The following is a 72089-nucleotide window of genomic DNA, read 5'->3' on the forward strand; positions in this document are numbered from 1 at the left end:
AGGCAGCACCACCATGCTGGTGGACACAGTGTTTGAGATGAACTACTCCACAGGACAGTGGACCCGCCTCAAGAAGTACAAACCAATCACCAACGCCTCCTGAGGAGGCTGCTGGCCTGCCTGTCGGGACTAAACATACATACATACATACATACATACATACATACATACATACATTTGCATGCGCAAGCATCAACACAGACCAAATCCTCCTCTGGTGGACAGGGACTTGTGTGTATGCACAAGTGTGTGTGTGACATGGGCCAAATTCAGTGTGTGAGGGGCTAGGGAGGGTTTAGTGGGAGGGATAGGGGGGTACAGGTTAAGGGGGTATGGCTCCCTCTTTCAAAGTTCCTGCATTGCCAGGCAGGGGGGATACTCAAAACTTTTTTCCCCCCATTGGTTTGTTTTTCTGTTTTTGTTTATATGTCCCCTCAGATTCCTGAATGTTTGGTAAGGGGAGGGGTACAAAGTTATACCTTATTTTGATAAGACAACTTAACACTTGCTTTACTATTAAAGGTACAAGCATGCCACACTATGTCAAGAGAAAGTCGTTATTACAACTGTCCGTGTTTTTCATTGTGAGAAGGTAAATAATGGGACGTTTGCAGCTTACTACTTACCTTACCAAGAAGGGAAGAAAATAAAGTGAAAACATGTTCAGATTCCAGAGTGTTTAACATAAGTCCTTCAGAACATCTCTCTCTAAGATCATGATGATTAGGGTAAAGTTGGTCTATGGTAAAGATGCACTGTTGACAGCTTCGTCCACACTGATCTGTCGGATTACTCTTCAAGACAGGAAGTTCAGGCAACGGGGGTTGCACTAGCATGACGACACCTGTCGTAAGACAATGCAGTCTCACTGGTATTCAGTGGCGGCTTGTCCATTAGCGTGTTGGGGGCGGCACCCTATAGTCCAAAATAAAGTATGTTTAAAACACTCATAAGTGCTGTAGCCTTTACATTTTACGGTTTAAATACACTGCTCAAAAAAATAAAGGGAACACTAAAATAACACATCCTAGATCTGAATGAATGAAATAATCTTATTAAATACTTTTTTCTTTACATAGTTCAATGTGCTGACAACAAAATCACACAAAAATAATCAATGGAAATCCAATTTATCAACCCATGGAGGTCTGGATTTGGAGTCACACTCAAAATTAAAGTGGAAAACCACACTACAGGCTGATCCAACGTTGATGTAATGTCCTTAAAACAAGTCAAAATGAGGCTCAGTAGTGTGTGTGGCCTCCACGTGCCTGTATGACCTCCCTACAACGCCTGGGCATGCTCCTGATGAGGTGGCGGATGGTCTCCTGAGGAATCTCCTCCCAGACCTGGACTAAAGCATCCGCCAACTCCTGGACAGTCTGTGGTGCAACGTGGTGTTGGTGGATGGAGCGAGACATGATGTCCCAGATGTGCTCAATTGGATTCAGGTCTGGGGAACGGGCGGGCCAGTCCATAGCATCAATGCCTTCCTCTTTCAGGAACTGCTGACACACTCCAGCCACATGAGCTCTAGCATTGTCTTGCATTAGGAGGAATCCTGGGCCAACCGCACCAGCATATGGTCTCACAAGGGGTCTGAGGATCTCATCTCGGTACCTAATGGCAGTCAGGCTACCTCTGGCGAGCACATGGAGGGCTGTGCGGCCCCCAAAGAAATGCCACCACACCATGACTGACCCACCGTGAAACAGGTCATGCTGGAGGATGTTGCAGGCAGCAGAACGTTCTCCACGGCGTCTCCAGACTCTGTCACGTCTGTCACGTGCTCAGTGTGAACCTGCTTTCATCTGTGAAGAGCACAGGGCGCCAGTGGCGAATTTGCCAATCTTGGTGTTCTCTGGCAAATGCCTAACGTCCTGCACGGTGTTGGGCTGTAAGCACAACCCCCACCTGTGGACGTCGGGCCCTCATACCACCCTCATGGAGTCTGTTTCTGACCGTTTGAGCAGACACATGCACATTTGTGGCCTCCTGGAGGTCATTTTGCTGGGCTCTGGCAGTGCTCCTCCTGCTCCTCCTTGCACAAAGGCGGAGGTAGCGGTCATGCTGCTGGGTTGTTGCCCTCCTACGGCCTCCTCCACGTCTCCTGATGTACTGGCCTGTCTCCTGGTAGCGCCTCCATGCTCTGGACACTATGCTGACAGACACAGCAAACTTTCTTGCCACAGCTCGCATTGATGTGCCATCCTGGATGAGCTGCACTACCTGAGCCACTTGTGTGGGTTGTAGACTCCGTCTCATGCTACCACTAGAGTGAAAGCACCGCCAGCATTCAAAAGTGACCAAAACATCAGCCAGGAAGCATAGAAACTGAGAAGTGGTCTGTGGTTACCACCTGCAGAATCACTCCTTTATTGGGGGTGTCTTGCTAATTGCCTATAATTTCCACCTGTTGTCTATTCCATTTGCACAACAGCATGTGAAATTTATTGTCAATCAGTGTTGCTTCCTAAGTGGACAGTTTGATTTCACAGAAGTGTGATTGACTTGGAGTTACATTGTGTTGTTTAAGTGTTCCCTTTATTTTTTTGAGCAGTATATGTTCCAAACTATTTCAGTTGGCTTCATTGCTCTGAGGGGGGCATGTTTTAGCATCCAGGACCGCTACATTAGATTACATTGACAGCTAGAGGTTCTGAGAAGAAATGCACTGCTGCTTCAAGTCTATTGCTCCTCTTGGGGCGTGGAGCTTTGAACGCCCTAGCCGCTCTGATCTAACTCCATTCCAACAGCAGGCAGTAATCATGGTCAACAGATGTGAAAACGAATGGGATTTTGGCCCCAACAGGCAGCATCTCGTGGTGGGATGAGCGGCTGTGAGTATACTGTATATGTCATTACAATCTGAAATCAGGAATAAAGTAACCCATAATCAATACAGCACTGACTTTGTGCGGCACCTGACCTTCGGATTGACTGTCATGCTCATGACAGAGTTTTAGGCTACAGGATGAAAGGTTGGTGGAATTAATTTCCAGATTAGCCAACACAGCTTGAATGTTCATTGCTTGCTACTTGATGAGGCCCAATCCTTCAGTAGACTCAGACTGGCGCTTTGCTTTGGTGTATGGCCCTGAATGTTTACCATTTGTATGTCCCAAAATTGTATTCTTATTCACTAATGGAGGAGAGGATAAGGTTTTTATTTTTTGCAAGGCAATATAGTTGACAATTAAGCTTTTCTCTGCAATTTCAGTTATGCTGGAACTGTGTTTTTGATCTGCAGTCATTTCTGATTTCTATTAGGACTGGTGGTATTCTGTTATGTCAATCCAGTCAGGCTTTTTAATTAACACATGATTTGGGGCATTTAGTTGAATTTATGGATCTTGCAGCACTGGACCTGTTGAAAAACCCTATTTTCTTGGCGAACTGTTGCCTTTCACTGGTTTAATTAACTATAGGCTAAGGTAATGAAATGCATTTCTGTCCAAACATTTCAGCAGGCCTTCCGCCTCAGTCAATCACGAGCCGCCATTCATATGAATGTCCCTAAGACTGATTGGACTGTACCAGAGTAAGTGCTCCTCTGCAAGGCCCGCCTTAAAATGTAAGCAAATTACAAGGCTAAGATTTGTCTGTATCCTTTACTCAAAACAAGTCACTAGAAATTAGCATTTCACCCCCAAAAAACATTTTTTTTTCAAATAAATCTTACCTGCTGGGATACAAAACCAGACCACGGGCATGAAGCTTGACCACCAGTTTCAACATAGTTCTGAAACACCCTTTTGTGCTTTCCTGATGGCAGTGAAATTATATACAATCGAAGATGAGTATGTCCATGCATGCTTATTTCAATAATGTAATGGTGCTGAAATGATTGTAACATGGAAAAACCCTCTCTGCACAATTTTATTTTTTATGAATATAGCTATATAAATGTAGATTCCACCTAAATAGACATAACTGTGGGCTCAGTGATAATTCTAATGTAAAGTGTAACAGGAAATTAATAGGTACAGGATAGCAACAACAACTGCCCGAGTTCCACCAGGAACGCACAATCCCTCCATCAGTGCTCAGACTGTCCGCAATAGGCTGAGAGGCTGGACTGAGGGCTTGCAGGCCTGTTGAAGGGCAGGTCCTCACCAGACATCACCGGCAACAACGTCGCCTATGGGCACAAACCCACCGTCGCTGGACTAGACAGGACTGGCAAAAAGTACTTAATGCAGCTGGCAGCCACACCAGATACTGACTTTTGATTTTGACCCGCCCCCCATATTTGCTCAGGGACACATTCAATTTCTGTTAGTCACATGTCTGTGGAACTTGTTCAGTTCATACAAATATTTACACATGTTAAGTTTGCTGAAAATAAATGCAGTTGACAGTGAGGACGTTCATTTTTTTTTGCTCAGTTTAGAAAATGACAAGTTTAAATCACCCAGTAAAATACTTGAGTAAAGTATATTTTAAACCAAATAATTTAAGAATAAAAGTATCAATAATTTCACATTACTTAAATTAGAAATCCAGACGGCACCATTTTATTTTTTAAAGACAGCCAGGGGCACACTCCAACATCAAAAGAAGCATTTATGTTTAGTGAGTTCTAAACAGCGGGGACAATCAAGCATTCCCAGAAGCTTGGTTTGTGCGTAAAAACCGCAAATTCAGACGAAGGGTGTGATGTGTCTGCACTCAAAAATAAAATCAAGGTTTTTAATGCATTAGGGATGGTATACACAGACGGTTCAGCTTTCTCCAGTGTGTAGGTACACATCGTTTTAAATCAGCATTTGGTGGGAACACAGATGAGCAGCACGTGCTTCTAATCAGTCCACCAGATCAGAGGCAGTAGGGACTAACAGGTAGGGATGTTCTCTTGATAAATGCGTGAATTATACATTTTCTGTCCTGCTAAGCGTTCAAAATGTAACAAGTAGGCTACTTTTGTGTGTCAGGGAGAGTGTATGGTATAAGAAATATATACTTTTCTTTAGGTATGTAGTGAAGCAGAAGTTGTCATAAATAGTAAAGTGAAGATAATCCAAAAAATACTAGTACTTTACACCACAGATACAGGCCATCAAACCACTGACTTGCGATTCTTTCTGCGTTGGACAGCCATAATGATCTGTACCAGGATCCTGTATTTGTTGTTCTTCATGTTGTCCTTGGCCTTCTTCAGGAGGTGTTCGAACTCACGCTCATCGTAGTGCTGCTGGAACGTTGTGTACTTCTCTCTCTCCTTCTTAATCTCCTCCTCGCCTAGGAAGAGAACAGAGAACCTTACAACACAACTTTGAACATATTGAACACAGAGGGTTCTATTTACAGCTGGGGATTAAGGCAACGCTAGTGTCAAATACACGTACGTTTGCCATTTTGTCATGTAAAAACTGACCCACTGGCATTTTCCAGTCCTAACGCCAGGTTCGGCAATTTACCTGTCTTATATCAACTCGCTTGCGCTCAGATGGGAGGAGTGGAAATATGAGGTGTGTCCTTAAAAACATGATCCAAAGTGCTAATTTCAGCAACCGCTGATTGGGATATTTAAGACCAACCAAAAGCTGTTGTTTGGGGTGACACTTCCCATATGCGCATGGAACAAGAGCAATTGCGAAGTAGTCAATAATGTCGATAAAGTGTTTGACTCCTGAGACAGCTTGGAAATAAATCTTAAAATCACCAAAACGTTATTAAAATATGAAGTTTCATAGGAATAAAACAGTGAACTGACATTCCCTTTTGTTAGGGTTGAACTGGCTATTTGGATGCATAACTTATATAATATACTGGGGAAGCTATGCTACAATGATAAGTACATAAACTACGAATAAATCAACTGTTGAAGACAAGAAGAACTACAACCGGCAACAGGAAGTGTGTCACGACGCTGGGACCAGCCTTCACGCCGACGTTAGGAGGAGCAAGTTTAAAACATGCTCCTCCTCCCTCTGACAGGCCAGCATTGAGCGGGAACTATCTCTGTCAGAGTATATAAGAGAGAACAATAGGATGTGACGCTCTCTTCTCTGTCTGCCCTGCGTGGTGTCACAGAGAGACCGTATACGAACATCACATTTTCCATTTGTACTATCATTCTATTTATGAATTAAATAATCATTGCAAAACTAAGTTGCATGGTTTGTTTATATCCTAATACCAGATTCGAATTGACGCAACGTGACACTTTATCTATGAATTGTAGGCAGGCCCACATTTATTTTAGCCATGAGGTCCTGGTTTGGACGTGCGCAAAAACCTACTTGTCCATTCCCATCATGAAACGAGAGATGAGAACCTCGGTGAACACTGGTAAACCTCATATTTAGAAGTTATCTGTAACCTGTAACACCTGCATGTTTTCCGTTTCATATTTTCAAAACCCAAGCCCTCCCTTAGACCTACTATAACGAATGATGGTTCAACAGCAATGAGTGTCTTTTTTTTTTATCCTGCAGATTACATTTTACATGTATTTAAAAAAAGATTGTTTTTCGTTTAATTGTATTACAACCAATCTTATTAGAATGATTCACCTTCCTGGATTTATGGTTACAACGTCTGTGCCGCGCATGCAATACATCTTCTGGAGATGTGTGAATGCGATCTGATCTGTAAAATGGTTCCGATTATGTTCATAAAACATACAGTAGGGCTATTTGGGAGCAGTATAATGGTGAGTGGACATTCTCCCTTTTTATTGGATATTTGTCCTGCTACTGTGAAAAGTTTGGATGTGCATAAAACCCTCCATAGTCTGCGTTGTTTTAATATTATATGCCCACTGGGAGAAATTATGGTACCTCTACGTGTGACATAGCCTATTTAAAATGAGTTGTTTTGTTTAGAATTATTAGTTCTCTTTTTAGGCCTTATCAATAATTAATTACATTTTGCTTATTGACAATGTTTGGCATGTCCATGCTCAGCCATAATGCAATTTACAGTAGGCCTAGCCCCTATATCAGTGTGAATGCTATTGAAGCCAACCATGTAATTACTTTGAACAGTGTGGAAAGCAAATGGGTTCAAGTTAATTTATTTAGCAAAGATAGGTTATATTTTGTTTATGTAAGCCATTTAACATACTATAACGGACTAATATTGGAGTTGACTTCAGGGCAGTACATAAAATACTTTAAATACACAATTTGAAGCAACCGCATATGTTGCCGTAGAGCACGTTCTGATTGGCCAGTGAGAGGCCAAGCCTCGTCATACCCACAACTTATTTATTCATCAAAACCCAGTCCTTTTGCGCCAGCAGTGCACTGATACTTTTTGGTTGTTAAAATAGCTAAAGTATTTCTTAAACAACCCCGAACCTAAAACGCAGGGGTACTCAAGTACTATTTGAGAAGGTCCGGTCATACAATTTCCTAGCAGTGGCGTGTAGTCATGGATGCCAAGGGAAGCTAGGCTTCCCCAAATATTTGACCAATAAAACATTTTCAATTATGAAATAATTTATATTTCATCTCTCTGTGTTTTCATACTGTTTAAGTCAATTTGCAAGTGGCTGAGTCTCACTAGAGAAATCATCCGAGCAGGGAAAACACTGCCCCACTGTCTAAGTATGTGTTGCCCATGTAGTAGCCTATATGTAGCTCACATTAACTAGCTAGCAAACTTAGCTGGTTCATTGTTGCCCATGTGATGAAGTTAGGCTACTTAGTTAAAATACTTGCTAGCCTATGACAACAAAAAATAAGTGTACTGTATGTCAGAGCCATAGACCGTTTTGCCAAAATGAAAGAGAGGAGGATGGAATTGGTGTTGAACTAGTCTACAAGTAGGGGGACAACTTTCGACAACTTCCGGTGAAATTGGAGGGTGCGCAATTCAAATAAATAATCAATAAAATGATGGATATTAAACATTTAGGTACAGACAAGTGTCTTTTATCGGTTAAAAGCTTAAGTCTTGTTCATCGAACTGCATTGTCCGATATACAATAGGCTTTACAGCGAAAGCATGCCATGCGATTGTTTGAGAACGGCGCCCCACATCAAAATATTTTTCAACCAGTTATGTACTAAAATCACAAATAGCGAATAAATATTAACTTATTTTGAAAATCTTCCTCTGATTTGCAATCCAAAGGGTCCCAGCTACAACATGCATGGTCGTTTTGTTAGATAAATTCCTTCTTTATATCAAAAAGTTAGTTTAGTTGGCGCCATCGATTTGAGTAATCCACTCTTTCAACCTGCAGACAAAGGAATCCAAAAAGCTTCCGCTAAACTTCAAAACAAGTCAGAATATGTTTCTATTTAATCCTCAGGTACCCTAAAATGTAATTAAACTATAGTATTTCATACGGAAAGAAGTATGTTCAATAGGAAAGCAAAATTAGCAGGTGCGCAAAATTAGCAGCTCTTCGTCGCGCGCGTACAGACTGATTTCCAACTCTGAATAAAACTAAATTCTTCCTTTTTTGGGAAGAAACAAGCCTGAAACCTTGAACAAAGACTGTTGACATCTAGTGAAAGCCATAGGAATTGCAAACTGGGAGCTGGATTTGGATATGACCTTATACATTCCATTGGAAGAGCATGGGCTCTCAAAAAAAAGATTTTACAGTTGGTTTTTCTCTGGATTTTCTCCTACCATATCAATTGTGTTATAGTCTCATACAATATTTTAGCATTTCTACAAACTTCAAAGTGTTTTCTATCCAATGGTACCAATTATATGCATATCCTGGCTTCTGGGCCTGAGTAACATGCAGTTTACTTTGGGCATGTCAGTCAGACAGGAAGTGGAGAAAAATAGACCCTCCTCCTGTTGTCTTGGTGATGACTTGCTGTAACTATATGGTTCTAAATAAGTAGTTTAGTAAATTGTCGAAAACATTAACTTGTTTGACCTTGCTGTAGGTGATAACTGGATGGATATAATCAATTATCTGCACAGCAACAAACCCCCACTTCACAACCCAATCGACCCCAAACTGTTTACACACCTGTTGTTGGCGGAGAGAACATTTTGAAGTTTTAAAGCTCATTTCTACACATTTGTCCATGTCTTATGTGTGTTTATGATACCTGGGATCAAAGCCTGACTGAGTAAAACAAGTTTTGTAAGTATCTGTATTCTAATTCTCTTGGCTCTATTTTTAACAAACCTAGTGCCATGGTAAATCTAAGCGTTGGCGGTAGCACTATAGCAGCCATACTCAAATGCGGTCCGGATCCAGATCCATAACAGGGACTATATGGACCGCGGGTCCGAGTGTGACAACCTCCCACTCTGTCTGCCGAATTCCTTCTCTTTGCTCTTGTTTTCCTTAATAGGATGTCGGTGGGTGGAGCCGGGAGGGTTGTCAGGGAAATGGGACACACCTGGGCTTGGGTGTGTCCCGAGGATAAATTCACCTTTCCCCTGTTCATTGAGGAGACTCACTCCATGCAGACACACTGTTATTTTTGGTTGTGGCATTTTTGGGTTGTTTGTTTTGGCACCTTTCAACGGCCCTCATTATCACCATCTATGTACGCAACTACTCCCTTACATAAGACCACACACACACCCCATGGTTAATTGTATATAGTTTACCTCAGTTAATAAATATATTTTGTCATTCTTTGATCTCTGCGTTGTCTCCCTTTTTGTTACGGGCTACGAGCCGGTTCGTGACAAGTGGGGGCTCATCCAGGATTATAAGGTTGGTTCCTAGACATTTTTGCGTATAGCATTTTGTTGCATTATAAGGGATTAATGCTAATTGGGGTGTGTTTTGGTTGGTATTCCCTGCATAGTCTTATAAGTGTTCGGTATAGTGCCTTAGAAGTATCAGTGATTTTGGTTGTCCGGTGATGTCATCAAATGGTGCGTTGCATGGAAAAGTATGCCAATAGGCCTAATACTAGTGTCGTTAAGCTAACTGGTAAGTGTATTTTGTTTGGGAGAAAATGTGGAGTTAGTGTTTGATAGGTAGGTGCTTTGTTTGCATCTTTTGGTACAGCTGTTTTGAGTTGCGCTGTTTGGTAGGCCCAGTGTTGGTTGCCTTTGTTAAACTTGCCGCTGCGGTGGATAATTGGTTGTGTGCTGCATTGGAGAGAATAACATTGGTTAGTTTCCAGGCCCCTGCCCAGGCTGGGGATTCTTGCTCCTCTCGCTGTTGGGACATTGGTTTGAGGAGCAGAGTTCAATCTGCTGTGTACCTCCAATGAGAGATTTGGGTATGGTAGTGCCACTTGCTACCTGGAGCTATAGCCTTTCTTTTTCCCTGTTAGGCTTAGTGACATGTTCCACTTTGAAATATGTTGGGCATGTTTTTTTTGTGTGGTGTGGACGGAGCAGTTGTCTCGGGGGCACATCCGTGCAGTTTTTTCCCCCATGCCAGCGGGCTACAGTGCGTAATTACACACCGCAAATCCGCATGAAGACTAGGGTTGAGTTATTGTAGGATTTGGGGAAGCTCGTTATGTATCTCATCTCTATCCTGTGGTACCCAGTGTGATTTGCGTTTCTCTTGTTGTGGTCTGGTGTGCTCAGCAGAGGGGAAGAGCAAGATTATTTTTAGTAGTTACTTGTGACTATGGCGTCTAATGTAGATGAGTTCATTCGCGTTCCATCAGAGGAACTGTTAGAATTATGTACTAAAGAACAGCTGTTGAAGATCACTAATCACTACCAGGTTGAAATAAGTGATAAACGTCAAATTCTGTTAGGTTGATATTGAAGGCCAATCTGATGCAAAGTGGTATACTCAACATTACCACTGTGGCAGCCTCTGACAAGGATTCGCCACCACCCCAGCAGTCTCCCTGTTTTGTTACAATGGCCTCTCCGTCTGTTAGCCCTAGTAGTCTTCCTTTTGAACAGCAGAAAGAACTGCTTCTGTTACAGCTAGAGCAAGAACAAGCTAAACTGGAGCATGATCGTGTTAAGTATGAAAAGGAATTGGAATTTAAACAGGATTTGGCGTGTGCTAAAATCAAGCTGCAACAAGAGCGGCTAGAATTAGTTAGGGAAGGAAAGATTCCGGGGGAGAGTTTGCTTTGTGAAAGTGACCCTGATTTACCGAGCGGTTGTTCCTCGCTCGGTCGTGCCACGGACACATTTGATACTGTTGAAAACGTACGGCTGTTGCCAAAATGTAGAATTTAATGAGAAGGACCCAGAGACGTTTTTTTTTCGTTGTTTGAGGGTGTTGCTGACGCTAGGAGTTGGCCTGATTCTGATCACAGTTCAATGTTGCAGTGTGGGTTGACTGGTAAAGCGCAGGAAGCATATTCAGCTCTTGGTGTAGTCGACAGTGTCAGGTTAAAATGGCTGTGTTACAGATTTACGAATTGATTCCTGAGGCTTACCGCCAACGATTTAGAACTTTAAAAAAGGCTGATAAACAGACTCATGTTGAGTTTGCACGAGAGGTATCTTCACCGTTTAATTGCTGGTGTTTCCAGGGGCTGTGTGATCTGATTTATGCTAGAGCAATTTAAGGACACAATCCCTGATTGTCTAGCCGCATACATTAACAAACGAAAGTGAAGATTCTCTGAAGCTGCGGTTTTGCCAGGTGAGTATGTTTTGACTCAGTGGCTTTGCAGAGCCCCGTATTTGGAGTGAGTGGGGGCGTTCGAAGAGATTGGTTCTCGCCCACTGAGACACTGGTTTACGGGCAGAGTTTCATTCATCTAGGGTTGACCCTGGCTCCCGTGGTAAAGCTGACTTTAGTCAAGAGTGTCACTACTGTCAGGGTTCAGGTCATTGGAAAAACGAATGTCCTGTTCTCAGGGCTAAGGGTAAATGCAGTACTTGTTAGCCTGTGTTACTCTTCTCTGCTGTGACTGATTCAGGGAATAGTATTTTAATGAGGAGAATCGGGTTGAACATTGTCAATTCCATTGCATAAACTGATGTTGGATTCTGAACTGGTGAAAGGCGAGGTTGTGGTAGGGGTGTGTTCTTCGTTGCCTATTGAGGGTATCAACGTTATTCTTGGGAATAACTTTGCTGGTGAGCGTGTATGGCCTGTCGTGTCTCCATCTCTAGTGGTTTCTGCTAAGCCATCGTTTGTAGGGATTCCCGATGAGAGCGCACAGAGTTTCCCCAGAGGTGTTCTCTCCATGAGCCGTGGCGATCTGGTCACTGCGCAGACTGATGGCAATGTTATAAATCTGTCACTACTTTCCCTGTGATCCCGTTATCTGTGCCTCGCTCGAATCTCATCAAGGAGCAATGGGCTGACCCCACATTAGAAGAGTTGCGTGACCAAATTGTGCCTGTGAAACCATTCGGAGATGTTGCCCATGTCCTGATGAGAAAGTGGATGCCTCATAGTAGTTGTTTTGTGGGGGAGGCTATTAGTCAGGTTGTTGTACCAGTTAAGTTTTGTGAGTTGGTGTTGAAAACTTCCCACAACGATGTTGCTGGACATCTGAGTGTGAGGCAAACCTACAATCGCATACTGAGACATTTATTTTTGGCCTAGGTTAAAGAGGGATGTTTCTGCGTTCATCAAAACCTTTCACACCTGTCAATTAACTGATAAACCTAATTAACTTTTTAGTGATAGGGGGCAGTATTTGGAAATTCAGGATGAATGACGTGCCCAAATTAAACTGCCTGCTACTCCGGCCTAGAAGGTAGGATATGCATATCATTAGTAGATTTGGATAGAAAACACTCTGAAGTTTCTAAAACTGTTTGAATGATGTCTGTGAGTATAACAGAACTCATATGGCAGGCAAAAACCTGAGAAAAATCCAACCAGGAAGTGGGAAATCTGAGGCTTGTAGTCTTTTCAAGTCATTGCCTATCTAACACACAGTGACGGAAAGGGGTTCATTTTGCACTTCCTAAGGCTTCCACTAGATGTCAACAGTCTTTAGAACCTTGTTTCAGGCTTTTGCAGTGAACAGAGAGCGAACAAGAGGACCTGGAAGTTGGTGAGTCAGAAAAGGATGAGTTCAGTGGCGCGCATTCACGTGAGAGGTAGCTGTGTTCCATAACGTTTTTGAAGACATTGGAATCGTCCGGTTGGAATATTATGGAAGATTTATGTTAAAAAGGCCTTAAAGATTGATGCTATACATCGTTTGACATGTTCCTACGAACGTAAATAAAACCTTTTTTGACTTTGTCGTGAAATTTTCAGCGTGCTTCCTACATTTGGAGTAGCTTACTGAACGCGCTAACAACGAGGTATTTGGACACAAATGATGGACTTTATCGAACAAAACAACATTTATTATGGACCTGGGATTCTTGAGAGTGCATTCTGATGAAGATCAAAGGTAAGTGAATATTTATAATGCTATTTATGATTTTAGATGACTCCAAAATGGCGGGTATTTGTATTGCCTGATGTTTTTTTCTGAGCGCCGTACTCATATTATTGCAAAGGTGTGCTTTCCCCGTGAAGCTTTTCTGAAATCTTTCACAGCGGTTGCATTAAGGAGATGTTGATCTATAATTCTTTGAATAACAGTTTAATATTTTATCAACGTTTATGATGAGTATTTTTGTAAATTGTGCTCATTCACCGGAAATTTTGGAGGCAAAATATTTTCTGAACATCACACGCCAATGTAAAATGGGGTTTTTGGATATCGAACAAAACATACATGTATTGTGTAACATGAAGTCCTATGAGTGTCATCTGATGAAGATCGTCAAAGGTTAGTGCTTAATTTTCTGTATTTCTGGTTTTTGTGACGCCTCTCCTGAAAATGGCTGTGTGGTTTTTCTTGTGTTGGCGCAGTCCTATCATAATCGAATGTTATGCTTTCGCCGTAAAGCCTTTTTGAAATCTGACAATGTGGTTGGATTAAGGAGAGTGTATCTCTTGGGGCTATGTGGGACGCAAGCGTGCCACCCGTGGTGCACCCTATCAACAACAGGTGAAATATCAAGAGCGGCAAATTTGAAACCAATTAAATGTCATAATTCACATTTTTCAAACATACAACTATCTTACACCCTTTGAAAGATAAACATCTCCTTAATCTAACCACGTTGTCCGATTTCAAAAAGGCTTTACGGCGAAAGCATAAAGTTAGATTATGATAGGAGAGTACATTGACAATAGCTGTGTGTAATGTTTTGTCAATTCAAAGACAGGCGTCACCAAAACCAGAAAATCAGCTAAAATTATGCACTAACCTTTGACAATCTCCATCAGATGACACTCCTAGGACATTATGTTAGACAATACATGCATTTTTAGTTCTATCAAGTTCATATTTATATCCAAAAACAGCGTTTTACTATGGCGTTGATGTTCAGGAAATCGTTTCCCTCCAATAACCGCCAGTCAAGTCAGCACAACAAATTAAATAATTACTATTCGAAAACGTTGGTAAAATATTGTAATTCAAAGAATTATAGATTTACATCTCTTGAACGCAACCGGCTTGCCAGATTTAAAAATAACCTTACTGGGAAATCACACTTTGCAATAATCTGAGCACTGCGCCCAGAAAAATACGCTTTGCGATACAGACTAACCGCCATGTTGGAGAGATCTAAAATCGAAAATACTATGTAAATAATCCATTACCTTTGATTCTCTTCATCAGATGTCACTTCCAGGAATCCCAGGTCCATAACGAATGTAGTTTTGTTCGAAAAAGCTCATCATTTATGTCCAAAAAGCTCCGTGTTGTTAGCACATGATCTATGCCCGCCGGACTTCATTTCATGAACAAGGGGAAAAAAATATTTACGTTCGTTCAAACATGTCAAACGTTGTATAGCATAAATCATTAGTGCCTTTTTTAACCAGAGCATGAATAATATTCAAGGCGGACGAATGCATTCTCTTTTAAAACGTATTGGAACGAGAGTACCCAACATGAACTCGCGAGTCTAATCGGCCATCACCGTTCCATGGCTCTTGTTCGGTCAGATCTCACAGTAGAAGACTCAAAACACTTTGTAAAGACTGGTGACATATAGTGGAAGCAATAGGAAGTGCTCAAAGATTAATAAGCCCCTGTGTGTTTCAATGGCATAGGCTTAAAGGTAATTCAACACATCAGGTATCCACTTCCTGTCAGAATTTGTCTCAGGGTTTTGACTGCCATATGAGTTCTGTTATGAGGATCTTATCCCGATCTTATCCCGGTATTGGGATTCATTGTCATGTGACCATGGCGGGGAATTCAAAACTGCAAGAGTAATCATTTCAAATAATCAAATAATCAACTATTTTCCTCCATTTGAAAGATACACATCTCCTAAATCTAACCACGTTGTCCGATTTTCAGAGGCTTTACGGAGAATGCATAAAGTTAGGTTATGTTAGGAGAGTACATTGACAATAGCTGTGTGTAATGTTTAGCCATTTCAAAGAAGGGCATCAACAGACAGAAAACTAGCTAGAATTATGCACTTACCTTTGACAATCTGCATCAGATGACACTCATAGGACATTATGTTATACAATACATGCATTTTTAGTTCCATCAAGTTCATATTTATATCCAAAAACAGCATTTACAGTCGCGGTGAAATTCAGAATTTTTTTCGGCTCGAATGCTCCCAGTGAATCCAGCATTACAAATCACGGAATTACTATTCGAAAACATTGGTAAATTATAATATTGTCATTCAAAGAATAATATATTATCATCTCGTAATTGCTACCGAATGGCCAGATCTCAAAATAACTTTACTGGGAAATCACATTTTGCAATAAACTGGGTACTATGCTAACAACAGCAAGCTAAGCTATAAGCTAAGCTATACAGTTAGCATTAGCATCATCTAATATCGATAATAACATTCTAAATATCCCCTTACCTTTGATTATCTCCATCAGAAGGCGCTGCCAGCGATCCCAGGTCCAGAACAAATGTGGTTTCTTTTGACAAAGTTCATAATTTATGTCCAAATAGTTAGCGTTCAGTAGGCTCCCACAAAATGAGGTGGGCAGTGTAAAGTCACGCCGAAAAGCTAAAGAAAACCTAGTAAATAATCTATTTTCGTTTGTTCAAACATGTCAAACGTTGTTTAGCATTAATCTTTTGGTCCATTTTTAACGTGAAACATCAGTAAACATCAGTAATATTTTCACACAACCTATCGTGTCTAGAATAAACGATTATGACAAAGACACTCTTCTCAGATTTATGCGCAGGCGCAAAAAATGAAGTGATGACATGTCAACTTGTAAGCATTCTAATTCGGTCTGTATTAATCACAGATGCTTCAAACAACTTTCTAAAGATCGTTGACATCTAGTGGAAGCCTTAGGAGTTGCGAACTGAATCCTTTCTCACTATGGTATCTATAAAACAATGACACTAAATAGTACAGTCACAAAATTCAATTTTTTTTAAATCTATTTTTCACAGGTTTTTGCCTGCAATATGAGTTTTGTTATACTTACAGACACCATTCAAACTGTTTTAGAAAATTCAGAGTGTTTTCTATCCAAACCTGAACAATAATATGCATATTCTAGCTTCTGAGTTGGTGTAGTAGGCAGTTAAAAATGGGCACATATTTTTATCAAAATTCTCAATACTGCCCCCTAGCCCCAACAGGTTTTTAATGGTGTAAAATATACTGCTCAAAAAAATAAAGGGAACTCTTAAACAACACATCCTAGATCTGAATGAAAGAAATAATCTTATTAAATACTTTTTTCTTTACATAGTTGAATGTGCTGACAACAAAATCACACAAAAATAATCAATGGAAATCCAATTTATCAACCCATGGATGTCTGGATTTGGAGTCACACTCAAAATTAAAGTGGAGAACCACACTACAGGCTGATCCAACTTTGATGTAATGTCCTTAAAACAAGTCAAAATGAGGCTCAGTAGTGTGTGTGGCCTCCACGTGCCTGTATGACCTCCCTACAACACCTGGGCATGCTCCTGATGAGGTGGCGGATGGTCTCCTGAGGGATCTCCTCCCAGACCTGGACTAAAGCATCAGCCAACTCCTGGACAGTCTGTGGTGCAACGTGGCGTTGGTGGATGGAGCGAGACATGATGTCCCAGATGTGCTCAATTGGATTCAGGTCTGGGGAACGGGCGGGCCAGTCCATAGCATCAATGCCTTCCTCTTGCAGGAACTGCTGACACACTCCAGCCACATGAGGTCTAGCATTGTCTTGCATTAGGAGGAACCCAGGGCCAACCGCACTAGCATATGGTCTCACAAGGGGTCTGAGGATCTCATCTCGGTACCTAATGGCAGTCAGGCTACCTCTGGCGAGCACATGGAGGGCTGTGCGGCCCCCCAAAGAAATGCCACCCCACACCATGACTGACCCACCGCCAAACCGGTCATGCTGGAGGATGTTGCAGGCAGCAGAACGTTCTCCACGGCGTCTCCAGACTCTGTTACATGTGCTCAGTGTGAACCTGCTTTCATCTGTGAAGAGCACAGGGCGCCAGTTGCGAATTTGCCAATCTTGGTGTTCTCTGGCAAATGCAAAACGTCCTGCACGGTGTTGGGCTGTAAGCACAACCCCTACCTGTGGGCGTCGGGCCCTCATACCACCCTCATGGAGTCTGTTTCTGACCGTTTGAGCAGACACATGCACATTTGTGGCCTGCTGGAGGTCATTTTGCAGGGCTCTGGCAGTGCATCTCCTGCTCCTCCTTGCACAAAGGCGGAGGTAGCGGTCATGCTGCTGGGTTGTTGCCCTCCTCCACGTCTCCTGATGTACTGGCCTGTCTCCTGGTAGCGCCTCCATGCTCTGGACACTACGCTGACAGACACAGCAAACCTTCTTGCCACAGCTCGCATTGATGTGCCATCCTGGATGAGATGCACTACCTGAGCCACTTGTGTGGGTTGTAGACTCCGTCTCATGCTACCACTAAAGTGAAAGCACCGCCAGCATTCAAAAATGACCAAAACATCAGCCAGGAAGCATAGGAACTGAGAAGTGGTCTGTGGTCCCCACCTGCAAAACCACTCCTTTATTGGGGGTGTCTTGCTAATTGCCTATAATCTCCACCTGTTGTCTATTCCATTTGCACAACAGCATGTGAAATTTATTGTCAATCAGTGTTGCTTCCTAAGTGGACAGTTTGATTTCACAGAAGTGTGATTGACTTGGAGTTACATTGTGTTGTTTAAGTGTTCCCTTTATTTTTTTGAGCAGTGTAGTTGTATATTTGAGAAATTTGAACTATGAGATTTTGTTGTTTTGAATTTGCCGCCCTGATATTTCGCTGGCTGTTGAATAGTGTGAACCGTGGGTGGGACAGTAGCGTCCCACGTAGCCCAGAGAAGTTAACCTGTTAGGGCTAGGGGGCGGTATTTACACGGCCGGATAAAAAACATACCCGATTTAATCTGGTTATTACTACTGCCCAGAAACTAGAATATGCATATAATTATTGGCTTTGGATAGAAAACACCCTAAGTTTCTAAAACTGTTTGAATGGTGTCTGTGAGTATAACATAACTCATATGGCAGGCAAAAACCTGAGAAGATTCTGTACAGGAAGTACCCTCTCTGACCATTCCTTGGGCTTCTTGGCTCTGTTTATTGAAAATGTAGGATCTTTGCTGTAACGTGACACTTCCTACGGCTCCCATAGGCTCGCAGAACCCGGGAAAAAGCTGAATGATATCGAGGCAGCCCCGAGGCTGAAACACATTTGCGCTTTTGGCAAGTGGCCGATCAGAGGACCATCAGGCTGAGGCTCGTGCACGAGGGGATCCCATGTTTTTATTTTCTCTCTTTTTGAACGTAAACACGCTTTCCCGGTCGGAATATTATCGCTTTTTTACGAGAAAAATGGCATAAAAATTGATTTTAAACAGCGGTTGACATGCTTCGAAGTACGGTAATGGAATATTTAGAATTTTTTTGTCACGAAATGCGTCGTGCGCGTCACCCTTCTTTACACTTCGGATAGCGTCTTGAACGCACAAACAAAACAGAGGATATTTGAACATAACTATGGATTATTTTGAACTAAACCAACATTTGTTATTGAAGTAGAAGTCCTGGGAGTGCATTCTGACAAAGAACAGCAAAGGTAATAACATTTTTCTTATAGTAAATCTGACTTTGGTGAGGGCTAAACTTGGTGGGTGTCTAAATAGCTAGCCCTGTGATGCTGGGCTATCTACTTAGAATATTGCAAAATGTGCTTTCACCGAAGAGCTATTTTAAAATCGGACATAGCGAGTGCATAGAGGAGTTCTGTATCTATAATTCTTAAAATAATTGTTATGTTTTTTGTGAACGTTTATCGTGAGTAATTTAGTAAATTCACCGGAAGTTTGCGGGGGGTATGCTAGTTCTGAACATCACATGCTAATGTAAAAAGCTGGTTTTTGATATAAATATGAACTTGATTGAACAAAACATGCATGTATTGTATAACATAATGTCCTAGGTGTGTCATCTGATGACGATCATCAAAGGTTAGTGCTGCATTTAGCTGTGGTTTGGGTTTATGTAACATTATATGCTAGCTTGAAAAATGGGTGTCTGATTATTTCTGGCTGGGTACTCTGCTGACATAATCTAATGTTTTGCTTTCGTTGTAAAGCCTTTTTGAAATCGGACAGTGTGGTTAGATTAACGAGAATCTTGTCTGTAAAATAGTCATATGTTTGAGAAATTGAAGTAATAGCATTTCTAAGGTATTTGAATATCACGCCACAGGATTCCACTGGCTGTTGGTGCCACCAACCCTAGAGAAGTTAAGCTATTAAGCCGGTACCACTGTTTCCTATTCACGTAGTCAGGCAACCTTTTGAGTATCTGATTATTGACTATGTTGGCCCTCTGCCTCACTCGAAGAATGGTAGTAGTGGTCTGTGATCACTGTGATGTCAGACAACTAGGTTTCCTGCTGCCTATCCTCTCCGGTCTATCACCACTAAGTCTGCTAAAAGCTTTGACTCAGTTTCTCGCTGTTTGGAAGCCCTAAGGTTATTCAGAGTGACCAATGTTCTAATTTCACCTCTTATCTGTTTGGTCACGTTTTCCAACAGCGCCATGTCGGGTGTAGTACCTATTGTGGTCTACACCGACCATAACCCTCTCACCTTTTTGAGGTCTATGATGTGTCCTAATCAGAGGATAATGAGATGGTGTTTTTTACAGGCATTTCATCTCGATGTGCAGCACATCAGGGGTACTGATAATGTCGTTGCTGACGTGCTCTCTCGTGCACGCTGTTCCTGAACGCGTCTGGTCCTATTGATCGGTGGACATGCGTTTTTTCATATGCGTGGTCCCAGAAGGTATGCGTGTCGTCCACGTGACTGGCCACTGTTTATTTTATCTATTTTGTATTGTCCTGTCGCTCCTGTCATCTATTCTCTGCTGTCCTCATTTTCTTCTTTCCTCTTAACCTTTCTGGCGCAGGCGTTCTGCTAGCGACCCACATCGACAACATCTGGTGAAATTGCAGAGTGCCAAATTCAAAATACAGAAATAGTCATAATAAACATTCATAAAAAATACAAGTGTTATATATCGGCTTAAAGATGAACTTCTTGTTAATCCAGCCGCTTTGTCAGATTTCAAAAAGGCTTTCCGGCGAAAGCATACCATGCGATTATCTGAGGACAGCGCCCCGCTTACAAAAGCATACAAACATTTTACAACCAAGTAAAGGAATTACAAAAGTCAGAAATGCCGATAAAATTAATCACTTACCTTTTGAAGATTTTCATATGGTTGCAGTCACAAGAGTCCCAGCTACACAGTAAATGTTCGTTTTGTTCGATAAAGTCCCTCTTTATATCCCAAAAACTCTGTTTTGTTGGCGCGTTTTGTTCAGTAATCCACTGGCTCAAAGGCGGTCAAAACATGCAGATGAATACATCCTAATGGTACCGGTAAAGTTCGTCGAAACATGTCAAATGATGTTTATAATTAATCCTCAGGTTGTCAATTATTTACATAATTGATCATATTTCAACCGGACAATAGCGTATTCAATAGAAAGGAAAAACAACGAAGGGCGCGCACTCGGTCACACGCTCAAATCAGCACTGCATGATTCTACAGTCCACTGACAGAAAGGTCTCATTCTTCTTAATTTTTCAGAAAACAAGCCTGAAACAATGTCTAAAGACTGTTGACATCTATTGGAAGCCATAGGATCTGCAATCTGGGTCCTAACCCATTAGATACTCTATAGACATTCAATTGAAAACTACCCACGTCAAAAAATCCACTTCCTTGATGGATTTTCCTCAGGTTTTCGCCTGCCATATCAGTTCTGTTTTACACAGACATTATTTTAACAGTTTTGGAAACTTCAGAGTGTTTTCTATCCAATGCTAGTATATGTATATCCTAGCTTCTGGGCCTGAGTAACAGGCAGTTTACTTTGGGCACGCTTCTCTTCCAGACGTCGAAATACTGCCGCCAAGCCATAAGAGGTTTTAAAGGTTGGTTCCTGTGCGCAGAGGTTTCTCAGGTCTGGGGAGGATGAGGTTGGCTGGGGCAGGGTGATAGCGTTTATCAGGGCAGTATTTTGCTTGTTTATGTTTGGTTAGTGTGATGTTCCGGGGTCCTTGGTGGTCCCTGATTTTATGGGGGTGTAGCCAGGGACACCCCTCATCCCTCATCACATCTACGTACGCAAACGTATTTCCCTCAATAAAATGCAAATCAATTTATAACATTTTTGACGTGTTTTTCTGGATTTTTTGTCGTTATTCTGTCTCTCACTGTTCAAATACACCTACCATTAAAATTATAGACTGATCATTTCTTTGTCAGTGGGCAAACGTTCAAAATCAGCAGGGGATCAAATACTTTTTTCCCTCACTGTACATTACTGACTACACACAGCATTGTTAATTGTATATAGTTTTCTTTAGTTAATAAGTATATTTGTTATTCCTTGATCTCTGCATTGTCTCCCTTTTTGTTACGGGCTACAAGCCAGTTCGTGACATATTGACCCCGTTCTGGGTCCGGATCGCGCTTGAGTATGGCTTCTATGGTGCTACCGCCAATGTTTAGATTTACCATGGCGTTAGGTTTGTTAAAAATAGAGCCCAGAGAATTAATACAGATACAACACTTAGAACAACTTAGAGACAGAGACTGAGACAGAGACTAACATGCTGACCACACTGCTCGTGTCGCGTGCAGTATTCAATCATTTCACCCACAATGCTTGTGCGCTGCAAGTCCTGCCTCTCTCATCTCCTGATTTGGTTTTTAGTAACATATACCCACGTGGGTGATTGAAAGATGAACTGAGGTCTACACTCCAGTCCAGCCCAGCCCGGTAGTGGTAATGCACCTTAAAGTGCATTGTGGCAGGTAGCCTAGTGGTTAGAGCGTTGGACTAATAACCGAAAGGTTGCACGATTGAATCCCCGAGCTGACAAGGTAAAAATCTGTTGTTCTGCAACCGGAACAAGGCAGCTAACCCACTGTTCCTAGGCCGTCATTGAAAATAAGAATTTGTTCTTAACTGACTTGCCTAGTTATATAAATGTAAAGTAAAATAAAAATACTAATTCCATCATAAAAAGCAGACAGTTGGTGCAGATAAACAAGAAAAAGACATGACACAGAGAAAAACAAAGAGACAGAAAATAAGAGAGAGGTCAGAATAGGGCGTAGTCAGAGAGACAAGTATAAAAGACAGACACTGACTACTATGATGACTACCACAGACCTTTGCAGTTCTGCAGGTTGAACAGGGGCATGTGCATGATGGTGGGCTCTTCAGGGCGTCGCCCCTTGAAAACGTAGCAGTCCTGAGGACGGTCTTTCTCATCCCTCACACTCTCCTTCACCGGGGGAAAGGGGACCTTCTGCTGAAGTGCATACTTTTTGGCACTAAACACCGTCTGTGAGGAGCAGGATCAGTAGTATGGTTATGTCAATGTCCTTCTCCTAACCAGCCTCTAGTCCCTAGGCACTACTTCCAAGTCACAACTACCTACTTCCTAGTCATTATTCTGTAGCCCCTAGTCCCTAGTTCCTACTCCCTAGGTCAGGGGTGTCTCTCATTCCATGGCTGGCTGAGTGGCTGCGGGTTTTAGTTTTTCCTTTCAATTAAGACCTCAACAACAAGGTGAGGGGAGTTCCTTACTGATTAGTACCTTCATTTATCAATCAAGTACAAGGGTGGAGCGAAAACCCGCAGACACAGCCCTCCGTGGAATGAGTTTGACATGTGCCCTAGGCCCTACTTCCTAGTCACTACATCCTAGCCCATACTCCCTAGAGAGAGAGCAAGAGAAGGGAGAGAGAGGACAGCAACACAATTAGACCAAATCATGAAAAAACAAAAAGATAATTACTTGACACATTGGAAAGAATTAATACAAAAACAGAGCAAACTAGAATGCTATTTGGCCCTAAACAGAGAGTACACAGTGGCAGACCCAAACTTAAGGAAAGCTTTGACTATGTACAGACTCAATGAGCATAGTCTTGCTATTGAGAAAGGCCACCGTAGGCAGACCTGGCTCTCAAGAGAAGACAGGCTATGTGCACACTGCCTACAAAATTAGGTGGAAACTGAGCAACACTTCCTTACCTCCTGCCAAATGTATGACCATATTAGAGACACATATTTCCCTCAGATTACACAGATCCACAAATAATTCAAAACAAACCGATTTTGATAAACTCCCATATCTACTGGGTGAAATACCACAGTGTGCCATCACAGCAGCAAGATGTGTGACCTGTTGCCACAGAAAAAGGGCAACCAGTGAAGAACAAACACCATTGTAAATACAACACACATTTATGTTTTTTCCCTTTTGTACTTTAACCATTTGCACATTCTTACAACACTGGATATAGACATAATGACATTTGTAATGTCTTTATTCTTTTGGAATTTCTGTGAGTGTAAGGTTAACTGTTAATTTGTATTGTTTATTTCACTTTTGTATATTATCTACTTTACTTGCTTTGGCAATGTTAACATATATTTCTCATGCCAATAAAGCCCCTTGAATTGAATTGAGAGGGGCACTACTATCTAGGCACGTCATGTTCTTCTGAAAGGCTTGAATAGGAATAAGCAGTGTGTGTGTGTTTGCCTCAAAGGGGTCTCCCTCGCTGAAGTCCAAGGAGATGATGAGGTCGACGTCCCTGGATGGGCGCAGGACGGGGGGGGTAGGGAGAATTAATCTTTAACCCAGCATCTACCAGGTGAATCTTCTCTTTGGACGCCATGCTGCTCGGAACGTTAGTATCTGGGGAGATAGAGAAAGGATGGGGGTAGAGAGAGAGGGAGCGTAGAGAGGGTAGAGAGACGGACAGCGAGGGGGTAGAGAGAGAGGGGATACAGAGAGAGGGGGGTAGAGAGAAATGGGGGGTGTAGAGAGAGAGAGGGATTCGAGAGATAGGGGGAGCGAGAGAAGTAGAGACGGGGGTAGAGAGAGAAAGAGAGAACCAACCAAGAAAGTTGATATTTTGGAGGGAAACATAAGATCCTGGCTATTACTGATACTAGTTATGCTATCATTTTTTTATTTTTTTATTTCACCTTTATTTAACCAGGTAGGCAAGTTGAGAACATGTTCTCATTTACAATTGCGACCTGGCCAAGATAAAGCAAAGCAGTTTGACACATACAACAACACAGAGTTACACATGGAGTAAAACAAAACATACAGTCAATAATACAGTAGAAAAAATAAGTCTATATACAATGTGAGCAAATGATGTGAGATAAGGGGGGTAAAGGCAAAAAAGGCCATGGTGGCGAAGTACATACAATATAGCAAGTAAAACACAGGAATGGAAGAAAGTGCAAAGTAGAAATAGAAATAATGGGGTGCAAAGGAGCAAAATAAATAAATACAGTAGGGGAAGAGGTAGTTGTTTGGGCTAAATTATAGATGGGCTATGTACAGGTGCAGTGATCTGTAATCTTATGCTATCACATTAGGAAGAGGTCTGATGTTACTGTACCTTGGATCTTGAAGAGGAAGTTGGACGTGGTTCCCCATTCCCATGTTTGGACCAAAGGGAAAATGTTCTGTACAATCCACAACCCTTGGGGAGACACACACACCAATTTAAAATAATTCATATCAACTGGTCAAAAATAATCTCAGTGATGGAGTATACAGTCTGTTCTATATCCTTCCTTTACTGGAATACATACATACACACACACACCTTCCATAGTAATCATACTGGATAGAAAGGTAATGAAAAAAACATTACCATCAATGATCCAGCAGTTTGTTATTGACACCTTATCCTTCATTCCCGTTGTCACCATATACTTTGATTCATCTGCAGAGGCTAAAACAAGAAAGATTCCCTCATGGTCTGGCATGTAACACATGGTTTGAAAAAGCACGTGATAAAAATGAAGCTTCGGACGTCATTGATTTCATACTTTTGATAAAGTAATACACGCATTGGCACACTGCTTCAAAGTTAGCTGCTTAGAGACTTCGACACATGCCTCAGAGCTCCAGTATCAAACCTAACATCACTAGTTAAGGTTAGGCATTAACTTTGAGTGGTTAGGGTTAGGCATTAACTTTGAGGGGTTAGGATTAGGCATTAACTTTGAGAGGTTAGGATTAGGACTAGGCATTAACTTTGAGGGGTTAGGATTAGGCATTAACTTTGAGGGGTTAGGATTAGGCATTAATTTGGAGTGGCTTGGATAAGGGTAAGTTATCAGTGGAAGGTACTATCAAAAATGTGCATTAGCAACAAGAATTAGCAAACAAAAACACTTACAGTGAGGGAAAAAAGTGTTTGATCCCCTGCTGATTTTGTACGCTTGCCCACTGACAAAGTGATCAGTCTATAATTTTAATGGTAGGTTTATTTGAACAGTGAGAGACAGAAAAACAAAACAAAAATCCAGAAAAAAACGCATGTCAAAAATGTTATAAATTGATTTGCATTTTAATGAGGGAAATAAGTATTTGACCCCCTCTCAATCAGAAAGATTTCTGGCTCCCAGGTGTCTTTTATACAGGTAACGAGCTGAGATTAGGAGCACACTCTTAAAGGGAGTGGATAGAAAGGTAATAGAAAGGTAAAGGTAAGTACATACTGGATAGAAAGGTAAAGGTACGTTTTTTTATTGAACTGCATTGTTGGTTAGGGGGTTGTAAGTAAGCATTTCACGGTAAAGTCTACACTTGTTGTATTCGGCGCATGTGGCAAATAAAGTTTGATTTAATGAAAAAAAACCATTACCATCGGGGACCCGGTAGATTGCCATTGACACGTTGTCCGATGTTCTCATCGACTCCGCATACATCTCTTCATCTGCAGAGAATAAGACAAATATTACCTTATGGTCTGGCAGGTAACACACAGTTTGAAAAAGCTCATGATAAAAATGAAGCTTCGGACGTCATTGATTTCATACTTTTGATAAAGTAATACACGCATCGGCACACTGCTTCAAAGTTAGCTGCTCAGAGACCTCGACACATGCCTCTGAGCTCCAGTATCAAACCTAACATCACTAGTTAAGGTTAGGTATTAACTTTGAGTGGTTAGGGTTAGGCATTAACTTTGAGGGGTTAGGATTAGGCATTAACTTTGAGGGGTTAGGATTAGGCATTAACTTTGAGGGGTTAGGATTAGGCATTAACTTTGAGGGGTTAGGATTAGGATTAGGCATTAATTTGGAGTGGCTTGGATAAGGGTAAGTTATCAGTGGAAGGTACTGTCAAAAATGTGCATTAGCAACAAGAATTAGCAAACAAAAACACTTACAGTGAGGGAAAAAAGTATTTGATCCCCTGCTGATTTTGTACGCTTGCCCACTGACAAAGTGATCAGTCTATAATTTTAATGGTAGGTTTATTTGAACAGTGAGAGACAGAAAAACAAAACAAAAATCCAGAAAAAAACACATGTCAAAAATGTTATAAATTGATTTGCATTTTAATGAGGGAAATAAGTATTTACACTTTAACCAGTTTTGTAAAAATTGACCCGAAACTGATTTGAACTCCTGACGCCAACCCCAATCTACCACCTTGCAAGCCAATCTTCCATATGTATCCCTTTACCGGTTGTTATTGTCTGATACGTGCGTACGCACACACTTAGCCAGTAACCACTATCGCGTACAGCAGGAACACGTATCCTATAAGTGACTGGGTGGCTGGACATGATGCTGAACCACAGGGGGCTGGTGACGGGAGAAATCGGATCATGGGTTCACTGTAATGGATGGAACGGAATGAGAAATCGTACCAAAAACCTGTTTTGGTATGTGTTTGATACCGTTCCTCATGCCATTCCCAAGCATTACAATAAGCCGTCCTCTGAGTTCTCCCTCCACCAGCCTCCCCTATTGGAGCTGTACTAGATACAGATGTCCACTGTTTATAACTACCTAGTACCATATACTCTCTTACACTAAGACCATATTACCACATAACCATACTGCATTTTACATCCAGGTCCCCAAACCTTCTGTAAAAAACTCAGCTCCAAGGTATCAGCTCAGTGAACTAACAGGGTCTTGAGTCATGAAGCCAAAGTCAAGTAATAGAAGTGGTACTGTGGAAGCTAGTGTTACCTGAGCAGGTGCAGGGTCTAATGCCTCTAAGAATAAAAGTACTACATAGTGTTACCTGAGCAGGTGCAGGGTCTAATGCCTCTAAGAATAAAAGTACTACATAGTGTTACCTGAGCAGGTGCAGGGTCTAATGCCTCTAAGAATAAAAGTACTACATAGTTTTACCTGAGCAGGTGTAGGGTCTAATGCCTCTAAGAATAAAAGTACTACATAGTGTTACCTGAGCAGGTGCAGGGTCTAATGCCTCTAAGAATAAAAGTACTACATAGTGTTACCTGAGCAGTGCAGGTCTAATGCCTCTAAGAATAAAAGTACTACATAGTGTTACCTGAGCAGGTGTAGGGTCTAATGCCTCTAAGAATAAAAGTACTACATAGTGTTACCTGAGCAGGTGTAGGGTCTAATGCCTCTAAGAATAAAAGTACTACATAGTGTTACCTGAGCAGGTGTAGGGTCTAATGCCTCTAAGAATAAAAGTACTACATAGTGTTACCTGAGCAGGTGTAGGGTCTAATGCCTCTAAGAATAAAGTACTACATAGTGTTACCTGAGCAGGTGCAGGGTCTAATGCCTCTAAGAATAAAAGTACTACATAGTGTTACCTGAGCAGGTGCAGGGTCTAATGTCTCTAAGAATAAAAGTACTACATAGTGTTACCTGAGCAGGTGCAGGGTCTAATGCCTCTAAGAATAAAAGTACTACCTACCTATAAAGGGTTCTTCAGTTGTCTCTGTGGGAGAACCCTTTGAATATCAATTTTAGGTTTCATGTAGAAGATTTTCCACGAACCCTTTTAAGTTCCATGTAGAACCTTTTCCACAGAAGGTTATAAATGGAACCTAATGGGGTTCGACAGTACATGGAACCCATAAAGGTTAAAGCGTTCTCCCACGCGGACAACCAAAGAATCCTTTTGGAACCTTGTTTATCTCAGAGTGCAGGCTGTAGTTCAATGGTTTAACCTAGTGTTGGAGTAATATAATGCCATTGTTACCGTTGCAGGTGCAGCGCTGGTCCTTCCAGTCTTTTGCCCAGCTGTCTGAGGTGAGGATGAGCTCCAGACTGACTGTCTCTATGAACTCCTTTCTCTCCACCAGGCTGGTTCTCTTCCACCTCTCAGAGTCCATGTTCCACAGCATCTCATCCTTACTGCTCACATGACCTAAAGTCATTATGCACATAGTTTGTGATAATGGTGTCTTTTTGTGTGTGTGTGTATATATGTGCATTTGTGTGTGTGTGTGTGTGTGTGTGTGTGTCACCTTTCAGTAGCTGTCCCAGTGTGGTGATGACTTCCCTTGTCTTCAGTGGATCTGGGTCCTCAGCGTACTTGATCAGCTCAGACACACACCTCACCACTTGGGAGGGCACACACTCACACACCTTTACCTCCCTCTCTCTCACTAAGTTCGACTCCCTCCTGTCATTCCCTGCAGAACAAAACAGGTTGGTCAAGTGTAGAAGAGGTGATTTGGAACCACGCCCTCTTCTCATGATGAGCTAACCCTGCCCGAGACATGTAAATCTCAAGTTCCACCCTCGGACCTTGAGGATGTCCTCCTGGCCTATTCCATTCCACCCATTACAATGAGCCTGACCTTCTATAGCCCCTCCCACCAGCCTCCTCTGGTCAATTTACCTCCCCACACCGGCTGGAATGAGGTTTTAACCAATCAGCATTCAGGATTAGACCCACCCGTTGAATAATGTCTAGTATTGTCCTGTAGTTTGTCTGCTATTGTCCTGTAGTTTATTGTCTATTATACAACGGGTGGGTCTAATCCTGAATGCTGATTGGTTAAAACCAGTTTCCAGCCGGTGTCGATTCCACGGCTAAATCTATGACATTAAAATAGCTATTTACTCTGTTCCATCTGACTACGCAATCCACTGTCTCATCAGCCCAGCCAGGCAATTTATAAACTTGATCTCTACTATAAAAAGCATGTTGACATAATCTCACATTTAATTTAGACTAACATTTCGTTTTCAACAGCAGAGATTTGTATAAACATTGCTGTCTATCTCTGACATTTGCAACATTGTTTCAATTTACCAATTCGATCTCCAGCTGCCCCATAGTAATGAACGAGTATACAAAGAAATATCAATTGAAAACAGGTCAAACGAAACAAAGTGCAACTAGTTTGCAGTCTTTTCAGCTTCAGTATGAAGTGATTTTGTTAGCTGTCTTGTTGGATAGCTCCTCTGAACAACAGTGGCCTTGACAAGTGAACAAATTTCTATGCCATGCGAAATCACGCATCATTAGCCCACTGTTATGGATGTACCCAAATAATGTCACCAGAAAACAGCTTAATTAAACAAATCCAAATGCGGCTACATTGCTGTTATTCTGGCTTTTTGCCATGACTGTAATTAGCCGTAGTTGGCTAGCTAGCAAACAAGGGATAAGAACGTCCAAAACTTAGGTCCTTCCACAGCCTCATAGAGGATCTAGATAATTTTTCTAACCTCTCTGGATTACAACCAAATTGTGATAACTGTACTATATTACGTATTGGATCACTAAAAAATACTAGTTTTACATTACCATGTAGTTTACCAATAAAATGGTCTGACGGTGATGTGGATATACTCTGTATAAATATCCCGAAAGAAAGAAATTATCTCATACCAATAATTTTAATAGAAAGTTAGCAAAAATAGATAAGATCTTGCTACCATGGAAAGGTAAATACCTTTCTATTTGTGGAAAAACCACCCTGATTAACTCTTTAGTCATATCCCAGTTTACCTATTTGCTTATGGTCTTGCCTACACCTAGCCAACAGTTTTGAAATTATATGAGAAAAAAAATATAGAATTTTATTTGGAACGGCAAGCCAGACAACATTAAACAGGTCAATTTATATAATGAATATGAATTTGGAGGGCAGAAGTGATTAAATATTAAAGCATTAGACCTCGCACTAAAGGCTTCAGTCATACAAAAGTTATACTTAAATCCAAACTGGTTCTCTAGCAAATTAGTAAGAATGTCTCACCCTATATTCAAAAAAAGGCCTTTTTCCCTTTATTCAGGTTAACCTCTCACTTTCAGTTATTTGAAAATATTGCTATTTTTCAATCAATTTTTTTAATTTTTATTTCACCTTTATTTAACCAGGTAAGCTAGTTGAGAACAAGTTCTCATTTACAACTGCGACCTGGCCAAGATAATGCAAAGCTGTGTGACAGAAACAACAACACAGAGTTACACACAAGTGTACAGTGTGTGCAAATGGCATGAGGAGGTGTAATGAAAATGTTATGATTAAAGGTTTGACTAAATGATTTCACCCTGAAAATGTATAACCGAGTGATTATAAGATGAAGGTACTAATGTGTGTGTGTAGGAAAAGTTTAAGCTTAAGGATTTAGCAATGTAAGCAAGACATTCAAGGAAAAAGGGGAACTGTTAACAGACAGCAGACAACTTGTGACCACTGTGAAACTAATAACAGGAAGAAGGTCTCCCCACCCAGGGAGGGGAGAAACCTTTAGGCTTGCAGTAGATTATGTAACATGGGGCAGGATATGATAAGCAATGTATGTGATGGAGAAGACTTGTAAATAAGCATTGACAGTGTTAAAGATGGAAGAGGAGGCATCTGTAAGGGGTATGACATATGATATGACCAAATGTTAGGTATAAAAGGCTGTGTACATTGTATGATATTCAGAGCTCTCGTGAATAAACTTGGTTGATTATTGTAGGCTGGGCCTCCGTCTGTGTCATTTAACCAGAACCTTACAAACTCTGGGGTGCAGACTGAGTAGTTTAATTGAAGTTCAGTTTATGAACATTGGGAACAAAATTCTCATAACAGGAGGTAAGGCAATAAATAGGCCATAGTAGCAGAGTAATTACAATTTAGCAGATTAACACTGCAGTGATAGATGAGCAGATGATGATGAGCAAGTAGTGATACTGGTGTGCAAAAGAGCAGTGAAGTAAATAAAACAATATGGGGATGAGGTAGGTAGATTGGGTGGGTTATTTACAGATGGACTATGTACAGCTGCAGCGATCGGTTAGCTGCTGAGATAGCTGATGTTTAAAGTTAGTGAGGGAAATGTAAGTCTCCAGCTTCAGCCATTTTTGCAATTGGTTCCAGTCACTGGCAGCAGAGAACTGGAAGGAAAGGCGGCCAAATGAGGTGTTGGCTTTGGGGATTACCAGTGAGATATACCTGCTGGAGCGCGTGCTACGGGTGGGTGTTGTTATCGTGACCAGTGAGCTGAGATAAGGCGGAGCTTTACCTAGCATAGACTTATAGATGACCTGGAGCCAGTGGGTCTGGCGACGAATATGTAGCGAGGGCCAGCCGACTAGAGCATACAGGTCACAGTGGTGGGTGGTATATGGGGCTTTGGTAACAAGACGGATGGCACTGGGATAGACTTTATCCAATTTGCTAAGTAGAGTATTGGAAGTCGGATAGTCAGTTTTCCTATCAGTAGGATAGTCAGTTTTACTAGGGCAAGTTTGGCGGCGTGAGTGAAGGAGGCTTTGCTGCGAAATAGAAAGCCGATTCTAGATTTGATTTTGGATTGGAGATGTTTGATATGAGTCTGGAAGGAGAGTTTACAGTCTATATACAATCAATCAAATGTATATATAAAGCCCTTTTTACATCAGCCGATGTCACAAAGTGCTGTACAGAAACCGAGCCTAAAACCCCAAACAGCAAGCAATGCAGATGTAGATCCACGGTGACAATGAAGAACTCCCTAGAAAGGAAGAAACCCAGGAAGAAACCTAGAGAGGAACCAGGCTCTGAGGGGTGTCCAGTCCCCTTCTGGCTGTGCCAGGTGGAGATTCTAACAATAATCTTGGTTGGTTGCAATTTAAATGTAATGTTTAAATCCACCAGAAAAGACAAAACAAATAATACACCAGATATTGTGGTTAAACTGAAATATACTAATTGATTAAAAAAAACATTTAAAAAAAATAAAAAAATAAAGTATCATCTTTGTAGATGATATCATCAATACGAGTGGAGTGATGTCATACATGCAGCTAACAAAAACATATGGAAATGTCTGCTCTACCCAAAATTACAACCAACTAATTGCAGCATTACCGCAAAAATAGAAGGAACTTTTTTTAAACTGTATTTAACTAGGCAAGTTAATAACCTGTTATGGCTAGGGGGCAGTATTTTCACGGCTGGATAAAAAACGTACCCGATTTAATCTGATTATTAGTCCTGCCCAGAAACTGGAATATGCATATAATTATTAGCTTTGGAGAGAAAACACTCCAAAGTTTCTGAAACTGTTTGAATGGTGTCTGTGAGTATAACAGAACTCCTATGGCAGGCAAAAACCTGAGATGCTTCTGTTCAGGAAGTACCCTGTCTGAACATTTCTTGCCCTTCTTTATTATCTCTATCGTTTACAAAGGATCTCTGCTCTTACGTGACAATTCACACGTCTCCAATGAGGTCTCATAGCCCGGGAAAAACAGGAATGACGTAATTCAAAGCCCTGGCTGAAGCACAGGAAGGCAAAAGCTAAGTGGTCACTCAATGGTCTAAGCCTTAGGCGCGTGACACGCCCCGCCCCCGGCTTTCGGTTTTTTTCCTCAGTTTACAGACAGGCAGATTCCCGGTCGGATATTATCGCTTCTCTACGAGATAAATTGCATAAATATTGGTTTTAAACAGCGGTTGACATGCTTCGAAGTACGGTAATGGAATATTTAGAAATTTTTTGTCATATTTTGCGTCATGCTCGTGGCCGAGATTTAGCGTTGGGATAGTGTCTAGAACGCACGAACAAAACGTCGCTGTTTGGATATAACGATGGATTATTGGGACCAAACCTACATTTGTTATTGAAGTAGAAGTCCTGGCAGTGTATTCTGATGAGAACAAGCAAGGTAAGAACATTTTTCTTATAGGAAATGTGATTTGGTGAAGGCTAAACTTGCAGGGTGTCTAAATAGCTAGCCCTGTAACGCCGGGCCTATGTACTTACATTATTGCAAAATGTGCTTCATCCGAAAAGCTATTTAAAATCGGACATATCGAGTGCATAGAGGAGTTCTGTATCTATAATTCTTAAAATAATTGTTATGCTTTTTTGTGAACGTTTATCGTGAGTAATTTAGTAAAATCACCGGAAGTGTTTCGGTGGGAATGCTAGTTCTGAACGTCACATGCTATGTAAAAAGCTGTTTTTGATATAAATATGAACTTGATTGAACAGACATGTGTGTATTGTATAACACAATGTCCTAGGTGTGTCATCTGATGAAGATCATCAAAGGTTAGTGCTGCATTTAGATATGGTTTGGGTTTATGTGACATGATATGCTAGCTTGAAAAATGGCTGTGTGATTATTTCTGGCTGGGTACTCTGCTGACATAATCTAATGTTTTGCTTTCGCTGTAAAGCCTTTTGAAATCGGACAGTTTGGTTAGATAAAGGAGAGTCTTGTCTCTTTAAATAGCTGTAAAATAGTCATATGTTTGAAAAGTGTAAGTTTTCGGATTTAGAGGAGTTTGAATTTCGCGCCCCCGCCCATCATTGGATATTGGAGCAATCGTTCCGCTAGCGGAACGTGTAGATGTAAGAGGTTTTAAGAACAAATTCTTATTCACAATGACAGCCAAACCCAGACGATGCTGGGCCAATTGTGTGCCGCCCTATGAAACTCCCAATCACGGCCTGATTGGGATACATCATGGAATCGAAACCAGGGTCTATAGTGTCTCCTCTAGCACTGAGAGTGCAGTGCCTTGGACTGCCTGCGCCACTCAGGAACCCATAATTGGCTAAAGAAAATTGTGATAAATAAAAAAGTATACCAGTTTTCATTTAAGGACCAAAACATTGACAGCCGTGCCATATAGATTGCAAAATAGTTGGGAAGAGATTTCTGACGTACCGATTCCATGGCACATGGTTTTTGAACTGATACGCAAAATGATGCGGATTCAAAACTTTTCAATTTCAATTATTATACAAATTCTTGCAAACCAATAGAATGTTGTTTATATGGGGGATACAACCTTCCCAGCACTGCAGATTTTGCTGTGAAGAGGAGGAATCATTAGATCATTGTTTTGGTACTGTCCCATACGGCCATAAGCCCAGGAATAGCTGAAGAATTGCAATATTTACCTGGATCTGACCCTGCAGATGACAGTACTGGGGGATCTGAAAAGTCATAGTCAATTGATCAATAATATAATAATACTTTTAGCAAAAATGTTTATTTTCAATTTACAATCTGTAAAAACAATGAGAATAGAAAGGTTCAGAACTTTTGTGAAAGTAGAAAAATATATTGTCAAATAGAAATCCAATATGGATGTGTTAAGAGATGGGTGGAAGGGGTTAAATGGAGCTGAAGGTTGGAACTAATAACAACAAGATAACTAATGTAAACATACAGTGCCCGTAAAATGTATACAGGTTAAGAACTTTTTGAAAAAGCACAATTTGAAAGATATGGCAAATGGAAATCAAACCGGATGGACATCAGAAATAGATGGAAGAGGTTGGGAGTAGAGGAGGGACAGGAGTAACATATATGTACATATAACTATTGTAAAATAGACTGTGTCCATAAATGTATATAGTAGTATAAACTGGAAATACAGGCCTAAGAATGGTTGTTCACTAGTTGCTCCAATTGGGGGAGGGGTGGTAGGGTTGGAGGGTAATAAAGGAAATGTATATATTTTTTTAAAGGTACAGTTTGAAGTCGGAAGTTTACATACACCTTAGCCAAATACATTTAAACTCAGTTTTTTCACAATTCCTGACATTTAATCCTAGTTAAAAATGCCCTGTTTTAGGTCAGTTAGGATCACCACTTTATTTTAAGAATGTGAAATGTCAGAATAATAGTAGAGAGAATTACTTATTTCAGATTTTATTTATTTCATCACATTCCCAGTGGGTCAGAAGTGTACATACACTCAATTAGTATTTGGAAGCATTCCCTTTAAATTGTTTAACTTGTGTCAAACATGTCGGGTAGCCTTCCACAAGCTTCCCACAATAAGTTGGGTGAAATTTGGGCCCATTCCTCCTGACAGAGCTGGTGTAACTGAGTCAGGTTTGTAGGCCTCCTTGCTCGCACACGCTTTTTCAGTTCTGCCCACAAATTTTCGATGGGATTGAGGTCAGGGCTTTGTCATGGCCACTCCAATACCTTGACTTTGTTGTCCTTAAGCCATTTTGCCACAACTTTTGGAAGTATGTTTTGGGTCATTGTTCATTTGGAAGACCCATTTGCGACCAAGCTTTAACTTCCTGACTGATGTCTTGAGATGCTGCCTCAATATATCCACATAATTTTCCTTCCCTCATGCCATCTATTTTGTGAAGTGCACCAGTCCCTCCTGCAGCAAAGCACCCCCCACAACATGATGCTGCCACCCCTGTGCTTCACGGTTGGGATGGTGTTTTTCGGCTAACAAGCCTCCCCCTTTTTTCCTCCAAAACATAACGATGGTCATTATGGCCAAACAGTTTTATTTTGTTTTCATCAGACCAGAGGACATTCTTCTCCAAAAGTACGATCTTTGCCCCCATGTGCAGTTGCAAACTGTAGTCTGGCTTTTTGATGGTGGTTTTGGAGCAGTGGCTTCTTCCTTGCTGAGCAGCCTTTCAGGTTATGCGATATAGGACTTGTTTTACTGTGGATATGGATACTTCTGTACTTGTTTCCTCCAGCATCTTCACAAGGTCCTTTGCTGTTGTTCTGGGATTGATTTGCACTTTTCGCACCAAAGTACGTTCATCTCTAGGAGAGAGAACCTGTCTCCTTCCTGAGCGGTATGACGGCTGCGTGGTCCCATGGTGTTTATACTGCATATTATTGTTTGTACAGATGAACGTGGTACCTTCAGGTGTTCGGAAATTGCTCCCCAGGATGAACCAGACTTGTGGAAGTCTACAAAAAAAAATTCTGAGGTCTTGGCTGATTTCTTTTGATTTTCCCATTATGTCAAGCAAGAGGCAATGAGTTTGAAGGTAGGCCTTGAAATACATCCACAGGTACACCTCCAATTGACTCCAAATTATGTCAATTAGCCTATCAGAAGTTTCTAAAGCCATGACATAATTTTCTGGGAATTTTCCAAGCTGTTTAAAGGCACAGTCAACTTAGTGTATGTAAACTTCTGACCCACTGGAATTGTGATACAGTGAATATAAGTCAAATAATCTGTCTATAAACAGTTGTTGGAAAAGTACCTTGTGTAATGCAGAAAGTAGATGTTCTAACCAACTTGCCAAAACTATAGTTTATTAACAAGAAATTTGTGGAGTGATTGAAAAAGGAGTTTATGACTCAACCTAAGTGTATGTAAACTTCCGACTTCAACTGTATGTGTGTATATATATTTGCCAAAAAATATATGGGAGTTTGGAAGTGATGAAGACATTTACATTGATGGAAGCTATAATCTATCTGCAAAATTAATGCTGATCACAGCCAATATGGCAAAAGAACATTTAGAACAAACGACTGGGTCTCGTCCATAGATAAAGAAACAAAAAGACTGAACGGCTGGGTCGCGTCTCTAACAACTTAACCGGCCGGCCGGCTTGGGTAGCAACCCTAGATTTGTGTTGCGACTATATCTTGTGGAAGGATGAAATAGTATTAATAAATATATCAAAATAATGTTTTTAATAAAAATATGTCAATCATTATTTGAATATGTAGCTACCCCATTGTATAAAAGTGATTATGCCCTCGAAGCCGGTGCTTGGAGGATATATTGGCACAGTTTGCTGACCTCGGCTTTGTCTCGAGCCTAACAACTCCCGTGCCAAAATATCCTCAAACACCGGCTTCACTGGCATTATCACTTAAGTATTGTCCTTTATTTAACTAGGCAAGTCAGTTAAGAACAAATTCTCATTATCAATGACAGCCTAGGAACAGCGGGTTAACTTACAATGGGCTCATTCATCCCCCTCCTCTCCTCTGTAACTATTCCCCAGGTCGTTGCTGTAAATGATAACGTGTTCACAGTGAACTTACCTGGTAAAATAACGGAAAAATAAAATAAAAAATGACCTTGTCAGCTCGGGGATTTGATCTTGCAACCTTTTGGTTACAAGTCCAACACTCTAATCACTAGGCTACCTGCCCCAAAGTAGTGTCTAGTAGTGTCCTGTAGTTTATGGTCTAGTAGTGTCCTGTAGTTATGTCTAGTAGTTTATGGTCTAGTAGTGTCCTGTAGTTTATGGTCTAGTAGTGTCCTGTAGTTTATGGTCTAGTAGTGTCCTGTAGTTTATGGTCTAGTAGTGTCCTGTAGTTTATGGTCTAGTAGTGTCCTGTAGTTTATGGTCTAGTAGTGTCCTGTAGTTTGTCTACTATTGTTTTGGAGTATTGTTTTACATTTTTTTGTGTTTCTTTTTGATTGAAGGTGATCTCTTGTTGTTGTTGTTTCTTTGTGTGTCTGTACTGTGTCTGTTCCTGGGTTGCAGGCTAACTAGCATGCTGTACTGTAACTTACCTCCAAATAAGCTCCAGATCTTTTTTACCACATAAGCATTGTTCACCTGCTTGTCTACAATGGCACTCCCACAGATACCTGCCCAGCAACAACAAACAAACAACAATAAATTGATGTGTGAGTGTGTGTGTGTGTGTGCACGTTTGCATGTGTGTCTATGCGTTCTCCACCTTGCAGCAGAACCATGTCCATTTCCTTCATATTCTCTCTCAGAGTCCCGCCTTCAAACTGGCTCCCAAGACAGGAAGTGGGGACGAAAGCGCCAATCCGGAGAAGCCGCTCTCATAGGGGGTCATCTCAAACCAACACCCCTACAGAAAGTTGGTAAATTACAGAAATGTACACTCATTGGCTTTGTCTGACTCAGAAGTTCTGAATTTCCAAGTTTGCATAACCCTGCATAAGTCACCTTTAGTGTCATCCTGTCTGTGGCAGTCCAAGTTCTATGGCGCTGTAGATGGGGTAGGGTTGGTGATGTGAGCATCTTCCAGAGAGACAGCGAGTGTGCATCTGATACAGAGAGAGAACAAGGGGGAAGAGATGGGGAGTGGAGAGATGGGCGGTGGAGAGGCAGGGAAAGATGGTGGGAGGGGGAAGAGAGACAACGGTGGTGAAGAGATGATGGGGGGGATACAGAGGCAGACCACACACACATACACACACTGGGCAGACAAACAAATACACACACCACACACACACAACACAACACTGGCAAACAGACAGATAGACACACCAAACAAACGTACACAAACGCAACACACACACACATACTGGCAAATAGACAGACAGACAGACACAGAAACACACACACAATCATACACTGACCTCTTTCATGAAATAGGAGGCAGTGAAGGCGCCCCAGAAGTCAGTGAGGTTGAGTTGACCTGGTTTTGTTCCTTCCTCAATTTCAGCCAGTCCACAGCTTTGCTCAAGCCCACTGTAGGACCCTTCAGCTTCTTATCACCTCATCACAACGTTATTCAGCGACCAATCTGGATCACTGTACAGGGATGACATGCACCTGTGTGTGTGTGTGTGTGTGTGTGTGTGTGTGGTGTCAGTGATTGGGTGAGTGATTTAGAGGGAGGGAGAGAGAGAGAGACAAATAATTTGTTTTAGGTCACTCAAATGAACTTCCTGCTAATAATAGTAAATAAGTGTGTGTGTGTGTGTACCAGGTGGTGCTGACCCCACACATGTAGGAGGATGCCTGCAGGTTGTCCTGTTCCAGCTGAAACAGAGATCCCAGCATGCCCACTGCTGCCCTCTCTCCTCCACCTGACCCCAGCAACGCTATGTTAGGAACATCCTCCTGAGAGATGGGGAGAGAGAGACAGACAGACACAAAGAGAGAGACAGAGAAAGAAAGAAATGAATAAAGAACAAAAAAGGGATCAAATCTAGAGACATTCTCATCAGTGTCCCATCATATTTTAAATAAGAAAGAAGGGGGGTTGGGCTAACAACAGGCAGCTGGAGACATGGGAGTGGGGAGGGGGCTCCATATGTAGTTGGCTGTGGAGACAGGGAGGAGTTAGAGAAAGACCATGTGTACCAGAGAGGGTGATCGATAGAGAAGACAGGACTACCCACCAGTTCACAGTCGAAACCCTGACCTTTCAGCCACTTCTTAATCAGAGTCTTCCTCAACGTCACGTATGTTCTCTCTTCATCATTGATGGAGTGAGACAGACGCACAGTCTGACAGAATGAACGAGAGACAGAAAAAAGTTTGTGTACAGGATATTATTTCATAATGATACAGTTTGGTTTAATTGAGCCATAACATTTATAAAGTAACATGGCATTTCAATTGAAAGTTATTTTAAGATAATTAAACATAATTCTGACAGCTTATACTCTTACTTTGTCAGAAAAATATATTGTATTCCTTAATTCTGGATGCATATTCATAGCTATGTATTACAGTACAGTGTGGTATGTTGCAGACTAATGTCATCCTCATATTCTGAGTTTCTTATGAGTACAGTATACAGTGCCAGTCAAAGGTTTGGACACACCTACTCATTCAAGGGTTTGTACTATTTTTTGTACTATTTTCTACATTGTAGAATAATAGTGAAGACATCAAAACTATGAAATAACACATATGGAATCATGTAGTTACCAAAAAAGTGTTAAACAAATCAAATTATATTTTAGATTCTTCAAGGTAGCCACCCTTTGGCTTGATGACAGCTTTGCACACTCTTGGCATTCTCTCAACCAACTTCACCTGGAATGTTTTTCCAACAGTCTTGAAGGAGTTCCCACATATGCTGAACACTTATTGGCTGCTTTTCCTTCACTCTGCGGTCCAACTCATCCCAAACCATCTCGAGTGGGTTGAGGTCGGGTGGTTGTGGAGGCCCGGTTATCTGATGCAGCACTCCATCACTCTCCTTCTTGGTCAAATAGCCTTTACACACCTGGAGGTGTGTTGGGTCATTGTCCTGTTGAAAAACAAATGATTGTCCCACTCAGCACAAACCAGATGGGATGGCGTATCGCTGCAGAATGCTGTGGTGGCCATGCTTGTTAAGTGTGTCTTGAATTCTAAATACATCACAGACAGTGTCACCAGGAAAGCACCCCCACACAATCACAACTCCTCCTCCATGCTTCACGGTGGGAACCACACATGCGGAGATCATCCGTCTCACAAAGACACTGAGGTTGGAACCATCCTCATCAAACCAAAGGACAGATTTCTACTGGTCTAATGTCCATTGCTTGTGTTTCTTGGCCCAAACAAGTCTCATCTTCTTATTGGTGTCCTTTAGTAGTGGCTTCTTTGCAGCAATTCGACCATGAAGGCCTGAATCACGCAGACTCCTCTGAACAGTTGATGTTGAGATGTGTCTGTTCTTTGAACTCCGTGAAGCATTTATTTGGGCTGCAATCTGAGGTGCAGTTAACTCTAAGGAACTTATCCTCTGCAGCAGAGGTAGCTCTGGGTCTTCCTTTCCTTTGGCAGTCCTCGTGAGAGCCAGTTTCATCATTGCGCTTGATGGTTTTTGCGACTGCACTAGAAGAAACTTTCAAAGTTCTTGACATTTTCCGGATTGACTGACCTTCATGTCTTAAAGTAATGATGGACTGTCATTTCTCTTTGCTTATTTGAGCTGTTCTTGGCATAATATGGACTTGGTCTTTGACCAAATAGGGCTATCTTCTGTATACCACCCCTACCTTCTCACAACACAACTGATTGGCTCAAATGCATTAAGAAGGAAAGAAATTCCACAAATTAACTTTTAACAAGACACACTGTTAATTGAAATTCATTTCAGGTTATTACCTCATGAAGCTGGTTGAGAGAATGCCAAGAGTGTGTGAAGCTGTTGTCATGACGTTGCCCTGGGGGGTGGGGGGGTAGGTTTATGACTCCCATAAATACCTTTCCCCTTTTTCCTCTCTCTACTCTACTGATGTGACTAATGAAAATCCCTTGGTTAACACAGAGATTCTGGGGACATCAAAAGGTGGGAAATGGAACCATATTTCGGTAATCCAACCAGTTGAAAATTTGTGTTGGTACTTAATGAATATGATGTCAGAATCAGTTTGGCATCTGAGACATTCTTACAGTTTATGTCATCCTATCATTAGTATCTTGGAATATCTACACATTATAGTTATCCGATTCACATGGAATTGTTGTGCAATTTAAATGTTTAAATATGAAACTATTTGTGAAAAGATGAAATGTAATTTTAGCTTCCAAATGAGAGAATTGGGTTTTCATGAGTGAACTATGCTCAACTCAGTGGCCCGCCCAAGTGGAAGAGACATTGGTTATAAACTATGAAACACGCCCTTCTGTCCCCTCCTATATAAAGCTCTTGACGAAAATGTAACTTCCTGTTCCGAGAACGACGGTCCCCACGTTGAAATGGCTCAGATAATAACCTAATGAAATTAGCATCGAATTTTAACGTGAAGATGACGATATACACGCCGAAAGGATGAATTTCGACTATATCAGCCAGAATATAGCATGAGTTAAAAGTATGGCAAACTTGGTATGGAAACACAGGAAGCGGCGCAGGTCCTAATCCAGGCACTTGTTCATCTCCCGTATGGATTACTGCAACTCGCTGTTGGCGGGGCTCCCTGCCTGTGCCATTAAACCCCTACAACTCATCCAGAAGCCGCCAGCCCGTCTGGTGTTCAACCATCCCAAGTTCTCTCACGTCACCCTCTCCTCCGCACACTCCACTGCTTCCAGTTGAAGCTCGCATCTGCTACAAGACCATGTGCTTGCCTACGGAGCTGTGAGGGGAACGTCAGCACCTCCGTACCTTCATGCTCTGATCAGGCCCTACACCCAAACAAGGGCACTGCGTTCATCCACCTCTGGCCTGCTGGCCCCCTACCTCTGCGGAAGCACAGTTCCTTGCTCAGCCCAGTCAAAACTGTTCGCTGCTCTGGCACGCCAATGGTGGAAACAAGCTCCCTCACGACGCCAGGACAGGAGTCACATCACCACCTTCCGTAGACACCTGAAACCCCACCTCTTTAAGGGAATACGTGGATAGGATATAGTAATCCTCTAACCCCCCCCCCCAAAAAAAAGATATAGATGTACTATTGTAAAGTGGTTGTTCCACTGGATATCATCAGGTGAATGCACCAATTTGTAAGTCGCTCTGGATAAGAGCGTCTGCTAAATGACATAATATAAATGTAAATGGTATGAACTTTGAACTCTTATTCACTCCAGAAGTGATACCCTCCTAGCCGTTGAGTTAGCAGCAGTCGCTAAACGTGGGATAGGAGAGGACGGACAGAGTTTCCAGTACTACCACGCTCCAGTTCACCACTAAACATTCTTCAGAGATCCATAAAGGACAAACCGCCTTCCATCGATGACCAATCTACCGAAGCGCAGCTCAGAGTAAATATTTATTGCATTCTCCTTTTTCAAATGGGTGGTAATTTACAATGCATAAGTACTGTATTTACGATAGCATAGCTCTTCTCCCTTTGTTACTCAGTCTTCCCCGCTCTTTCACTCAAACCCAACCCCCTTTCCTTTGTGTAACCAGCCATCATGTCAGCTCCGTCCACTAGGGACGTTTCTTTATGACATAATTTGTAATCAATGTATGTTCCATTCGGTATATGTAATTCTGTGTGATTACTTAGGCATTTAGTAAATAAATAATTAAACCCAATTTTGTATTGCTGGTTCAACTTGTTAGCCAGGGTTTCGTGAAGATAACCAAGAATTTACCACTTCAGATGAGACTAAACAAGGGTGACAATTAAATATTGAGTGCTACTGATGTAAAAGATTACTAGGTCTTTAAGAGTGTTTTCAGGAGATAACAGCACTATAAACATTCTTTCATGGTTGCCCTGACTTTCTAGTTAATTATCTATCTGATTAGCTTAATCAGGTAATATTAATTACAGAGAAATATTTTATAGAATAGCATGTCATATCACTTAATCCTGCATAGCCAAAGACACAACACTGTCATCAAAGTAAAGGGTGGCTACTTTGAAGAATCTTAAATTTAAAATATATTTGATTTGTTTAAGACTTTTTTAGTTACTACATGATTCCATATGTGTTATTTCATAGTTTAGATGTCTTCACTATTATTCTACAATGTAGAAAATAGGAAAAATAAAGAAAAACCCTGGAATGTGTAGGTGTGTCCAAACTTTTGACTGGTACTGTACATAAACGTACTGAAGTAAGCTTCCTTTCATTGTGATACAATTTGGTGAACTTCATATTGACAGCAACAGAAAAGGGCTTTATTCATATATATTTTAGCGATATCCACTATGCAGTAGCATACCATTTCAATAAGAAGGTATTTTTATAGTATTGTGGAGTTTCTTTCAGACACATGTCCTATTCTATATTGTGAAGATGAGTTTCTTACCTTAAGAGTATCTTTTGGTTGCAACATTGCTCTTGTTGAATTCATTTACACAGATCCTTTAAACACAAACCAATCCCTTTGTTATTATCCATGTCAAAGGGTCAGAAAACTCTTGATAACATGTTATATAAATGAATAACATTACTGTGATAGTCAATTACTCAAGGACATAGTACTCAGTTGAAACCCAAAGACACTCTAATATATATTTTCTATGTCCTAAACACATCTATCAATGTGACTTCAACACTAGAAGCCAAAGACTCTAGACTGATTTGAATAAAGGTCACCTGCATCATTCTATTACACAACAATCAATCCCATTAATTTATATTGCACTTTTTACAAAGACAGATTGTCACAAAGGGCTTTACAACATATCATATATATATATATATATATATATGATATTATACTATTTTCTTGATTATTATTATATATTTATCAAGAAAATAGTAAAACAACACACAAATGCTACATGCAGTGTTTAGACAGAGAGTTTTACCAGAGATGTATAGTGTAGTACAGCAGACTAGTCCAATCTTAATCTTCACCTCCAGTTGATCTCTTGATCTCTACACTCTAGTCCCATCCTCTGTCATCTTATATAGGCCCAGTCTCACTCACACACACACACACACACACACACACACACACACACACGCTGGGAGTGACAGATACTGGGATAATATGCAGGAGACACCTAACTGTTGCTCAGGAACACATAATTAGTGACACTTCCTTGTGGAACTGGAGTGGTAGGATTTTTGGGGGATGATTTTCTTATACTGAACATAACCAGTAGGCCGACACCTATAACCATTTTATTTTCGCTACTACCATGTCACTTCATATTTTTTTTTTCAACGTCACTCAAGCCTCAGTGTCACTCAGCCTTCCTGATGTACAGTTGAAGTCGGAAGTTTACATACACTTAGGTTGGAGTCATTAAAACTCGTTTTTCACTCCACAAATTTCTTGTCAACAAACTATAGTTTTGGGAAGTCGGTTAGGACATGTACTTTGTGCATGACACAAGTAATTTTTCCAACAATTGTTTACAGACAGATTATTTCACTTATAATTCACTGTATCACAATTCCAGTGGGTCAGAAGTTTACATACACTAAGTTGACTGTGCCTTTAAACAGTTTGGAACATTCCAGAAAATGTAATTGCTTTAGAAGCTTCTGATAAGCTAATTGACATCATTTGAGTCACTTGGAGGTGTACCTATGGATGTATTTCAAGGTCTACCTTCAAACTCAGTGCATCTTTGCTTGTCATCATGGGGAAATCAAAAGAAATCAGCCAAGACCTCAGAAAAAAAATGTAGACCTCCACAAGTCTGGTTCATCTTTGGGAGCAATTTCCAAATGCCTGAAAGTACCACGTTCATCTGTACAAACAATAGTATGCAAGTATAAACACCATGGGACCACGCAGCCGTCATACCGCTCAGGAAGGGACACGTTCTGTCTCCTAGACTTGAATGTACTTTGGTGCGAAAAGTGCAAATCAATCCCAGAACAACAGCAAAGGACCTTGTGAAGATGCTGGAGGAAACAGGTACAAAAGTATCTATATCCACAGTAAAACGAGTCTTCTATCGACATAACCTGAAAGGCCGCTCAGCAAGGAAGAAGCCACTGCTCCAAACCGTCATAAAAAAGCCAGACTACGGTTTGCAACTGCACATGGGGACAAAGATTGTGCTTTTGGAGAAATGTCCTCTGGTCTGATGAAACAAAAATAAAACTGTTTGGCCATGATGACCTCGTTATGTTTGGAGGAAAAAGGGGGAGGTTTGCAAACTGAAGAACAACATCCCAACTGAGAAGCACGGGGGTGGCAGCATCATGTTGTGGGGGTGCTTTGCTGCAGGACGGACTGGTGCACTTCACAAAATAGATGGCATCATGAGGGAGGGAAAATTGTGTGGAAATATTGAAGCAACATATATCAAGACATCAGTCAGGAAGTCAAAGCTTGGTCGCAAATGGTTCTTCCAAATGAACAATGACCCCAAGCATGCTTCCAAAGTTGTGGCAAGATGGCTTAAGGACAACAAAGTCAAGGTGTTGAGTGGCCATCACAAAGCCCTGACCTCAATCCTATAGAAAATTTGTGGGCAGAACTGAAAAAGCGTGTGCGAGCAAGGAGGCCTACAAACCTGACTCAGTTACACCAGCTCTGTCAGGAGGAATGTGCAAAATTCACCCAATTTATTGTGGGATGCTTGTGGAAGGCTACCCAAAATGTTTGACCCAAGTTAAACAATTTAAAGGCAATGCTACCAAATACTAATTGAGTGTATGTAAACTTCTGACCCACTGGGAATGTGATGAAAGAAATAAAAGCTGAAACAAATCATTCTCTCTACTATTATTCTGACATTTCACATTCTTTAAGGTACTGTTGAAGTCGGACGTTTACATGCACCTTAGCCAAATACATTTAAACTCAGTTTTTCACAATTCCTGACATTTAATCCTAGTAAATGTAAACTTCCGACTTCCACTGTACCTTAGATGCTGCTACAGTATAGACATTATTTGCCCTGACTGGTATGCAAATACTGTGTCTCTGTTTTTTGTCAAGTTGTCATGCTACTTTGTGATATGAGAATATTCTCAATGACTGGGCCACAAACAACAATGTTAACATTGGAGCACATGCAAATAAGACTTGATTTATGTGTGTCAAAAGTCTCATTGTTTTCTAATTGTCTCATTTAATTATGAAGTGATCAGGGGTGAAAGTAGAATGAATTACTTCCCGGTATGGGACCTCTGTGTGCTCGCACTTGTCAAACAATCACTTCAAAGGTCTCCTTTACTAGGCTACCCACACACATTCATCTTTACTAGGCTACCCACACACGTTCACCTTTACTAGGCTACCCACACACGTTCACCTTTACTAGGCTACCCACACACGTTCACCTTTACTAGGCTACCCACACACGTTCACCTTTACTAGGCTACCCACACACGTTCATCTTTACTAGGCTACCCACACACGTTCACCTTTACTAGGCTACCCACACACGTTCACCTTTACTAGGCTACCCACACACGTTCACCTTTACTAGGGCTACCCACACAAGTTCACCTTTACTAGGCTACCCACACACGTTCACCTTTACTAGGCTACCCACACACGTTCACCTTTACTAGGCTACCCACACACGTTCACCTTTACTAGGCTACCCACACACGTTCACCTTTACTAGGCTACCCACACACGTTCACCTTTACTAGGCTACCCACACACGTTCATCTTTACTAGGCTACCCACACACGTTCATCTTTACTAGGCTACCCACACACGTTCACCTTTTACTAGGCTACCCACACACGTTCACCTTTACTAGGCTACCCACACACGTTCACCTTTACTAGGCTACCCACACACGTTCACCTTTACTAGGCTACCCACACACGTTCATCTTTACTAGGCTACCCACACACGTTCATCTTTACTAGGCTACCCGCGCACATTCGTCCACTACCAACATACAGTACATGTATTTCCAGCCTCCAAACAGTGGTGAATGGGAACAGACATCTGTTACACAAAACATCAAAAAGTTAATGACATTTGGTGATTGTCATTAGGCCAGAATTTATGCATCCACTGCTGTCCGCCCACATCTCAGCCGCTCATATCTGCCTTGAAAAAATGTCAATGTTGTCGTCGAACAACATTACATGTTGGAGCGTAGGCTATACCACCAGTTTTCAAGTCCATTCGTTCAATTGTCTGACTGGCGGTTATTATAATGGTTTAATAGCCTACAGTTGTCTTGACATTTTGTTTTCATTATTGTGATAGGATCATGTTTTATCGGTACGGCGCACCCCAACTACTTATTTTGCCGGGATGCCATACCGGACCGTACTGCCTTACTTTCACCCCTGGAAGTGCTATAATTGACCTTTCTGAATGGTCAATGCCATTTATATAACGGTGGGAAGTTAGCTTAATGAAAGTAGCTGATGCGGTTACTAAAACAGCGATACCTCTTGAATGACAGTAGATATTTCTGTTCTGATTTCAGATTTGAATGGTAGACAAGTAGACCAAGATTTAATAACCTATTTTAGAAACACCCACTGTTTTGTTCACTTTCCCAACAAATTAGACTAATACTTGGAGCTTATGATATCTTAGTCTACTTGTCTGCTTTACAAATGAGCAATCAGATAGAGATATATTCTACCAATCAGGAGATACAGCTGTTAAGTATATATTTTATTCAGGTACCTCTCTTTTATTAAACCTTTGTTTCCTCATATCTGTCAGAACATTAACGTTTTAAGAAATACAGATGTATCATTCAAATCAAGTGTTATTTGCATGTGGAAATGTCATGGGATGCATTTGCTCCATTGTTAACATTGTTGTTGGTGGCCCATACTTTCAGGGTATTCACAAATTAAGTGGCTTTAAGCATCCTCGTCATAAGCTTCACAGGCACTGCTGGCTTGCCTGCTTCTACATGCCATCACCCTACATCCTCTATTCCTAAAGATGGTCACTTGAAGCACCATTGTCAAAAGCTCCACAAACCCTGCAGCCTGCTTCAACTTGCCATCACACTGCTTCCTCCATTCCAGAAGAGGGTGGCCTTGAAGCATCATTATCAAACGCCACAAACCCTGCTGCCTGCTTCAACATGCCATCACACTGCTTCCCTCCATTCCAGAAGAGGGTGGCTTGAAGCATCATTATCAAACGCCACAAACCCTGCTGCCTGCTTCAACATGCCATCACACATTCCTGAAGAGGGTGGCTTGAAGCATCATCATCACAAGCCCTGCTGATCCCAACTCTGTTTTACACCACATGGAGTGCAGCCTAGCAGGTACCCCTCCTTTGTTATAAAACCTTAGTTTCTTCATATCTCTCAGAACATTAAAGTATTTAAGACTAAACAGAACCATGTGGGGATCTGGCCTTGAGCTTGGACCCCAAGAGCTGATGCAGCTTTAATTAGTGGTCCTTTCACCATTCTTAGCACATTTTTACTAAACAGTATGTTGTAAAAAGGATGTAGTACAATTAGTACATAGTATGTAGTTTTAGTAAGCAGGAGGCAAGACAGATTTTGGACACAGGCTCTGTAGTAGTCTAAAAACAGTTGTGAAAGAACAGTCGTTGTGTTCCAATATGGCCACTCCACTTAGGTCATAACGGCCATTTACAATTTGTCAAATGTAATGTAACTCTGCAGGATTGTGGAACCCACCAACAGTAACTGGTACTACTATTAGGTCTACTTCTACCACACTGCACAACAAAGGAAAAACGCAGTGACTACTGATTTGGTCAAATCGTTGATCTGTTGTAATGGTCAGGTACAGTATGATATCTGATTAATGTGGTATTTAAATCAAATCACATTTTATTTGTCACATGCGCCGAATACAACAGGTGTAGACCTGCTAACTTACCAGCCATTAAGCAACAATGCAGAGTTTTTAAAATGTAAGTAAGAAAAAATGTGCGTAATAAATTGAAGAGAAAATAGTAAAACAATAAAACAACAATACAAGGGGTACGGAGTCAATGTGCAGGGGTACAGGATACTCAAGGTAATTAAGGTAATATGTATATGGTTAAAGTGACTATGCATATATAATAAACAGAGTAGCAGCAGCGTATGTGAGGCGCGTGAGGAAATGTGTGTGTGTGTGTGTGTGTGTTGGGGTGTAGCATGTGGTTAGAGTCCAGGAAGTGTACATTGAGCCTGTGTAAGAGAATCAGTGCACATTGTTTTTATATATAAAATGAGGGGGTCAATAGTCAGAGTAGGCATTTGATGAAGTGTTCAGCATTCTAATAGCTTGGGGGTAGAAGCTGTTAAGGAGCCTTTCGGTCCTAGACGTGGCGCTCCCGGTACCACTTGCCTTGCGGTAGCAGGGAGAACAGTCTGACTTGGGTGACTGGACTCTTTTTTGACAGATTGTTAGGGCCTTCCCTCTGACACCCGCCTGGTGTAGAGGTCCTGGATGGCAGGAAGCTTGGCCGCCAGTGATGTACTGGGCCGTACACACTACCCTCTGTAGTGCCTTGCGGTCAGATGCAGAGCAGTTGCTGTACCAAGAGGTGATGCAACCAATCAGGATGGTGTGGTTTTATGGCCAAAGAATGCCACTGAGGAAGCACGGCATACGATACTTCCACCGATGTCAGAACCCATCCTGATCAGCTGATGCTCCACTCCCCAGTATAGTGCCCTCTCCACCTGGAGTCCACAGGAAAGGAGGAGAGAGACAATGGGGGAAGAAGTAAACCTTTTCCGAGCCACAACGGCCCACAGGGGCAGGAGCCCGTATCCCTTTTCTATAGAGTGAGGTAGCCTGATATGGCAAGAATTGAACACTTAACATAACAGGCCTGAGCTTCTTCCTGGTATCCTAGTACTATGGACATAACCTGTGTTGTTATTACATCAGCACAGTCATAATGTTATTACATGTTACAACCATGTTATTACCATGTTATAAGCACTATAATGCCACACCTGAGCTGCCACCGGGGGATAGCCTCAGCCCCCCCTTCAGCAGGGCCACGGGAGTAGTGTCCCCCACGGAGAGCACCCCTCGCCGGGACACCAGACCTGCAGTGTTAGGTATGCCTGGAGGACAAAGAGAGAGGGGGGTGGAACATTTTAACTATGATAATAATTCATGAAAATGAATACCAATATTTGGATAGTGAAATTACTTGAGCCTGTTATGTTTGTGCACTAAGCTGGCAGACCATACAGACATTCAGACTAAGTAATAAGTATATTTGAATAGGGACAGATGACTTCACTGATACGTATCTAGTGCAAACATTAAAATATATATATTTATTTAATGGTGTTGAGACAGGGAAAGTTGTTGAAGGTTGAGAGCTGTTGTGGTGAGACTATAGGTCTATAGTACAGGATCTGGGTGCATGTGTATGTAGGGGTAGGTTTACCTATAGCAGGGTTTCCCATCCTGTATACACATTTAGCTTTTGCCCAAGTACTAACACGCCTGATTCACTAATTAAGGGTGAGTTGATGAGTGGAATCAAGTGTGTTAGTGCTAGGGTGGGGGAGGGGAGGGAAGAGGGAGTTGGGCCTCTCTCTACGTCTACCTCTCTGTTAGACCAGAAACAAGGAGCCAGTGAGATGTCTCACTTCCTCTTCCATCTCTGATCTAACTTCAGGCCATGCAATGTGAATGTGTTATGGTTCTATGATCCATGTTTTCAATATGCTTTGTGTTGTAGTCACGACAGACAAATATATATAGTTAAGCAAACTATACTAGACATGTTGTCAACCAGCACATTAATCAAGTAAGTAACAACTGGTTTCCTGTGTAACATCAATATGAGGAACATCAATATTGCTACATGTTCTCTTTTTAAGTTTTTTACAACAAAGGCAGACTCCACCTAACTTGGCTTGTCGTCCATGTTTTGCAATAAACTGGAATGTGAACTGAATGTTTGTTTACTGTCTCTGACTGTCCATGAATTATTATTTTTTTTTACCTTCACACATATTCTTTCAGGTGTATAGGTCCTACCACACCTTGTGTGGGGAGTGTTGATTACATCGGGAGGTGCTTGACCTGACATGTTTGGATCTTCTTGTTGAGGTGCAGCGTTCACCTCTAGGTTGTGTTCAGCACCCTGCTGGGCATCAGCTGGTGCTCTGTTTACTGGCTCTGTGCCAGGCTCCTCAACAGTGGGGAAATCCTCCTCTATGTCTCTGCTCTTTCCTCAGGTGTCGCCTGTTCCTCCTGAAGACTTGTCCCTGTTCTGTCTTCACCTCGTAGGACCTTTGCTCCACAGGTCTGACTACTGTGGCCCTCTGGCCACCACTGTTCTGTCCTGTGAGTGGCTGAACTCTCACCCTGTCCTCTCATTGCAGCTCTGTGAGATCCTTAGCAGAGGTGTCGTAGTACTTTGCCTGTTTCTGTTGTCTTTCTTTGAACTTCTCCAGCTTGACAGTTTGGCCATCCCCGGTCCTCAGAAGTATTTCACTCATTATAAGTAGTGTCTTCCCATGAGCACCATTGCAGGGCTGCTGTATGTTCCTGTGACGGGGTATATCTGTGATCCAGCATGGCCAGGTATGGGTCAGCATGCTCTCTTTGCTTTGATATCAATCTTTTGGCTGTTTTCACTGCCAAATCCACTTTCCAATTACTTTGCGGGTATCCTGGAGACGATGTTTGGTGTGTAAGGGAAGACCCCCTCCAAATGGACAAAAATGAATGGGGAACATATTGGCACTGTACGAATCATACACACGATGTACAATACCACTAATTTGGACGCCGTTTCATCCAAATCATATTGCAAATGTCAAGTGTCACACACCGCAAAAATCCAATAGATGGCGAGCGCACTCCACCATACCTTTTTTCATAGTGCAAATGTAACACAAGTCAAGTCCCAAGAGTCAAATTTGAAAAAGTGATAAAAAAATAAAAACAATTATCACCCCCTTAAACTGCTTTCTGGACCGTTTTCGAAATTCTTTTGATTTTTTTGTCAATTACACATGTATAAGAGCTGTATGAACATACTTTTGACATATTTTATTGACATAATTTTTTGTTTGTTTTTGGTTGTACATGAGGCACATGTTTTGTCCATTTGGAATATGATTTCATAGGAAGTCAAAGTGACATTTTTTCCTTTTTTTTGCCAAATGCCATAAGATATGTCCAAATGAAATATCAAAATAATTTTTTTTGTCAATTATACATGTATGAAAGTATTGAATGTGCCAAATCACAGCAAATATCCAATAGATGGCGAGCGCGCTCCATAAGAAATGGTCAGAGAGTGCACTTCCTGTATGAATCTTCTCAGGTTTGGCCTGCCATATGAGTTCTGTTATACTACACAGACACCATTCAAACAGTTTTAGAAACTTTAGGGTGTTTTCTATCCAAATCAAACAATTATATGCATATTCTAGTTTTCTGGGCAGGAGTAATAACCAGATTAAATCGTGTACGTTTTTTATCCGGCCGTGAAAATACTGCCCCCTATCCTAAACAGGTTAAGCGTAATGCCACACGATCAAGGTTAGGCTTGCACAGATCGGGAGGACCTCAGGAACATTCCTGGGGTCGAAGTGGGCTTCTAACCCTAACGGTTCTCTCGCTGTCACCCAAAAGCACCTGCAATTTAGGGCCAGGCTTCATTATGGGCCTACTTTATTCAAGGTCCGCTGCGCTCAGACTGAGCGAGCTACGGTCAAGCGGGGCATCTCGTTGAACTCGGCACAGCCTAGAGATATGGTAATGCCATTGCAGGCTCTGTGTGTCCTTTAGCACCGCACTGTGTCACTCCATCCTTGCTGTGTGTGTGTGTGTTGTGTGTGTGTGTGTGTGTGAGAGCTTTTCTTTGACATCTGATGGGATAAATGACTGATTTACAGTTCATGAGGATTGCCTAGTCACACATGAAGTTTTGGAAAGATCTGACCTTTTTAACCCTTCGAAACAGCCCCTATGACAACCATTTTAAGGCACTTCTAGTTGACACAGGAAGCTGAAAGTGAACACATATCCTCCTTGGGTTAGGCTCTTATAGAATATTGAGTTTTAAGTCTTTACGCTAACTCTTAAGGTATAGGGGGCAGTATTTTCACGGCCAGATGAAAAAACATACCCAAATTAAAACGGCCTACTACTCGGCCCAGGAACTGGAATATGCATAGACTTGGATAGAAAACACACTGAAGTTTCTAAAACTGGTTTGAATGATGTCTGTGAGTATAACAGAACTCATATGGCAGGCAAAAACCTGAGAAGAATCTAACCAGGAAGTGATACTTCTGGTGCTATGGAGTCCTTTCAAGTCATTTCCAATCGAACACACATTGAGTTAGGGGTCATTTTGCACTTCCTAAGGCTTCCACTAGATGTCAACAGTCTTAGAACGTTGTTTTCAAGGATTCTATGGTGAAAAGAGAGCCAACAGGAAGGCTGGGAAGTTGGTGACCCATCAGTTCATTGGCGCGCGTTCATGTGAGAGACACCTATGTTCCAAAATGTTTTTCAAGACACAGGACCGTCCGGTTGGAATAGTACTGAAGTTTCACGTTCTAAAGGCCCAAAGATTGATGCTTTACAACGTTTGACATGTTTGAATGAACGTAAATAGATTTCTTTCTTTTACTTTTCTTTTCGGGCGCGCTTCTTACATTGGAGTAGCTGAACTGAACGGCCGAACAACAAGGAGCGATTTGGACATATATTATGGATTTTAATCGAACAAAACAACATTTATTGTGGACCTGGGATTCCTGGAAGTGCCTTCTGATGAAGATTATTAAAGGTAAGTGAATATTTATAATGCTATTTAATATTTTAGATGACTCCAAAATGGCGGCTATTTATTGCCTAGTGTATTTTTCTGAGCGCAGGTACTCAGATTATTGCAAAGTGTGCTTCACAGTAAAGTTATTTTGAAATCTTTCACAGCGTTAGCATAAAGGAGATGTTCATCTATAATTCTTGAATGACAGTTTAATATTATATCAACGTTAATGACGAGTATTTTGTAAATTGTAGCGCTGATTCACCGGCAGTATTGGAGGCAAAATATTTTCTGAACGACAGGAGCAATGTAAAATGCTGTTTTTATATTAAATATGCACTTGATCGAACAAAAAATGCATGTATTGGGTAACATGATGTCCTAGGAGTGTCATCTGATGAAGATCGTCAAGGGTTATGCTTCATTTCGCTGTGTTTGGGTATTTGTGATGCTAACTAGTGCTTGGAAATGGCTGTGTGGTTATTGTGTCTATGTACTCGTCCTAACATAATCTAATGTTTTGCTTTCGCTGTAAAGCCTTTGGAAATCGGACAACGTGGTTCGATTCAGGAGAAGTGTATCTATAAAATGGTGTAAAATAGTCCTATGTTGAGAACTTTGAATTATGACATTTGTGGTTTTAAAATTTGGCGCTCAGATTTTTCACTGGCTGTTGAATAGTGTGGACAATTTCGTCCCAACTCCCCGAGAGAGGTTAAGAACTGACTTAGTTACAGAGGGGTGAATGAGTTTGTGTTATTTCAGAAAATCACAGAAAATCTCGCAGAGCTCTGAAACCCACCTTAACGGATTCATCTGAACACGCTGCAACTGGATCTGTAACTTTTTTTATTTTTTTTTTATTTTTTTACATCACCAATTGTACATTGTACGATTTCCTTTAAATGACAATAGATAAATGTCTGGTTCTTTTTTTCCCCGACACCGTAGGCTCATGTACTTCGACCTGAAGCAATCAAATTAGCGCTCTATATTCATTTTTGACCTTAATCCCAGAAAAATGGCCTTAACTCAAAAAGCGTTGAGGCCTCAAATTCATCTTGATCGGGGCCCAACTGCCCATTATGCCAAACCTATGCTCGCCAAGTTTCGTCTTTGAAGTCTTTCCGTTTAGGAGAAAAGGCCACGTCGTGATTGGGGATGTTTTGTACATTTGCAATATGATCCATTCGCCCTCTGCTGTTATTTTCTGGGAAAGGTGAAAAATGACCAAATTTGAACTTTTTAGTAAACGAAACCGAACGTCCGAGAGACTTCGTTCGATGACTTCCCGGAAGATCCGGCCCCGGTGCACAGCCCGCCGCCGTCCGCTCGATTTTACAAACGTTCGTGGACGTCTAGTAAGGGACCGTACATTTGCAATATGGACTTCCTCATCAGTCATACAGCAAGTGCCCGAAATGTGCGCTTCATGTATTAAAGTCCCAAGCCTTGCTGAAACTTCGGAACTCGTCTGAAGAGTACTGGGGACCATTGTCTGAGTAAAGGATGTCAGGTATCCCATAGCGTGCAAAGTGTCTTCAGTTTGGAATGACCGTTTGACTGTGTGTTCTCCAAATGGTCCACTTCCCAGAAGTTGGAGAGATATATCAACTGTGGACATGTAGTCTCAGTTCGTTGAACTGGAACAGGTCAGTCCCCTATTTTTTCCCAGGGACGCTTTGGTGCTTCGTGTGGCCTCAACTTTTCTTTCTGCTACCTCATACCCATGCAGTGGCAGGTGCTACATTGTGCCATGTACGTTCTCAGCTGTGCATTCATGCCTGGCCAGTAGACACACTTGCGAGCTCTTCTCAGAGATCCCTCTGGTCCTATGTGTGAGGAATGGATTCTCTGCATTATCTCTGACCTGAGGGCAGTAGGCACAACGACTCGCTCACCTCTGAAGATAACTCAATTTTCACACTCAGCTCATCTCTGTTGTGAAAATACATGGCTACTTCCAAGTGTACATGTCCTTCACTTCAGGCCACCCCTGCAGGATACATTTTTCAGTGTCCTGGAGCTCCCAGTCCAGCTCAGTGGCTCTCTGGATGTGCTTTAGAGTCTCTTGCTTGACACAGGGAGGAAGTGTATCATATTGATTGATTCCACTTGGACCTCCACAGGGCCTCTGTTGTCTTGTTCTGTGAGGTACGCCCTGCTCAGGGTGTCGGCCAGCACCACATGTTTTCCCGGAACGCATCGGAGACCAACCTCGTAGTTTGGAGTCTCATGAGCATGCGTGTGTAGTCTTTTTGGTGCGCTGAGGAAAGGCTTTGTCATGATGCTCTAGAGGCTTGTGATCTGACTGCACTTCCCAGTTCGTCCATATGTGAATTGGTGGAACCTCTCCATGCCAAATACCACTGCTGTTACGCTCGTCGATTGAAGAATTAGACCAGGTGCAGCGTGGTAAGCGTACATCTTCTTTATTAGATGAACACCAACAAAACAAAGAATACAAAAACAAACGTAAAGTTCTGCAGGCTTCACAGCAGCTATACAAAAACAAGATCCCACAGTCTCAGGTGGGAAAAATGGCTGCCTAAGTATGATCCCCAATCAGAGACAACGATAAACAGCTGCCTCTGATTGGGAACCATACTAGGCCAACAAGAAATATAAACATAGATTTGCCCACCCAAGTCACACCCTGACCTAACCAAATAGAGAATTAAACAGACTCTCTAAGGTCAGGGCGTGACAGTACCCCCCACTTCGGTTGAGGCTCCCCCCCACTTCGGTGGCGCCTCTGGTGTGGGGATCGTCACCGGGGACTCCGGATCATACATCGTTGGCGCAGACTCCGGACCGTAGATCACTGCTGGAGGAACCGAACCACCGATCGTCGCTGGAGGCTCCGGACCGGGGACCGTCGCTGGAGGCTCCGACCGGGGACCGTCGCTGGAGGCTCCGGACCGGGGACCGTCGCTGGAGGCTCCGGACAGGGGACCGTCGCTGGAGGCTCCGGACCGCGGACCGTCGGAGGCTTTGGGCCATGGATCTTCACTACAGGCTTCGTGCCATGGATCATCACTGGAGGCTTCGTGCGTGGAGCCGGCACAGGATATACTGGGCCGTGAAGAAGCACTGGAGGTCTTGAACATAGAGCTGGCAAAACCTGTCCTGGCTGGATGCTCATTTTAGCCCGGCAAGTGCGGGGCGCTGGCACAGGACGCACTGGGCTGTGAAGGCGCACTGGCGACACAGTGCGTAGGGCCGGCACAGGATATCCTGGACCGAGGAGGCGTACTGGAGACTAGGAGCGCTGAGCCGGCACAACCCGTCCTGGCTGGATGCTCACTTTTAGCACGGCAAGTGCGAGGAGCTGGCACAGAACGCACCGGGCTGTGGATGCACACTGGAGAAACATTGCATATCTCTGCAAAACATGGTACCTGAAGGGTCACACGCTCCTCAAAGCAACTGTCTTGCTCCAGACTCCAACCCCTCCAAGCTCTTTCGTCCCTCTCCACCTGCCAACCCCTCCTCGCTCAAACGATCCAAGAGTTCCTCCTCGGTCTCAGACTTACCCCTCAGCACCGACGCCCACGTTATCTGCCCCCCCCCAAAAAAAAAATTGGGGCTGCCTTCTCGGGTTTTCGTTGTGTCCCTCATCCTCCTGACCACGCTGCTTGGTCTGTTTGTGGTGGGATTTCTATTACGCTCGTCGATTGAAGAATTAGACCAAGGTGCAGCATGGTAAGGCGTACATCTTTCTTTATGAGATGAACACCAACAGAATACAAAAACGAACGTAAAGTTCTGCAGGCTTCACAGCAGCCATAGCAAAAACAAGATCCTACAATCTCAGGTGGGAAAAAAGGGCTGCCTAAGTATGATCCCAATCAGAGACAACGATAAACAGCTTGCCCTCATGATTGGGAACCATACTAGCCCAACAAAGAAATATAAACATAGATTTGCCCACCCAAGTCACACCCTGACCTAACCAAATAGAGAATAAAACAGACTCTCTAAGGTCAGGGCGTGACAACTGCAAGCAGCTCCTTCTCTATCTGTGCATACCCTTTTCAGTCTCTGTCAGGCTCTGCTGGCGTATGTTACTGTTTGTCCTCCTGCATCAAGGCTGCTCCTAACCCACTGTCTGAAGCATCACTTGTAGTACAAGTTGCTCTGTTGGGTTGTAGTATTTCAGCACAGGGTCTGTGCAATGGTATCCCTGATTTTATTGAAAGTCTGCTCATGTCTCTCTGACCACTCCCACAGTGAGTCCTTGTGTGTTAGCTGTCGCGTGGCTCGCAGAGCTCCGTGGTGTGGCTGCAGAACTTGGCTAGGTAGTTTACCATGCCAGTAAGCACTGCACCCCCTGCACATCTGTAGGCCTAGGCATCTGTTTTGATGGCTGTCACTTTTCCTGGGTCCACTTTCAAACCCCTCTGATGTTAGCAGGTGGCCAATGTAGGGCACTTCCTTCAGCCTGAGCTGCAGATTCTCCGAATTCAGCTTGATATTGAGCTTCTTGCATCTGTCCAGGAGCATTTTCAGGTTTTTTGTCATTTTCCAGAGTCACAGAGGCCCCATCATTGTCTCCTTCTCCCACAATCAGGATGTCATCTGCAATGATTTTGACTCCTGGAAGACCGTCCATTGCCTGGTTCAACTTCCTCTGAAAGATCTCTGGGGCTGGACTGATTCCATTGGCAGACTAGCCACCTGTAGCGTCCCATGGAGTAGAGAACGTGGTGAGATAGCTGGATTCCTCCTCCAGTTCCCCATGCCAAAATCAGTTTTTTACATCACAAACAGAGAACAAGCGTGCTCTGTTCAGATCTGGCAGCACGTCTTCAACGGTGGAAGTGGGTAATGGCTCCTCTTGAGCGCCTTGTTGAGAGGTTTCAGATCAATACACACTCTTAGTTTTCCAGACGGTTTCTTCACTACCATCAGGCTGCTAATCCAATCTGTGCTTTTTTCAACTGCTTTTATCATCCTTCTTTTCTCGAGACCACTGAGCTCCTCTATGAGTGGTTTATATAGTGCTACTGGCACACTTCTCTTCGGCAGCTGGACGGGCTCCACTCGCTCATCAACTTCCAGCGTCAGTTTGCTGGTAAGCATCCATCTCCCTGGGAATCATCAGAGTAATCCTGTTTAAATTTGCTCTTCAGTCCAGGTTCCTGTTGTTTCCCCTCGATGGCCAGGATGTTGTGATGCTGCACAGTAAATCAACTCCATTGCCTGGATAGCCTTACTGCCTAGAATGGGCCTGTGCACATTCTTGTTGACTACGATGAACTCGGTAGGTTTTCTTATTGCGTGGATTGATCACTTTAAGTGTGCACTTCCCCCGTGGCGTCAGAGTACTCTTGTTATACCATCACCAATACCTGACTGCAGGGCTCTAGGTGACTGGCTTTTATGAGGTTTGCAGGGTTAACATTACAACTAAGCGCCACAATCTAGCTGAAATCTGACTGACTTTTATTGACCAGCATGGTTGCAAAGAGAGCTGCATTGGGGTCTGTGGTTTTTCTCCTGCAACCACGTCGATGCTCTCTGACTTTGCCCTAGTGTGATGCACAGAATATCCTCACCGCTCTGAGTCAGCTGACGCATTTTCCATTGCCAGGACTCTGTTTCTCTTGCTGGTCCCTGCACTTTTGCAAATTGTAGAGAAGTGAATTCTTTTTTTCCACAGGATTACATTTTTGTCCATATGCAGGGCATTTTTCCTTTTTTCTCTCATGTGTCCGTCCACATATCTGCATTGTATAATGCTCTGTCCTCTGTAGGGTCTCCTCTCCCTCTCAGCCTCTCTTTCTGTGTTACTGCATGCACTGCTACAGGGCCTTGCACATGACTTCAGCTCTCTGTCTGGACAATTTCTGCAGCTCTTCCAATCTGTATGCATTTCTCTAAACTGAGATCAGTCTCTCTGACGTAAGCGCTCTCTTAAGTGTGGGTCACACGTGCCACCCACAATCCTGTCCCTGATAAGAGAGTCTGTGATTATTCAAAGTTACAGGTGGCCACAAGAGTCCTCAATTCAGTGAGATATTTGTCTAAACTCTCATCTTGTCTCTGACTTCGCATGAAAAAATATTCTCTCAATTGTTTCATTTTCTGGGATCACAAATGCATCCAGTGCTGCAATTACTTCCTCAACAGAGAGATTTCTTTTGTACGTGCCCACACATAGGGTCTCACAAATCTTGTAGTCATCAGGTTTTTCTCTCATTGTAGAGCCATGTACAAATTGAATTCCTCGTTCCAATCTTTCCAGGTCAGTGCTAAATTACATCATCAAAGTCTATTTTTCCCAGAGGTTTCAGTGCATTTTCCATGCCGATTTAGTTAAGAATGGAACGTTAGCTACTCACGAATTGCTTGTATCCAATAGCCAGCTAGCTTTTAGCATAGAGTCACTCACGATAGCCAGCTAATGTAGACATTCGAGCGCAATGACTAGCCTGTAAAAACGCGCACTTTTTCAAACTGCCGCCCGACTTTGTCGCTATATTTAGTGAGTATTCAGACCCCTCTAGCAACACATTTTCAAAAAATTGACTAGCAACAAATCTGCCGACTTTTTCTGGTGTTGAGTGGAGACTTTTGGAGACTCTGACGTGAAAGCACGTATCGTTCTTACTCTTCTCAACGAGCAATGGGTGCTGCCATGGGCCCCACTTCCGTCCAAAGCATTCACATGTGGCCCAGTCCTCGCGCAGCAGTCCCTCCCAGCTGCAGTCAGAGCAGGAGATGTTCACCCCTCCGCGTCCAGACTGCAAGTGAATCGAGCATAGCGGGAAGCCGCTGCTGGCTGAACCTGCCTGGCTTACATTCAGGGCGGGATCTACATGTAAAATGTTCTTTGTCTAAAATAAAAACACTGCACAAAAATAATCACTGCATTTGACTCACACAGCCTCAGTAACTTACTCCACCTTGTCCACTGTGTGCCTCTCTGTGACATAGCTAAACATCTAGCTGGCTAGCTCATCATGTCTCAGTCTAAACTGTACACTCAAAAATACAGAAAGGAGTGGGAATCAAACCCTGAATTCAAAGGCTGGTTGAAACCGTTTATTGGAGATGATACACAGGCATACTGCCTGTATTGTAAGGCTGATTTCTACACCAAAATTTGTGATGTAAAAAAACACACGGCAACTCAAAAACATAGTCAAAAGGCAAAGCCTTATAACAGTTCCACCCAAAACAGCTGCCATTTGGTAAAAAAAAAATGACTGCAAAAAAGGCTGAGGCCACCATAGCATTAGCTATCGCTGAACACTGTTCCATGCTGGCATGTGATCACATTGGAGAAGCATGTAGAGCTGCTTTCTCAGAATCCACTGCTGCTACCCACTTCAAAATGCACAGGACAAAGTGCACAGAAATGATTAATGGGTTCTAGCACCATACTTTCTGAAAAAGTTGGTCACAGGTGTGGGTGACCAGCGTTTCAGCCTCCTCCTCGATGAGTCCACAGATGTAAGTGTTTCTAAGTACCTGGGGGTTGTGATAAGGTACTTTAGTGACACCAAGCAGACAATTGTATCAACATTTCTGGGGCTTGTTGAGTTGGAGGGAGGAGATGCCAAATCTATAGCCCATGCTTGTGGCTTTCCTCGAAGTGTTGTCTTAAAAAGAGAAACTCCTGGGGATAGGGACTGACAATGCCTCTGTTATGACGGGGATTAACAATGGGGTCCATAAAGTGCTGAAGGAGGAGTATGGCCTCAAATATCTGGTTCTTATTTGCTATGTGTGCCACTCTCTGCAGCTTGCTCATTTGTAGTTCTAAACATATTTAGGGTGTTTTTTACTCACTTTTTGTCTCTCCCACGATGTTATTCCTCTCTCCTACAGCATCCATCACAATTACATGCACATGGCCAATTATGCAAATTAGGATATGACGTCATTTAGCGACTTTTAGGACAGCCAATAGCTACTTTCCTTACTGAGGAGATGGCAACACTGCGCCTGGGATGTGTTCTTCATTTACATCGATGAGATCCAGGTTCTTTTGAGTACCGCTGCCACCATGTTTCAATACGCTTTGTGTTGTAGTCACGACAGACAAAGATGTATAGTTAAGCAAACTTTACTAGGCATGTTGTCAACCAGCACATTAATCAAGTAAGTAACAACTGGTTTCCGTTTCCTGTGTAACATCAATATGAGTAACATCAATATTGCTACAATCTATATTTGGGTTACAGTGGAATTCAAAACCATCCTCGACCTCGCTATCAGGTCAGCCGTGGCTAAACTTTAAACCGATATAGACGGGTTGGTTGTTTAGCAACAAAACCAACGCGTGCACAACTGAGGCAAAACAGACGGGGTTGGCTTAGATTGTTGATAACATGTAAACTATGTTTATTGAAAACAAATACATTTGCACAATGAGCATTTGTTTCAAATACATCGTTACAGTTGTTGGTTAGCTAGCTAGTGAATTTGAGCCATATTGGGATAGCCATTGGAAGCTGTTTGGGGGTGGGGCTTCCGCTAACACAGGAGTAGTAAAGGCCCAGTGCACTATTTTGTGGAGAGAAAAAAAGATCTATGTATATTTCTTTTAATAATATGTTTTATTTTATTCTGATTTTTCAGGTGCTGCACCTCTGCTTTGGAAACATTGTTTTCAGATTTCACAACCTGCTACACTTGTGAGAAACAAGTTTTGGTTTATTTCATATAATTATTTACGAGTTTTGTCAATTGTTACATTGTATTTTGTTTGGAGTGCTCCATGTGAGCAATGAGCATATGTCTGGTTGCTCTGTCCTCTTAATGTTGACGGAGCACGAGCACGTATAGAAGTAGACTGAGCACGTATAGAAGTAGACTGAGCACGTATAGAAGTAGACTGAGCACGTAGAGAAGTAGACTGAGCACGTAGAGAAGTAGACTGAGCACGTATAGAAGTAGACTGAGCACGTATAGAAGTAGGCTGAGCACGTATAGAAGTAGACTGAGCACGTATAGAAGTAGACTGAACACGTATAGAAGTAGACTGAGCACGTATAGAAGTAGACTGAGCACGTAGAGAAGTAGACTGAGCACGTATAGAAGTAGGCTGAGCACGTATAGAAGTAGGCTGAGCACGTATAGAAGTAGACTGAGCACGTAGAGAAGTAGACTGAGCACGTAGAGAAGTAGACTGAGCACGTAGAGAAGTAGACTGAGCACGTAGAGAAGTAGACTGAGCACGTATAGAAGTAGACTGAGCACGTATAGAAGTAGACTGAGCACGTATAGAAGTAGACTGAGCACGTATAGAAGTAGACTGAGCACGTATAGAAGTAGACTGAGCACGTATAGAAGTAGACTGAGCACGTATAGAAGTAGGCTGAGCACGTATAGAAGTAGACTGAGCACGTATAGAAGTAGACTGAGCACGTATAGAAGTAGACTGAGCACGTATAGAAGTAGGCTGAGCACGTATAGAAGTAGACTGAGCACGTATAGAAGTAGACTGAGCACGTATAGAAGTAGACTGAGCACGTATAGAAGTAGGCTGAGCACGTATAGAAGTAGGCTGAGCACGTATAGAAGTAGACTGAGCACGTATAGAAGTAGACTGAGCACGTATAGAAGTAGGCTGAGCACGTATAGAAGTAGACTGAACACGTATAGAAGTAGACGGAGCACGTATAGAAGTAGGCAGAGCACGTATAGAAGTAGGCTAAGCACATACAGAAGTAGGCTGAGCACGTATAGAAGTAGGCTAAGCACATACAGAAGTAGGCTGAGCACGTATAGAAGTAGGATAAGCACATACAGAAGTAGGCTGAGCACGTATAGAAGTAGACTGAGCACGTATAAGATTGTGCCTATTAAAACTGAGCACAAATGGACATGTATGCGATCCATCGTAGAGAAAAGCGTTCACCAAAATCCAGCACCAGCGGGTGGAAAGCACCACTCACTGTGTTGCCTGTTAGACTAGGTCTAGTTGCCGAAACATATGTGTTTGACATGGAAAGGAGCAGGCCTGTGAGACGAAGACGAAAGAATGCCATGTTCTTTATTTATTGTATTTTGTTCCCCTTCCCTTTTCATTAAAGTTAAGTTAAGAATTGTAAACAAATAAGAAAAGTGGAAAACTATTGCGAGCACCTCTCCAGATCACCTGATATCCCACTATAAGGGGGCGAGAAGAGAGGGGAGCGGGACAGAGGGAGAGAGAAAGACCCGATTTAACTCAAACTAAACTCTAAACAGCAAGAGCATGTCCGACTCCAAACCCACCACAACTGAATAGATCATATCATGAGCAAAACATGTCAATGTATATCATTAATGCAACACATAATAGTTTTTAATAGTTTTTTATTGTAATACAAATTATTTCAGATTTACCATCTCACCAACAGGGGGTGCTGTTGGTCCTATGGGACTCCCAATCACTGTCCGGTTGTGATACAGCCTGAATGCCATAACAAAAATATGTAATGTCTGTCAAGTAAACCACAAAAGCTAATAAAATATACAACGTAGTAGGCACCAATTATAGTGACACATCGCACCTCACAAATAAATCCACACATATCACTGTATGTGCTATAATCCTCTCCTGAATCCGATCCACCATGTCATCCCTAGCTGTTCGCCACAGGGTGGCAGTATTGCTATGCGTAAAATCACTGCGCCACCAACCCATCTGTCATTCAAACAGAGGGGTATTCCGAGGGTGGGGGAAACACCATCCACAATGCAGGTCAGTGGGAAGGACAGGGTTTCCCCAAAAGGACAGTGGGGGGATGCCCCATGTAGGATACATTTCTTTGCCACTGTCTGGAATCTGTTCATTTTCTTATGGACTACATTTGGCTAAACTGCATAGGCCTTTTGGAGCATGAAAAACAATGTTTTAATTCCCGTGAAACTAGCCAAATCAATATCTCATCTAGCCTGTTTAAAGAGGCAATGCAAGTAACTGAAATGTTGCTGAATTTCTTAATGAAGATTATTTTTATTGTAGTCCTCTGCATATATTATTTATGGGCAATCAGTCACCCCTGTAAAACCTACTGTCATCGCAACATAATACAAAGACAGATTAAATTCAACATCAACAATAACCAAAGTAATTCTTAGACCTGTTTATTTATTGGAAATGCAACAATTTAGCATCACAACAAGCCCACACTCACACAGTCTTATGAGGATTTCTGGAGCAAATTATCTCCCCAATATTTACAATATCAATAGGATTTAATCCAATCATAGAAACCTGAGGAGAGAGTGGGTCTCTACCTCTCCTGTAAAGCGAGAACCACCCACCTAACCCACACTCTCTGTTGTAGGGTAGGTAGAGAAGTAACGTTTTGGGGCATGTAGAGACAGGAAAGAGTGAGAGCAGCAGGTGGGAGGTCTTAAAACTGCTAATTGACTGTGTTTGTGTCTCTCCAGTCTCTACGACCCACTGTCCCTGATTATCAACAGCCCACATGCAGGATAGACAATAGAAATAGAATCTGTAGAGGGGGATGCCTGTTCTACTCATTCTGATTCTGTGAATAGAACACTGTTGTTGTCTCATTACAAACGTTGAGTTGATCCATAGAGTGCAGTTGGGCTCTACCACAGTTCATGTTTGATGTGTGTTTCATACGTCTTTGCTGACATGAGCACTCAGGGAAATATGATATTGGTCACTCGCTTGCTCGCACACCACACACCCCGACACACACACACACACACACCCGACACACACACACACACACCCCGATACACACACACACACACACACACACACTATAATAATACGTCTCAAGGGGCCCATTCTATTGATTTCTCCTTTTTATCTTTAATCATTTAGACTATAATGGATGGAAACCAGGGCAACTCATCCATCTCATTATATTGAGGAGTCTTTTCATTGTACTTCAATATCAAACACATGTCCATTTCTAATATACCCCACTGAATAGACTGCCTTATGTATTATTACAGTAATACGACCCAATACTTACTGCATAATGTTCACAATAATTTAGCTATTTAATCATTCTATTCCCATTGGTGAGAGGATGAGAACAAACATACTTCGTTATGATCTGCTTTCCTGACACTATTGTACCATAATGACTGCCCCTAGTGCCCTGTCTCTCCTCCAGGATGTACCACTAACCACCGTGTCCCCTCTAGTGACTGGTCCTAGTGCCCTGTCTCTCCTCCAGGATGTACCACTAACCACCGTGTCCCCTCTAGTGACTGGTCCTAGGGCCCTGTCTCTCCTCCAGGATGTACCACTAACCACCGTGTCCCCTAGTGACTGGTCCTAGTGCCCTGTCTCTCCTCCAGGATGTACACTAACCACCGTGTCCCCTCTAGTGACGGGTCCTAGTGCCCTGTCTCTCCTCCAGGATGTACCACTAACCACCGTGTCCCCTCTAGTGACTGGTCCTAGTGCCCTGTCTCTCCTCCAGGGTGTACCACTAACCACCATGTCCCTCTAGTGACTGGTCCTAGTGCCCTGTCTCTCCTCCAGGATGTACCACTAACCACCGTGTCCCCTCTAGTGACTGGTCCTAGTGCCCTGTCTCTCCTCCAGGGTGTACCACTAACCACCGTGTCCCCTCTAGTGACTGGCCCTAGTGCCCTGTCTCTCCTGCAGGATGGACCACTAACCCCTGTGTCCCCTCTAGTGACTGACCCTAGTGCCCTGTCTCTCCTCCAGGGGGTACCTACAGGAGGCCTGTCATGAGGTCTGTGTCTGTGTACACAGTATGCTGCTGCAATGTTCGAGGAAATGAGATGCAGGCTATACTATAATGTGCAGTGTATGTAGTAGGCCTATCCACCTATATGTAGCCCTACCAGTATAGGCCTATACATATGCAGGCCCATTCACCTACATATAGGCCTATAGACCTACATGCATATTCACATTTAGTTATGCATACGTAGTCTAAAAGGTCAACAAGCCATAGTCTATGACCCTCAAACTCTACTCTGGACCTCGAAGCCAGTGTCCCTGCATTTTTTAAATTGTTCACCTCTAATTAGAAACTGATTTAGACCTGGGACACCAGGTGGGTGCAATTAATTATCAGGTAGAATAGAAAACCAGCAGGGTCCGGACCTCGTAGGGTAAGAGTTGAATACCCCTGGTTTATGAGAACAAGAATAGTCTTTGTGTCCGAAGCATATAGACCAGGGCTCTCAGATCCTGTTCCTGGAGAGCTACCCTCCAGTAGGTTTTCACTCCAACCCCAGTTGTAACTAAAATGATTCCGTTTATCAACTAGCTAATTATTAGAATTAGGTGTGCTAGATTAGGGTTGGAGCAAAAACCTACAGGAGGGTAGCTCTCTAGGAACAGGGTTGGAGTGAAAACCTACAGGAGGGTAGCTCTCCAGGAACAGGGTTGGAGTGAAAACCTACAGGAGGGTAGCTCTCCAGGATCAGGGTTGGAGTGAAAACCTACAGGAGGGTAGCTCTCCAGGATCAGGGTTGGAGTGAAAACCTACAGGAGGGTAGCTCCAGGAACAGGGTTGGAGTGAAAACCTACAGGAGGGTTGCTCTCCAGGAACAGGGTTGGAGTGAAAACCTACAGGAGAGTAGCTCTCCAGGAACAGGGTAGGAATGAAAACCTACAGGAGGGTAGCTCTCCAGGAACAGGGTTGGAGTGAAAACCTACAGGAGAGTAGCTCTCCAGGAACAGGGTTGGAGTGAAAACCTACAGAGGGTGGCTCTCCAGGAACAGGGTTGGAGTGAAAACCTACAGGAGGGTAGCTCTCCAGGAACAGGGTTGGAGTGAAAACCTACAGGAGGGTAGCTCTCTAGGAACAGGGTTGGAGTGAAAACCTACAGGAGGGTAGCTCTCCAGGAACAGGGTTGGAGTTAAAACCTACAGGAGGGTAGCTCTCCAGGACAGGGTTGGAGTGAAAACCTACAGGAGGGTGCTCTCCAGGAACAGGGTTGGAGTGAAAACCTACAGGGAGTAGCTCTCCAGGAACAGGGTTGGAGTGAAAACCTATAGGAGGGTAGCTCTCCAGGAACAGGGTTGGAGTGAAAACCTACAGGAGAGTAGCTCTCCAGGAACAGGGTAGGAATGAAAACCTAGGAGGGTAGCTCTCCAGGAACAGGGTTGGAGTGAAAACCTACAGGAGAGTAGCTCTCCAGGAACAGGGTTGGATGAAAACCTACAGAGGGTGGCTCTCCAGGAACAGGGTTGGAGTGAAAACCTACAGGAGGGTAGCTCTCCAGGAACAGGGTTGGAGTGAAAACCTACAGGAGGGTAGCTCTCTAGGAACAGGGTTGGAGTGAAAACCTACAGGAGGGTAGCTCTCCAGGAACAGGGTTGGAGAGCCCTGATATAGACAGCAGAATCAATGACCCAACATACTGTAGTAGCCAAATGATCTCCCATGCGTATTTGTTTGGATAAAGAACCATGGCTCACTATTGTGTGAGGTCAACACAATCACTGCCCCTCCATATCACACAGGCTGTCCCAAATGACACCCTTTTCCCTATGTAGTAGCCAATCCCTATAGGGATCTGGTCTAAAGTAGCTAGTGCATTATGTGGGCAGAGTTTCCCAAACTCGGGCCTGGGACCCTCCCCTGGGTACATGTTTAGTTTCTTGCCCTAGCACTACACAGCTGATTCAAATAATCACATTTTGATAAAAAGTTGGTTATTTACATTTTACATTTGAGTCATTTAGCAGATGCTCTTATCCAGAGCGACTTACAGTTAGTGCAGTCATCTTAAGATAGCTAGCTGGGACAACCACATATTACAGGCAAAGAAAGTACATTTTTCCTCAATAACGTAGCTGTCAGTAGAGTCAGAGCACGAAGGGGGGGAGGGGTTCAAGATATAAGATTCTGTTTGAAGAGGTTGGGTTTCAGATGTTTTCAGAAGATGGGCAGGGACTCTGCTGTCGTATCTTCTAGGGGAAGCTGGCTCCACCATTAGGATGTCAGGACAGAGAAGAGCTTGTGTAGTGCTAGGACAACATCAATACATGAGCACCAGGGGGGCCCAGGACAGAGAAGAGCTTGTGTAGTGCTGGGACAACATCAATACATGAGCACCAGGGGGGCCCCAGGACAGAGAAGAGCTTGTGTAGTGCTGGGACAACATCAATACATGAGCACAGGGGGGCCCCAGGACAGAGAAGAGCTTGTGTAGTGCTGGGACAACATCAATACATGAGCATCAGGGGGGCCCCAGGACAGAGAAGAGCTTGTGTAGTACTCGGACAACATCAATACATGAGCACCAGGGGGCCCCAGGACAGAGAAGAGCTTGTGTAGTGCTTGGACAACATCAATACATGAGCACCAGGGGCCCCAGGACAGAGAAGAGCTTGTGTAGTGCGGGACAACATCAATACAGGAGCACCAGGGGGCCCCAGGACAGAGAAGAGCTTGTGTAGTGCTAGGACAACATCAATACATGAGCACCAGGGGGGCCCCAGGACAGAGAAGAGCTGGTGTAGTGCTAGGACAACATCAATACATGTGCACCAGGGGGGCCCAGGACAGAGAAGAGCTGGTGTAGTGCTGGGACAACATCAATACATGAGCACCAAGGGGGCCCCAGGACAGAGAAGAGCTGGTGTAGTGCTGGGACAACATCAATACATGTGCACCAAGGGGGCCCCAGGACAGAGAAGAGCTGGTGTAGTGCTGGGACAACATCAATACATGAGCACCAGGGGGGCCCGAGGATAGAGAAGAGCTTGTGTAGTGCTAGGACAACATCAATACATGTGCACCAAGCGGGGCCAGGACAGAGTTTGAGAAATCCTGATGTAGGGAATGGGGTGCCATTTAGGAGGATACCGCAGTCAATTCTATTCTGAGACTGTCCTGTTGTCAAAATGAATATCATTTTAGGCTCAATAAATAAGTGAACATCAGCGCTGAATAATTCATGGAATATGTAATTATCTACAACAATGGTGTGACTTGAGTATTATGTTTCAGGCATAGTCACTGTAGAGTATGTGTGGATTAAAATAACCAATAAACACAAATTGATAAATGATGTATTGTGGAGCCTACAGCCTCTCCAGGGTGCTGTTGGAGAGATGCATCTCTGCAGCGCTCCACCAACGTTCATTGAACAACATGATCTAACATAAATCATGTAGCAGATAGAGGATATGCTAGAAAGAGTTTGTGGCCTTTTCTGTATCCTACAGCCTGGAGATAAAATGTATGAAGATGTAGGACTTTTACATCATGCAGGTTTCTCCGATCAAATAGGCTAACCTAAATGGCACTCAATCAAATAAAAATGAGCTGTCATGTTAACAACATATCCTAATAACAGGACAGGTGAAAGTAAAATGGACAATATGGAATGGACAATCACAACTGTTCTGCAGGAGTTTCACCCCATTGTCATGATCAGTGGTTTCAAGTTATTACCCATAAATTTGACACGGTGATCATAGCGAAACATTTAATTACTTCTGCATTTCCTGCAGAGTAAACACATTGCAAATAGGCTTGTTATAACTCCTGATAAAGTTAGGTAGCTGGTGTTCAGAGCTTAAAACCTGTTGGGGATAGGGGGCAGTATTTGCACGGCCGGATAAAAAACGTACCCGATTTAATTTGGTTACTACTCCTGCCCAGTAACTAGAATATGCATATAATTAGTAGATTTGGATAGAAAACACGCTAAAGTTTCTAAAACTGTTTGAATGGTGTCTGTGAGTATAACAGAACTCATATGGCAGTCAAAACCCTGAGACAAATCCTAACAGGAAGTGGAAATCTGATGTGTGGAATCACTTTCAAGCCTTTGCCATTGTAACATTGTACACAAGTGTAACACACTTATTAATCATTTAGCACTTCCTAAGGCTTCCACTAGATGTCAACAGTCTTTACAAAGTGGTTTGAGTCTTCTATGGTAGAAACTGACCCAAAGACAGGCTTGGGAAGTTGGTCACAGGGGAGGGCCATTACTAATATGACGCGGGCGCCCATGGGAACCCTTTTGTTCCCGAAACGTTTAGTAAGACAATGCAATCGTCCGCCTTGAATATTATTGAAGCTCTGGTTGAAAAAGGCCCTAAAGATTTATGTTATACAACGTTTGACATGTTTGAACGAACGTCAATATAATATTTTTTGCACATTCGTGACGACAAGTCCCGCGCGCGTCAGTACATTATGAGTAGCCTTCGGAACGCGCTAACAAGAAGGAACTATTGGGACATAAATTATTTACTTTTTCGAACAAAACTACATTTGTTGTGGACCTGGGATGGAAGTGCCTTCTGATGAAGATAATCAAAGGTAAGGGAATATTTACAATAGTATATTTGATTTTAGATGGTTCCAAGATGGTGCTAACATGTATCGCCTAGCCTATTTTTCTGAGCATACCACGTCGTTTATTGCAAAGTGATTTCCCAGTAAATTTATTTTTAAATCTGGCAATGCGGTTGCATTCACGAGATGTAAATCTATAATTCTTTGAATGACCATATTACATTTTAACAATGTTTTCAAATAGTAATTTTGTAAATGCATGTATTGTGTAACATGATGTCCTAGGAGTGTCATCTGATGAAGATTGTCAAAGGTTAGTGCTACATTTAGCTGTGTTTTGGGTATTTGTGATGCATGCTAGTTGCTTTGAAAATGGCAGTGTGATTTTTTTTGGCAGGGTACTCTCCTAACATAATCTAATGTTTTGCTTTTGCTGTAAAGCCTTTTTGAAATCGGACAACATGGTTCGATTCAGGAGAGGTATCTATAAAATGGTGTAAAATAGTCATATGTTTGAGAAATTGAAGTTATAGCATTTATGAGGTATTTGTATTTCGCGCAACGCGATTCCACTGGCTGTTGCAAGCGTCCCACATTCCCAGACAGGTTAAATAGACAAATTGATTAGTCACATTGAATCGAGCCTAATAAAGCCAATTTTACAAATGATGGGCCAACCACATGGAT

The 72089-nt window shown here is 42.4% G+C and overlaps 3 protein-coding genes and 1 long non-coding RNA gene across 5 annotated transcripts in view; 1 reads left to right on the plus strand and 3 right to left on the minus strand.

The window, feature by feature from the left end:
* The window catches only part of LOC115194411 (negative elongation factor A), a 12924-nt gene extending 12377 nt beyond the window's left edge, over nucleotides 1-547 (plus strand). For both annotated transcript variants that reach the window (XM_029754088.1, XM_029754089.1), the window contains exon 11: nucleotides 1-547. This exon is cut by the window's left edge and continues 82 nt beyond it. In XM_029754088.1, coding sequence (XP_029609948.1) covers nucleotides 1-103 — 103 coding nt within the window. In that variant the 3' untranslated portion in view covers nucleotides 104-547.
* Nucleotides 548-22573: 22026 nt separating this feature from the next.
* On the minus strand, nucleotides 22574-37274 carry LOC115194962 (uncharacterized). Its single transcript, XM_029754866.1, has 8 exons — nucleotides 37208-37274; nucleotides 28697-28864; nucleotides 28429-28596; nucleotides 26093-26164; nucleotides 25094-25174; nucleotides 24836-24919; nucleotides 23959-24114; nucleotides 22574-22749 (listed from the first exon to the last, which is right to left on the minus strand). Exons 1-7 carry the CDS (start codon nucleotides 37272-37274, stop codon nucleotides 23960-23962), a joined length of 795 nt encoding a protein of 264 aa, XP_029610726.1. The 3' UTR covers nucleotides 22574-22749; nucleotide 23959.
* A 679-nt stretch (nucleotides 37275-37953) lies between these two features.
* LOC115194421 (uncharacterized) lies at nucleotides 37954-38239 on the minus strand. The gene is made up of 2 exons (XR_003878358.1): nucleotides 38104-38239; nucleotides 37954-38011 (listed from the first exon to the last, which is right to left on the minus strand). It is a non-coding gene; the product is annotated as an uncharacterized LOC115194421 (long non-coding RNA).
* A 137-nt stretch (nucleotides 38240-38376) lies between these two features.
* On the minus strand, nucleotides 38377-44498 carry LOC115194963 (cytosolic phospholipase A2-like). Its single transcript, XM_029754867.1, has 5 exons — nucleotides 44342-44498; nucleotides 43837-43892; nucleotides 39527-39634; nucleotides 39130-39245; nucleotides 38377-38443 (listed from the first exon to the last, which is right to left on the minus strand). The coding sequence occupies exons 2-5, from the start codon at nucleotides 43879-43881 to the stop codon at nucleotides 38377-38379; spliced, it is 336 nt and encodes a 111-aa protein (XP_029610727.1). The 5' UTR covers nucleotides 43882-43892; nucleotides 44342-44498.
* Between the last annotated feature and the right edge of the window lie 27591 nt (nucleotides 44499-72089).

This window comes from Salmo trutta, chromosome 5 (genome assembly GCF_901001165.1).
Source record: "Salmo trutta chromosome 5, fSalTru1.1, whole genome shotgun sequence".
Taxonomy (NCBI): Eukaryota; Metazoa; Chordata; class Actinopteri; order Salmoniformes; family Salmonidae; genus Salmo; species Salmo trutta.

What these genes read in the sequence shown, in the direction of transcription:
- LOC115194963 (XM_029754867.1), bottom strand. Translation starts at nt 43,881, where the DNA reads ATGAATTCAACAAGAGCAATGTTGCAACCAAAAGATACTCTTAAG. An exon ending in AACCAAAAGATACTCTTAAG is followed by an intron (nt 39,635 to 43,836) that starts GTAAGAAACTCA and finishes TCATTCTGTCAG; the next exon opens with ACTGTGCGTCTGTCTCACTC. An exon ending in CTGCAGGCATCCTCCTACAT is followed by an intron (nt 38,444 to 39,129) that starts GTGTGGGGTCAG and finishes TCTCTGTATCAG; the next exon opens with ATGCACACTCGCTGTCTCTC.
- LOC115194962 (XM_029754866.1), bottom strand. Translation starts at nt 37,274, where the DNA reads ATGCCAGTGAAGCCGGTGTTTGAGGATATTTTGGCACGGGAGTTGTTA. An exon ending in AATCTACCGGGTCCCCGATG is followed by an intron (nt 25,175 to 26,092) that starts GTAATGGTTTTT and finishes TTCTTGTTTTAG; the next exon opens with CCTCTGCAGATGAATCAAAG. An exon ending in CTTCCTCTTCAAGATCCAAG is followed by an intron (nt 24,115 to 24,835) that starts GTACAGTAACAT and finishes CTATCTCCCCAG; the next exon opens with ATACTAACGTTCCGAGCAGC.